The sequence below is a fragment of the Anser anser genome (genome assembly GCF_964211835.1).
Source record: "Anser anser genome assembly, chromosome: 2".
Lineage (NCBI taxonomy): Eukaryota > Metazoa > Chordata > Aves > Anseriformes > Anatidae > Anser > Anser anser.
Window position 1 is genome coordinate 18065806 of NC_139721.1, and position 72089 is coordinate 18137894.

Here is a 72089-nt window from a genome sequence, read left to right on the forward strand (position 1 = left end):
ATTGAGGCCCTGCTTCCCAAGAGGTGGCTGAACATCACTTGCTGATGAGAATAATTGTTTTTTGTTTTTTTCTTTTTTTTCCTTTAATTAAATGCACCTTCTCACAGCTCAGCAGCCTTCCTCTTTTCATCATATTTTCTCACCCTGTCGTTCTGAGGAGAGGGAGTGAGAGAGTGGTGTGGTGGAGCTTAGCTGCCCACGGTGGTTAAACCACCACAAGTACTCAGTCACATATACAGTATAGAAGTGTTTCCTGATGTTCAGACAGAACCTCCTGTGTTTTAGTTTGTGTCTGCTACCTCTTGTCCTATTTAAAAAGTTTAAAGAAAGAAAAACAAACAAAAAAAAGGTTCAATACCTTTTCTTTTTTTTTCTGTCCTGAAAACAAATTTAAGTTTGCACTTGCAAAAAAATCCACAGGATAGATTTGACTGCAAGACAGCACGGAAGTAGTTCAACTAGCTTAAATTACTAGTTTGGGTACTAGAAGCAGCATTTCTGTACAATACAGTCATAGTTGGGCTTGCAATAGGTAGATGATAAATGAGCTCAGTAAATCAAACAAGGTAATCTACCCTGTACTTTGAGCGTCTCAGGAGCCTCATGTTCCTGGTCCAGACAAATTCAGCTCAGGGGTGGCCAGCCTCCAGACAAAGCACAGGAGATACAATAGATGTGGTTTTCTTAGTTACTATTCACAGATCCACCTTCAAGTGGACTATATCCCAGGACTCTGGGATATAGAGTGAGAAGCTGGTAACTATGGTAAGTCTGTGACAAAAAGCCCATTTCATAGTAAATTGAAGGTTCCTCTATCCCTTCATGTTGTAGCTCCTTTCCGAAACTACCAGTGTTTACACAGCATTAAGGATAATAGACAATGAGGTGCAGAAAATAGAGTTTTTCTGCATTTGTTTATTAGAGGTGTTGATTTGGCTCCCTGATATTTGTATAGATTAAAAATTAGAGACTGCAGAGAGTTGAGAAGAAAAGCTTTTGCATAACATATTGTTGATATTCAGTAACTAAACTATCTTCATGTTCTGGTTTGAATATAATGTAACTGCAGATTTAGTCATGCTGAATATGAGCAGAGGCTTCATTCATGGTATGAACATCTGAATCATTCCCTTATGCTCATCCACATTGTTAAAAGTAAGCTGTCATTAGCAAACACAACACTGATACAACTGCAATAATTCAGATTCTGATTATATTTATGAAAGATTCATTGTATCAATTAGCAAAGCTATATTAGGCAAACAAAATTCAATATCCTAGAACTTATTGTGGAAATATTATAATAGCACATTTCTGCCCTCACATAATAAAAGAACTTTTTTTTTTCCTTTTTAAATAAACTGTTAAAATGGAAATGCTTTCACTTCCCCCTGCTGCCCTCATTATCTATGCAATACAGAAGAACAATAATATACAAATTCCCTTTAAAGTATACACTTCAGAAAACTTTTATTTCATTTCCCTTGGGGATATTATTAAAATACAATGCTGATGCAGTTTGGATTTAGCTAGATGTTTGATTTATTTTCAAGATAACTAGTACCAAGTGTATGTTCACACATATGAAATGAAAAGGGATTTATTGAAAGATACAAATGACATCTTGTAGGCTGGTTAAAGCCAAGAAACTCAGAAATAAGGTGAAAACTCTATCCTTATCAAGTCTCATTATGTCTAGTTATTGCATTTCTTACAGTATGTGAGAAAACTCACTGCTCTGAGAGCCCCAGTGGAGCTCAGTAACAAGCCGAGATACAGTGCTTTGAACTGAAACTTAGCTTGAATGTTGTATACCTTCATAAGTATATGCTTGAACCATGAACTCAAATTTACTTTTTTTTTTTCTTTGAAGTGAGAGTGCTATTCTCAACCAACACACGCCTGTGGGACCAGGTTGGATGGATACCCAAGTGCTGAGAGAGACATAAGATGTCATTGTGACACTGCTTCCTATCACCATTAAGAGGTTGTGAAGATCAGGAGAGGTCCCCAATAACAGAAGAAACGAAAATTTTGCACTTATCTTCAAAAGGACAAGATGAATGAGTAAGGATACAATAGATTGTATCCAAATTGATCTGTGTGGATGGGTGGAATAGCAGGAGGGTAAAAATCTGACTGGATTGTTAGGCTCTGCCCTAGTACCTGTTCTGTTTACAATCTTTAGGGTGACCTGGAAGATGAGACTCTTGTCAAGTCTGAACAACAAACCAAACTTCAGGGATGACATCAGTTGACATGCTTAGGGGCTGGGCTGCCTAACAACTTGCAGCATGACAACTAGACTTGTCTCACTTGTGGTCTCCACTGCAATTACACCAAACTAGCTGGTTTGATGGAGCTTGAACAAGAGGGAATTAACTGAACTCATTTTGTAACCATGTTATGCATCCTTTCAATGTACTCATGAAATGCAGAGATAAAATATTATCATATATATATGTATATATCAATGATCTACAAACATTTACTTCATAGGGAAACAATTTTATTGAGGGAATGGAAGTATTACTGAGTAAAGTTAGTAACATGAGGATTATGCTAAATATTATTTATCCGTACATAAATATATCATTGTATAGGCAACAAAAGAATAGTTAGTTTGGAATTATTTGTTTTAAAGAGGTGAAGTATAAATTTTATCAAAGTAGAAAATCTTGATACAGTAATATTCAAGATTTCTCAAAGCTGATTTATTACAACTCAATATTAACAGTTAGTAGTACATTTAATGAGTAACTTAGTTAGGAACCCTTACAGATTGTGGTTTAAGATATCACTTTGAAAAAGTGTGGAAGGAGTGTATTCTAATGTTTATTCAGCACTCGCTTCCTCTATTTCTGTGCAAGCAACATCAAAAAGGAAGGTATGAAGATGGATTTCTTAAGGGTTCTTTTATTTCACAGATTCTTTCATGCACCTGATTTTTGAAGACATGGTTTGAAAAGACTTCTCATTTAAACATTCACAGAATTTCTTCAGGTTTCTCCATTTCAGTCTTCCAGCAAGTTTTCTTCTGTTTTCAATATTTCTTCTTCTTAATCACTTTTCAGTCTGTTTTCAGAAGAGCGTATCAGTCCCTCTTTCCTCTAGTATCTAACAATCCAACTAAAAAAGTAAGGCAATTCATCTCCCTATTACATACTGTATGTTTTCTCTTTTCACAATCTCATATTTTTTTTCCCCACTCAAGGGAAAAAAAAAAAAGTAAAATCTGATATTATTATTATTTATAATGTACTCAACAACTAAGGTGAAAACATTATTACACCATGTCCAAAGAAATTCCAGTTTTAATTCATCAGTTAGTAAAATAAACTAGAAGAGCATATATATATATATATATTTAAAAAAAAAAAAAAGTGACCCCACTCTCTAGCTCTCAGACCTGGAGCTGCTGAGTCATTTGTCTTAGTTAAAGGCCTTATATTCCATTTGCTTCTTCCTAACTCTTACCTTGAGTTTCTTTCCCACATGCTACAAGTGGTAATTATATTTTGCTCTAAGGCTGGCTGAACAAGTATGCATGGGAGAAGTTCTGCAGATGTGGTTAGCACACTGCTTGGCTTGAGCCATTCAGTCTTCCAGAGAGGCAGTGCCCATTAGCTGAAGCCTAGCCCTCTGCTTACTCTTTTGGGCTGGAAACTTATTCATGTCTGTCTGGATTGAAGTGTGAACCGAATGACTGCATGGTGAACCATGAAATAGAGAGTACACAAACCCAACAGCGCCTTGTGGCATGACACTGCAAACCCCAAACTTCTCATTCCCACAGGAGGCAACAGAACTCTGAAGTAAATCCCTGCAGAGGTTGCAAAAGGGTTTCTGAAGATAAATAGGGATTAAGTATCTCAAAGTAAGTTGTTTTCTCTCCTGCATACCAAGACAAACGTCATTCCAGAAGCAACTGATGCCTCAAATTTTACCTCTAAAGCTTACTCAGACTACTTAGAAGATACACCAATATTGTTAATACAACAATACTTGAGAAAGACTCTCTGATCTATGACATGAAAAAACATATTAATTGTTCTATATATATATATATGTATTTGGAGATATAAGGCCTGTCAAAAACGTTTTACATTAAATTTATGTATGATTGATGAGTTACACAGTTGAAGTTTCTTGCAATGGCTAATTTCTTATTAAATTGAGAAATGTTAATACATGAACTGCTAAAGGAATGAGAAAAAAAGCATGTATTCATTAACAACTAACAATTACTTTAGAGCTGGAGAATCAAGATTCATATTGAACACAAAATTGTTGACTCATTCTAATAAAGGCCCAATTCGTGTTTTATTAATGTAATGTATGATTATGCATGCAAACTATCTTGATTTCACAACTGAACAACAATTTGATTTATGTAGTCTAGTTTTGTGAAGCACTGAATATACACAAATTCCATAAACTAAGCTCCCATGGTTGATTTACCTTAATATTTGGACCATAACTTCTTATAATCTATAGCTTATAATTTAAGAAAAAAAAAAAAGTATCAGCTTGTCACAGGAGAAAAAAAAAAAGATGAAAAATAAGAAAGAAAACTGTGTCCATTTAAAAAAAAAAATGTTTATATGTGATTTGGCTTCATTTGAGCTAGGTAGGATGGTTGCCAAAGGAAAAGATGCAGTTCAGGAAGATTAATCCTTTGTGATTGCCTTACTCCTGTAGGAGTTAACTTGAAGATTTAAACTGTGCTTTATGTAGATGGTTGTAACTAATGTTTGTTTTTGAAAAAAACAAAACAAAAACTCTTGCCACCAGATTTTTACACATGCTAATTTTGATTACAATTCCAAACTGAATATCTTCAGAATAACTACAAGCTTGTTAAAAATAAACAAAACACCGTGAATATGTTTGAACAACTATGAACACATGATTATTATTTTTTGTACCATGTCAGCAAAATACATCATGTTATCCAGTTATTATTTATTGCAGTATATGATATACAATGTGAAGTGTTTATCTGGTTTCTAGGTGATTAAGGTGTAAAATAATAAAAGACAGAAATTGTAAATGAAACCTATCATCTAGTATTCCTGCACATAAAATTAATTTTGACTGCTGCATACTCAACGTTATCCTTCCAAATGTCACTTCACCTTGTCTTCACAAGAAGGTGTGTTTGTGGTTCCAATTAGAAGTGCACTTTCAAAGCATCTCTTCCAGCAATCCTCACTTAATGCACTTCAGTTCACACTATGGACTGTTTCAAGCACAGAGACTGGGTACATTTTTGATGAACTTGGAAAAATTCATTAAACCTGCTCAGAGAGCTGGGCAGGTACTCAAGCATTTACCTGTGCTCAGTTCTTTGCTGCACAGTAACATGATTGCCTTAAGAGTTAGACTGGGCAAAGATAAAGCTTCACTAAGACATAGTTGAGATAACCATTAATTTTAAAGCCGTTTGATAATTATTAACAACCAGCCAATAATCTAGCAGTTCCTTCAGCTACGTCAAAAATAGGCATAAGAGTAAAAGGGAATGTATTTTATACCTGACCCCAAGAATTTATTGTTAGCCTAACTAAAATCTTAATTTGGTCAAAATCTAGCAAACAGCTATCATTAGCTCAGTTACAATACCAGTAGTCCAAGTACAGCAGTCCAAAACCAGCCTACCTGTTTTTTCCAGCTTTGCCCATCTGTTGATGTCACAGAGGTTTGACTCAAGCCAGGAATGGTTCTGTGGCAACTGGATTGCTGTTAGAGCAGGCTGGCACCAGCTGACGCATAGGCAAGCCCTCCAAAGTACTCTTCACTGCCTAATGAGATTTCTGTGACCATTTAAGTAAAAGACAGCAGAAATCATATTAGTTAGGCTACATTTGAGTTTGAAAACCTGCATGGAAATAGTAAGCACTTTCTGGATAAAGTGTTGATATGTAAGTGTACGTAAAAAGTGCATAAATATATGTACTTTGCCAACTTTGTTAATGACAAAACTTTGAGTAATGAATTTAGGTCAGTAAATGAAGAGTTCAGGACACCTTTAAGAAATATGAAATCAATAAATTCAAGCAATCTCATTGGTGCCTAGCTTATCTGCCAGTCATCAGAAGAGCACTATCCCTTCCAAGGATCTCAGAAAATCTATAACTGTGGTCTTATTTTTCCTTAGCTGTGACATTCTTTTTAGTCTTTGAATTGTACTCTTCAGCACTAGCCTAAGGTAAACTTATGTGCACTTTTCAAGATGTGCACTTTTTTTTTTTGTTTGTTTTAGAGGCATGACAACAGGAGATACCATATACATCCAAAGAGTTTTGCTCTAGGAGGTTTACTTTAAATATTTGCAGAGCAGTAAGAATTTGATGGCAGATTAAAATACAATAAATGTTATACAGAGAAAAGAAGGCCTATTCTAGACAATGTACAAGATTTTACATAACTCAGTAGAGCTGGAATTCTCCCTAAAGAATTTATCTTGCTGTATATTACTAGCATAAATGACATGACTTTTCGGAAGCTATTTAGAAATTAAGATATGATGATTGTTTCTTCAGCTGTAAAATCACTAGGCATGTGAAGGTTTCTTGAACTATATTGCAAATTTATATATAAACCACATACACATATATGGTTTAGAGAACTAGTTCTATTTATAAAACCTTTAATTATATCCCATATTAGCCTAGTATATTTTGAGTGATTTGTCCTCTTTATTTCTGAATAAATTAAACACATATTGGTGAAGTAAACAGAAAGGCTTGTTCTATTCTTAGCCAACAGAGATGTAATACAAAATGTGTACTGCACTGCCATGTCATTAATATTTTCCCTTTCCCCTCCTCTCCACCCACTTCTCATAACTTTCCCTACAAAATTATGTTTTAGAATGTGAATTCAGTCACAATTTTTTTTTTTTTTTTATAACACAACGTTTTGGAAAAAAAAGGAACATTGTTCAAAAGTACTTAGGGAGATACATAAATCTTAATCCTTGATTATGTCACTATAGGAAATAACAGAAAACTGTTGCATATCATGTTCTTTCCATGGTTAGATCATGGTGGGGACAAAGTTCTTAGTGAATTGTTACTCAGATTTCAGTTACTGCTCTCAACTATTTCCAAGTATTTTTTCCTGGACTATGTACTTACTGTGCCAGAAGCAGCAATGCACAAAGACTGGCTCCACAAAGAGGCATTTTGGATCCAGTATAACGTTTTAATAGATAGAAGTAAATAACTAGTATACAAGAATAAATTTGACCTGGAAACCAAACAGCCTCCTTTCACACAGTTTAGAAATTAGTTCCATGTCAAGAGAAACCAAGATGAGTTTGCTACACCTGCTCCAGCATCCACGTTACTTTCCTCAACTGCAAAACTTTCCTGGTTTCTGCATCCTTGATTTGTTCCATACAGATTCAGTGGTCTTTATTATTTCCAGCTAAAATTGGCTTTCATGTAGCAAGGCTGCATCCTGCAGAGCTACTTGCCTATCTTTGCACTGAGTACCCAGAGCTCCATGTTGTAGTAGGCATTATTAATTTAAGAATATTGTTATGAAAATATTTGGGACCAGCTCAGACTCAGCAGTGATCCTAAACTAACAATGTCTTCCCATGACCCTTTGGGAAGAGGGTGTAAAAACACTCTCCTGTACAGCTGTCCAGATTTCAGCAAAAGAACTAAGTTAACAAACCAAATCTGAAATCATGCTGAGCTACAAGGAAGGGGGAGGAGGGATTAATTTATCATATACACAGAAGCTGTGTCACTGATTTCTTCTCCACAGAAAAGCTAAGGCATAGGCCTGTGGTATTCTGTTATGACTCAACAAACAAACCTGGACATATTTCTGAAGTAAACTTTTATTGAAAATGGAAAAATGTTTTTTTAATAGTTATATCTGAAATAAGCATATTAAATATACTAGTTAATTGAAATTTAATAGAAAAAAAAGAACTGAACAGAAAATGCATTAATATGGTATATGTTACAAACTATTCTGTTGTCATAGTTAATAAAGGAAGTAAATCATTATAGCTTATATTTTCTAGAGTGTATCCTGCAAAATATCTCCCATAACGGGAAAAACAGTTCTGTTGTTCAATGGCATTTTGTCTTGCAGGAGGCTAGTACTACTACAATTTTTTCAATTTACATATAAAAGCAAATTTCCTCAAATTTCATAGTCCCTAAAATTCATATGGAGTAATCAGTGCAAACCATTTCAACCTTGTTGGCACAGAAAAAAAAAAATGTTTACCCAAAATGTCCATGCAAAATGGTAAGAGATAAGTAATAGATGAAAATTTCATCTTAAAGACGTATCATATTAGTCTAATGTCTATAAGCATATGAATGCCAATTGTTGATACGCATACCAGATTTCAAAATAATGATGCCTAACAACTAAGACCTTAGTTTTATATATGGAAAACCTGTAAAGCCCATCCAGAATACCCATCGGAAAAAATATTAACAGTACAAGGGGAATCATATTTTACAAGTACTTAGGATACTAAATGTATAGAAAAAGTGTTGCTAGATTTTCAAAAGATTTTAGGGTCATTCTTTATAGAATAAATTTCTGAAAACCTGAGTTCCCATTTAGACACTTAGCCTACACAAAATAGAAGAAAATAAAATACAAGCAAACAAACAAAAAGAATGATAACTGTAGTCATAGCTTAAGTTGTTTTTCTTAGGACACATTTAAAGAATGGTTAGATTTTGGTACTGAAACAATTTATGTCTCTAGAAGATCAGTTAAAAGTCAAATTTTATGTGATAAATTGAGTTTGGATTAAATGTCCATAGACATCAAGACTGGCACACATACCATGGCCTAACAGATGAGAAATAGTGTACAGAGTTACCAAGGCCCTAATTTTGACAGTTTAAAGGCCAATCAAAGTATCTATAGACATATGCTTAAATACTAACCTGAATTGCTATGTTCAGCAAGCATTTTGTATTAATTCTGTAATTTTTAGGTGTTTGTCTTTTTCAAAATTTAGTCCCTGGCTCTTCTTATTTCTCTTTGCTGTTATGTACTGGCAACATTTATTAAAATCAGCATATAAAATTTCCTCGTCCTTTTTAACATACACAAAGAAAATCACTGTAATGTTATGAACAAAGATTCATGAAATCTGACTGATTTTCCGTTTATCTGATTCATCAATTTTATACTTTTTTTTTCTTTTCAAAGCACTGAAAATTATAAAATATTAAAAACGGTGGAAAATATAAAGCCTTTGACATTTTTATAAAAAAGAAAGGTCTGCATAATTTTATGTGCTTTTGATACTTATGAACATATATTGTAAATTATGTAGAGCAGATTATGATTAATAATGTCCACATATGGTGCTAACGTCTGTTCTAATAATGTGCACCTTCACTATACCCATGCCAAATCACAAGATTAGTGATGCTGAAAGGTTTTAGGCAGGATATTAAGATTTGCCAGTGTGAAGGAACAGAAATATGACATGATATAAAGGTGACCCTGTATATATCATTTATATGTGATATTCTGAAAGATTTTTATAAAGTTCTTCATAAGTTATTAAAGGAAACAAATTACTGGGGGTAAGAAGACAAAAAGCTTTTTCTGTATTAAACATGAAAAACCACTAATGAAAGAACTCTAATAGAAAGTAGTATATAACAGTAAGGTAAAATAAATCAAGGAAAACTTGATTCAATGGGACAGTCTACACTTTCTGTAAAACACATAAGACGTCTCAGACATTCCCTAACAACAGCATATTAAAGGAAAGTAGGAAAGACCATGGCATTGTCTCAGGTAAACTACTAGGGATTTGTAAGAAAAGTGAAAGACAAAGAGGAAATGTTAATGTTGAAACAAAAGTATAAATGCTGGAAACTGGCTGGTGAATAAGGTTTTTTTTCCCTTTTTTTTTCTCCACTCTGCTAAAAAAGCAGAGGAATGAAATGGACTCAGTTATCAAAGTTATCATGCATGAAATAATTATATAAAACATTACTTCTCATAAAATTACAAAAACTAAACCATTATCACTATTGCAAAAATTAGTTCTGGACCCCACCCACTAGCAATGGATTAAAATTGAGTCTCTTGTCATTTGTAAAGGAAATTCTAGCCCAGATATTATTAAATTCACCTAATGTCTTGAATTATAAAGTAAAGTTAAAATTATCTTGAGCGAGAGTCACTGTTATTTGATGCAGTGCTTGATAAGTACTAAATAACAGCTGCAATTAAAATTCAGCAAGTAGTATCAAGCACTACTAAAAGTTATTAATACCAACGACTTTAGCATGTGCCTCTGAAATGCTCAGAGGCTCTGAATGCTCTGAAATGTTCACAATGTTTCCTTATACTACATTTTAGTGTATTGGATCATTAAAATGTACATAGGCCAAAACAAGAGAGGTAACAAGGAAATCTACACTTAACATGACTTTACTCAAAAAAGAGTCTATATTTTGTAAGAGTGAATTGGTTGACTGATTTCTCTGTATAAATCCCTGTAAACATTCATTTTCTACATGAAGGAAAAATGTCACATAATACAATGGTTTGCAGTGATCCCTATAGCTGTGCCAAAGACCACTGATTTTCAAAGGGAGAACAGGGAAACTAGAATAAATCTCTTGTGTAACAGACAGTGGAAAGGGGAAAACTAGAAACACTCCCTGGCAGCCACTGCGTTCAGATCTTGGAGGAAATAATCCAGCCTTGAACTATCTTTCAGATGTTGGCAACGTCTGCCTTGCAGTCAAAAACATTTTCCCCCAAGAGTAGAAATCTTTCTTTAGAAGCTAAATACCTACACTGCTACAAGCAAACTAAGCAAGCAGTAAATTATTTTAGAAATAAAGCACACTGAATAACATAGATATTTATGTATGATGCCACTACAAACCTTGTTTCTCACCACAGGATTGCTGCAGACCTATGTGGTGCTAAAGACATCCTGTTTGACATAGAAAGACAAAATATCAGAGACTTGTTTCTTTGCACTTCATCAACACAGCCATACAACTGTACAATGTCACAGCACGCACAGCTGTAGTACTCATTGATAGCTTTGTGCCCAATGCGTGGTTAAAAGAGATCTATTTCACCCAGTGTGCAGTTCTAACAGACTGTATTAACACAGCAAATGTTTCACAACTGCACTTACAATTCTGGGGAAAAGCAGTCCCTAGAATGAGAGACTACGTGTAGCACAGCTGGTTTCAACCTCAGAAGCTTTGGCCATTCAGATCTGTAGTGGAGACGTACAGTCTAAATAAAAACCTACTGTAAACTCCTAGTTATTACAGAGGGATCTAGATTACCTTCATAGGCCTTTGGCAAACGTAAAATGTTTTTCTTTCAATTTTCCTATAAGTTATTTAAAAAAAAATGTTTATGAGGGACGGAAGATGAACATTTACTTTGGACAGTACAGACAGTTACAGTCCTGATTACTGACAGCAAAAATTTATGGATAATATTTGCTCAGTGGTAAACCTATTATGAGTCATCATATTTCTACATAAGTTGGAGACATTTTAAAAATATAAATTTCATGCAATCAGTGGCTAGTGATTGATGACAATTTAAGATTTTTTTAAAATCTGCTGATATCTTAGTTTTTGTATAATCAACCATAAATTTGCAAGAGCTTTTTTTTTTTTATATATATATAAAATCCTATTGGGAAAAAGTTATTATCTGATATAGCATTTATTTATTTAATTGATGTACTAAATACCTCAAAGGCAGCCTACTGAAAAAATGTTACTACTATTTCTATGCAATATTCACCATTTCAAACATATTTATATATATTTATATATAAATTTAATAATCAGTAAAAGTGCCTGACCCAGAGTTCTGTAGACTGAAGTTTTTTGTGTGTGTGTGAACAATTTGGAAGAAAATGCCTTTATATATATATATATATATGTATATATATATAAAATCTTTGATTTTTTTTTTCTGTTTAGAAGAAAGATCTCCACCGACAGAGTAGGTCAACTTTTTCCCATAAAATTGTTCAACACTTCTGAGCAGAAGTAAAAGTAGACAAAATTAACAGGATTATTTCGTTTTCTTAAGAACATCACTTGGCTTTCTTTTTGTTGAAAGAGAATAAAGCAACAACAGAATAATCCAGTTAAAAAAAGTCTTTAACCAAAAATAAATTTAATCACCCCTGCTGATTACGACTGCATTATTTTTCTCTCACATTCTTTCAGGGACATACCTACTAAAAGCCACAAATTGCTGGCGAAGGATCATCCCATTAGACTGAATCACTAGTGATACCACTAGTGCCAGAACAGGCAGATGACATAGAAATATATTGCTATACGATGGGCTGCCTTCACTGAAACTTCTTGAGTCCTCCCATTAACTCATTTGGAACAGTGCGCTCCCTACAATGACACCCAGGTGCCATGGGTTTTAGGTGATGTTAATGTAAAATGAACAAGTCACGTAGGGACAGTATCTCCGTTCTTTAGTAAATCAAGAGCCTTCTACTTATTATTGTACCTTTACTTTGAAGATAAAGTATTCCATGTTTACAGAATAGATATCTGAACTTTGACACAGTGACAGTCATTGATTTATTTTTTTAAATTCTCCTGCATGCCACAGGCTGTACTCCATATAGTAAATTACCTTCAGATAGTCTGATTACAAGCTCAAGCCAGACTTGAAGCCTGCTGCAGCAAGTATGGTAGAAAGACATAGTAGAAGATATTTCTGCCTGACATGCTTACCCACAGTATTTTCAGAAGTGCATCTTACAGTGCTCCAGTAGGAGCACTGTACTCAGTGGGCTTTTCCCACTACTTCTAATGAGTTCCTATGAATTGGGTTTGATTGACACAAAACTTACTTTCTTTTTTAAGGTCTATCCTACAAATATATAGCAAGACACAAAAAGTTTTGTCAGGTACAGAGAAAGGCAAAGGGGAAGAACAAGTGTGTTTACTGTCATCCTGGATGGAGTTAATTAAACTCTTGCTACATTACTGTTTTCTTCTGCTGATTATTCATACTGAGATTAAAAAGGTTGCAGGTTATTCAACAGAATAACCTGCGAGTTCCTTTAGTACTAAAAATCAATTCATATAAACCCCATCCAAAAGAGGAAAAAAATCAGCTGGGCAATGATGTACTGTATTTAATTCATAGCCTGATTTACAAGGGTAAACAAGGGCAAACTGTGACAGGGAGATGTACAAAAAAAAGTCATGCCAGGGAAACAGCTCCAAGAGATCCATCTCTGTAAATATACTTTGTGTGTTTCGTCTGCTAAATATATTTTCCTAACCATTGTGAAATATTTTGATTTATTTTTTATGATTGTTAATTCTTACAGAGTGCACAAACATATCAAATTTTATTAAAGCATATTATCTTATTATAATATTTATATCAGTATTTTACATTAATTTTGTTCTTTCTTTCTAACCAAAGCTTCTCTGTCAAGTGTCCCAAACAACAAACAGAAAGTATGGATTTTTAAAGTAACATTAGGGTACCACAAAATTTTCTGAATTATTGTTTTTCTCATCTAAAAAACTAGCTTTCTCAGATCCTTGCTTTTTTGGCTTGTCTCCCCACAGAACTAAAAGTCTGTTTATGATAAACAATATTATGTGCATGAGCACAACCAGACTGTGTGGTTTCTTGTTTGTCTACCTATATACAATAACTAAGAAGTATTAACACTAACAGCAGTCTCTAATGGCTGAATAGCTCTAGCTCAATATAATACATCATTTTCTCAGTGTATATGAAGTAAAATCAGTTTAGCCTAATACTTTATATATATGCATAGTTGTACTGCAATGGCCAATGTACAAAACACAAGAACTGTAGCTCTAAAGAGTTTATGTGCACTCCCACTTAGATACTCTGCAGCGTGTCTAGATTCTCTGCTAGTCTAAACAATGTGCTGCCCTTCTGTTATAAACCAGAAATGAAAATGTTTGTGACGTCAGAAACTGATACTTAATTTAAAAGATTTGTAATTTTTTTTGAACTTATATCTATCATTCTGGGATACACTTGAAAACTGATTACAGAAAACAGAAATATTAATAGAACAATCTGAATCTTAAGTTACTTTACCCTTAGGGATTTCATCAACATATTTTTATAATGAGTCACATAAGTACATCGTCAGATAAACAGGTAAGGAAAATGCAATTACAATTCAAAGAACCTGAAAGCTTCTGAAAGTCAACCTTTTCTGTTAATTACTTGTTGATTTCTGGATATTGGAAACTGGCAATTTATACTCAAATGTTCAATCACATGCTAAAAAAGGGGGGGAGGGAGGGGGATAGTATGAAATTTTTAAAGTGATCAATACAGAATATGTACTGTAATTACAGGAAGTATTTGCTTAAGTAAATAACACTGATAAATAATTAAATATCACCAGGAAGTGGTGAACTTTTATATGTAAAAAAGTAAGAAAGTTGTGATATGCTAATGAAAGGCTCCAGCCTCATAGTAAAAGCTAAATACAAGAAGATCCATACACAGACAGTTCTTACACTCCTGAATTCTTTCGAAGATATTTTCTAGAGAGATTTGATATCTATAATAAGAAATAAACTACATAGGTTATTTTGTCATAATTTAAAACCACAGACATTTCTGCAGATAAAAGAACAAAAACTAAAATAGCATTAATCTCAGTGTTTTTCATGGAACTTCAAATAAAGGGAAAAATGCCAAAATGAAATATACACTGTAAATACAAAGTGTCATAATTCTGCAAGAAAATGCACAGGAAATCTGCCCTTTAATCAACAAAAAAAATGTCATGATATTTTCAGGTTGGGCAAAATAACCTTCTTGACAAGAACTATTTGACACATTGCTAAAACATGCAGTTTTAATGTTGCTTGCAGTGCCATTTTGGTCTCAAGCCATTATTAAACTACGGACTGTGCAAGCTAAAGTGCTGACTTTCTGGGAACAGTGATTCAGTGATGACAATGATGGCACAAACAGCACAATCACACTTACCTTCAGACTGGAAGGCACCTGGTACAAGCCTTTAAAGGATTCATCTGTCTTCCAAAATCTTCAGTGCAAATCTTTTATTCGTATGTGACAAGAAATACATCTTTAGGAAAAAATCCTTTGTCCTAAAATAATAAGTTTGCATGAGAAAATTTCCAGTGCTTGGAGAAGAGTTATATGCCTAGTGTGATAAAAACAATATAGTGTATAACTCCTCTTACAGTTAAACCACAGACAGAACATGGGTAGCTCTTCAATACCTATGTCCTATTGTTCTCCTTTATTTCAATCCAAAGTTATTTATGTGTGGGTGGAAACCATTCTCTCACACTTGCAAAGGCTACTCATATATGATGTAATGATCATTAGATTTGACTTAAGTTGAAGAGGAGTTGTTTTCAAGAATTACAAAATACTTGGGCTATTGGGAATTACAAACTACCATGAGTAGTATTAGAATTTAAGAAAGACCAATAACAACAACAACAACAAAAGATAATATCCTGGTTTTGGGACAGAATTGTACTTCTGTCAATTCTGAATTACATTTAGCCAACTTGTTTTCAAAGAACCTACACTCAGAGACGCCATGATCTCTCTTTGCCTTCTACTATTTTGCTGTGTTCACTGTCAAAAAAATACAATAAATAAAAAATCTCCCATCTCTATGATATTTATCTATTACTTTTATTGAATCTACCAAGAATATGAAGAATATTCCCTTTCTTTGAGGAAAAAGGGAAAATTTTAAATACTTGAAGACCATATTATCTCATTCATCTCACACAAACATACATATATGTGCATATATATATAGATATATATAAACAATTCATTCTATCTTTCTTCATAGACCTCATTTTTACTATTTTTGATCATTCTTGAATATTAGACTTTTTCTAACTGGTTCATGTCTTTCTTGAACTGGAGTGCTCACAATTACACAAATTCCTCTAGCTGGACTCTTAAAGCTCCCAAGCATCACTGAAGCATTACTTACATAAATTTTTGGCATTACTTCTTCTTATACATTTTCCACAGTCGTGATATACCACATTGACACCTGTTTCATTTTGTGATACATTCCAGCACTTTTCTGTAGACCTGTTCATATAGTCTATTATTTCCCTTTATTTGTGTAACTAATTATTCTAAATATGCTACTTTGCAATTATGTTTATTGACTTGCATCCTTCTCATCTCCAGAGCATTTATTTTCAAGATTTTATTTTTTTTCCTATAACAGTAGGTCTTCTCAGTTTTCCGTTTTAAGTAAAATTAATTGGCATACTTATGCTGTGAGCTGTGTTATAGCTGAATACTGAAGAGTACTAGATCCAAGACAGACACAGAACTCTATTCAACATATCCTCTTCTTCTGTCCCATATCTGAGAACAGGAAGATTTAAAAAAGAGAATACATACTTACCAGCTGAACGATCTCCCTCACAGCCTCCAGAATCTGACACTGAGAGAGTGAGGGCAATTTCAACTAGGACACACTTTGTCCCCAAAGAGACAGTGCAAATTACATGATTTAGCAAACCTACATCATATCTATTTACAGGCTTCAGTGAAATGCCAGATATGGTTAATACCGTGTGTCATAAACATACTGAATGCTTTCTCCTTCAGACAAATAAATCATAAATCATTCCTCTGTCATTGTACATTCTTACTGCCTTCAAGCTCCAAAAGCAAAACTCTGTACATGTCAAACCTGTTATTTGGTTGGCAGTCAACGAGCAAGAACTTCAGTGCATGAGTCTATCTGAAGTCAGATTAGATCATGGTGTCCTACCTACAGGAGTAGTAAACACACAGTCTGACCACTTGAAAAAGAAAGAGTGTGGCTCAGATTTAGTGGACTGGAATAAGGTGCCAGAGAGATATCATTTCCAGGCAATGCATTACTTAAGTGTGCAGCAGGCGTAAAATGATTTCAAATCAAAATGACAATGTTCTGCTTTTACTGATTCCCATCTATGGCAACTCTGCACTGCTAAAATGCTAAGAATAATAAAATAATGTAAAGAGAAAAAGGAATGCCTGGGAGGTTAAAAAAAAAAAAAAGAACAAACACATTCATTGGGCAGACAGAAAAGGCAAAGATCAAGACGGATGGAGAAGAAATGGTTGATTATAAACAAAAATATGTGGAGTGCAAGAAATGCATCCAAGGGTCAGAAATGGCAATACAACATAGAAAAGTGAAAGCAACACGGATGAGTATCATAAATACCTTACTCTTATCAGACCAAAATGGTCTAGAAATTCTGGATATTGCATAGAATTATTCATATTACTGGAATTTCTCTATAAAATCCACAACTATATCAAAATTAGAGTAATTTTATTTCTGACATAGAATATCATCATAGAACCATCACAGAATGGCTTGGGTTGGAAGCGACCTTAAAGATCATCTAGTTCCAACCCCCATGCAACGGGCAGGGACATCCCATACTAGATCAAGTTGCCCAAGGCCCCATCCAGCCTGGCCTTAAACACCTCCAGGGATGGGGGATCCACAGTACCTCTGGGCAACCTGTTCCAGTGCCTCACCACCCTCTGAGTAAAGAATTTCCTCCTACTGTCTAATTTAAATCTCCCCTCTTTTAGTTTAAAATCATTCCCCCTTGTCCTATCACTATCTGTCTGTGTAAAAAGACACTTTCCATTTATCTTTATAAGCTCCTTTTAGGTACTGGAAGGTGACAATGAAGTCTCCTCAGAGCCTTCTCCTCTGAGAAGCCCCTGATATGAACAGCCCCAGATCTCTCATTCTGTCTTTATAGGAGAGGGGCTCCAGTCCTCTGAGCATCTCCATGGCCCTCCTCTGGACCTGCTTTAACAAGCCAATGTCTCTCTAGAGCTTGGGGCCCAGACCCAGGTGCAATACTCCAGGTATGGTCTTCTTCTGTGAGCTGAGTAGAGGAGGAGAATCACCTCCCTCGACCTGCTGACCTGTTGATGCAACCCAGGATATGGTTGGCTTTCCAGACTGCAAGAATATATTGCCAGTACATGCTGAGATTTTTACTCACTTTTTATCCCCTAAGTTCTTCTCCACAGGGCTGCTCTCAAGTTCTCCACCCAGTTAATACTCATGTCTGGGATTGCCCTGACCCAGATGCAGCACTTTGCACTTAGATTTGTTGAACTTCATTAGGTTCACATGGGCCCACTTTTCAGGCTTGACCAGGTCCCTTTGGATGACCTCCCTGCCTTCTGTTGTACTGACTTTACCACTCAGCTTGGTGTCACCTGCAAACTCGATACCACTATCAATGTTATTGATAAAGCTATTAAACAGCACAAGTCCCAAGATGGACCCCTGAGGGATACCACTCATCTCCAGCCTCCACCTGGACACAGAGCCATTGACCACAACTATCTAGGTGGGGCCATCTAGCCAATTCCTTGTCCATCGAATAGTCCACCCTTCAAATCCACGTCTCCAATTTAGAAATAAGTCGTTGTGTGGCAACATGTCAAAGGCCTTACAGAATTCCAGGATGATGACATTGAGTGTTTGTCCCTTGTTAACTGATGCAGTTACTCCATCATAGAAGCCCACCAAATTGGTCAGGGATGATCTGCCCTTGGTAAAGTTGTGCTGGCTGTCTTAGATCATCTCCTTGTCTTGCATGTGCCTTAACTTTGCCTCCATGGGGATCTATTCCATGATCTTGAATTGTGATCCTCACTGTGGCAATTCATCACTAATTCAAACACGAAGCCCCACTTCTGGAACATTGTAACAGTTCAAAGTACAGCAAAAACAGCTGAATAGAAAGAATCACAAACTGTTTTACTATCTGAATATTACTTTGTCCTTATTAACAGGTGTACATGCAGCTCTTTGGGAGTGGAAGAAGCAATCACACATTTCATCTTCTAGAGATTATCAGTAGATTAAATAAATTAAATGTATTGCTACTAACTAGAAATTCTAGGACTGAAGTTAATTGCAGCGCCTAACTGAGAATTTGGCAGTCACTAGTGTTACTCTAATGAAAAAACAGCATGATACCTTTGATGATCACAAGGGTTCAAAAACTCAGTCTTCATTTGAAATCCCAGCATGAGCGTGAGACAGATCTTATATAGTCTTGCAGAAAGCAGTAATACAATTCCGCTTAAACAATACCAAGATTTTATGAAGCTTGCTTTGTATCTCTGGAGGTGATATAGTTTTATATATTGTTAAGAATATTCAACCTTAAGAGTGTAGTGGATGTATATACTCAGTTCATTTAAAAAAAACAAACAACAGGTTGGATATGACTTCTTGAGGTCTTCTGCTGTCCTCCTCCAACTCCCCACTCTAGAAGGGCAAACTCATAGTTCACATCTCATATTTTATGACTGCTATTCTAACTTGATTAACAATGAGTAGCAGACTACTGTACTTGAGAATCTATAGTATTTCTAAGACTAAGATCTATATTAGGATTATTTGTAATATGAAGTTTCCCCAACTGAGATACACAGAGTAATCTTAAATTGTCTTTTCCTCTCAAAATGTTAATATTTCCATGAATAATTAATAAATTTGTTTTAATGAAATTCACAACGATTTTCTCTCTCTCTCTCTTTTTTTTTTTTTTTAATAAAAAAGTGTATTCCTAAGGTGTGAACACAGATAGCTTGTGACCTATTTACCCACCATTTTTGTCATTGCTTCTCTCACATCTCAAGGTTAATTTTTGGTCTGCACTACTTTTTTCCATGAAGATAAAAATGAGAGGAAGGAAGAAATAAGCACTTACATGCATAAGCAACACAGAACTCATTTAAATGAAAAAGAAAAAATACACTTCATATGAGAAAAAAGGGAAAGTAGGCATTTCATTGAAAAGAGAAATTTATCTGCCTAAAAAGGCTGAGAAAGTCAGATTCTGATACGCAGCTGTGTGCAATTTTCTTAAAGAAAAATTCTTATTTTATGACTTTTTCATTAAGTGACCTTTTTAAAAGAGAAAAGCTGTTATTCTCTGATTTGTTGGTAGATAAGAAAGGGAGAAAAAAAAAAACAAATAACATTGATTCACAGGTTTTCATATGTAAACCCTGTGTTTTTTTCTCCTTAGTTTCCATGAATTCAAAGGAATTCACTTCAAAGACTTAATAATGAATTTACCATGCTTTGTGTTAACATAAGGTACTGAAATCTATAGGAAAGTAATTAGGGTTAAAAATAACACCACAGAAACTTCTCAGAAAAAAGGTTATTATATTCCAAATCTCTAAAAACACTAAAATCAGTCTAATTTTCCCTTACCAGCTAAGTGCCAAAAGTACTCACCCATTTGTATTTGGACTATCTGTGTCACTAAACTGATCATCTTTTAAAAAGGTATTCAGTGTGCCAAGAAAATTTGAAGCAAGATGTGAGATTCAGAAAGGATATTTTTTAAGAATATTTAATCTGCACCAAAATAAGGAATAGAAGCTTCATCCTCCTGAAACATTCTTCAATATGTAGAATTATTGATCTGAAAAGTCATTGTAATTGAGTATCTAACCACATTTGTTTGCAACCTTGATGACAGAAAACAAAAATAGTTTATCCCAGTAGGATTCCACATGTATTCTAACTCTTTGGGAAATCATACCAATCTCTAAATGTGTAATAGGGCTTACCCTACTTTCTATGCCTTAAATTGTCTTGCTCTGTAGCAAGGACAGGACAAACCCAATCTTCAGTCATGTTGAGTAGCTGCTTCCTAAAATGTTGTGAACTTTCAGCCAAACGTTCTTGGTTACTACTCATTTTAATTTTCTCTTCCTTCTATCTCCCTCTCCCTAGGTATTTAGAAACATTCTAGGGAAATGACCAGCAGGCACCTTTGCTTCCTTTTTCATGTCTCTTTCAAAATAAAAATAAAATCTGGTATTCAAAACAAAAATCACAGAATCATCCAGGCTGGAAGAGACCTCCAAGATCACCCAGTCCAACCTCTGACCTAACACTACCAAAATCAACTCTGTCCTCTGTCAAGCTTCCCATACCTGAAAGCTACTTAGCCTCTCAAAAAGCCCTCAGACTCTTACTCCTTCCTTGCTCTTATCTCTGTCCTGCCTGCAGGTTCTTTAAAAACAAAGAAAGCAGTGGTGCCAGAAATGGTGCAACCTGCTGCCCTCCTGAACAAGCACCAACTTGTTGAGCAGCAACAAAAACACAATCAACCTGTTCCAATGAGAAATGTATCTCTTTAGAGTTATCTGTATTTTATATTTGTATAATCAATAGAAATTGTGTGGGAAATGGTCAAGCCCTGTAACTTTTTTTTTTTTTTTTACAACATTCTACAAGTTTTTATACTTTTAGAGCTAAATGTATTTCTATACAACACTGTATTTCTGCTGCACGGTGTACTCCAGCTGCTTTTAAACTAGTTTTTCAGCATGGTAAATGTCCATAAACTGCTGATAACAGATAGCAGCCTGAGAGCAGTACATAGTACTGACGCTTCCTTTTAAAAAATTCTTTCTGCTTTTCTATGAGTAGAATCATAGAATGGCTTGGGTTGGTGTGGCGCAATGACCACACAGACACCAGGGTTCTTTTAGGATCAGTAACTGCTGCTACTTTATTGATGACATAACTTCATTATATATCTCTTATCGAGGACAGGCTCCCTCCTTATACCATTCCCCCACAGCAGTACTTTCCCACTAACTATTCATTGGCTAACAACTTTGCCCGGCAACCGCAAACACCCAGCAACCCCCATGCCCCAACAGCTGGAGAACAAGCTACCCGAGAAGGCAAGACATCTCCTGAATCACCCTTCTTTTTTCCCTCTAAACTCTTTACATTCCTGATGGCCTCATCGTTAAGAGTCTGATGTTATCACCAACCATGGGGCTTGTCGACCCCCATGGCCGCACTCCCACAGGCTGGAACAGACCTTAAAGATCTAGTTCCAACTCCCCTGCCATGGGCAGGGACATCTCTCACTAGGTCTGGCCCCATTCAACCTGATCTTGAACACCTCCAGGGAGAGGGCATCCACAACTTCTCTGGGCAACCTGTTCCAGTGCCTCACCACTTCACAGTGAAGAACTTCTTCCTGATTTCTAATCTAATCTAATCTTTTATAAAATGCATATTGGCATTTGGATTGCTTTGAAACCTACCGAGTGCAGGGAAAACTGGTTACTCTACGTGATCCTAATTTAGAGGAATTTTAAACAAAGATTACACTCTGTAGAAAGATAAAGATGGTGATAAAAAGCAAATCCCAGTATTTCAATAGTCCCTACCCATTTTTTGTCTAAAAGTACAATTTATATTGCTCACCAACTAATCTTTGCTTTTGGAAGCTAGTGTTGGCTATATTGGCTACTGCCACTTCGGAAAACAGTCCATAAAATAATGTTAATGGAAGATTAAATGTCTAGAATATGAAGTGACAGTCATATATCGAAGACAGTCAACAGATCCGTAATTTAGTGCATGAGTACAATAGGTGTTGTGAGCCTACACAGGAGATCCATCCTTTTTGAGATGTGCCTGACTGTTTTGTTCCATGGACACATACCAAATACTTCAGATTTACTGTACCTGCCCAGGCAAATGGTATACTATGCCTTGCCATCCATTCACAAAATAATGTTTCCATTCAGGAAATCAAAGAATTGACCTGAATAAAGGATTTAGTGCCTGAAAGATGGTTTATTTTACTCTACTAATTTCTAAATTTAAATAAATATCTACACACATATTTTTTTCTCTACCTGTGTTTAGGCTTTTGTGGCAAGGACCTTTACCAGTATGTTGCAGACATTTATCAGTATGTTGCAGACCTTTATCAGTATGTTGCAGAGTCAGCATTAACCTGTAGGAAAATGTCATTCAAGAATCAAAGCTAAATTGACCTCTTCTTGAGCACTAGGAATTTATTCAGTTATATATAATTATTTATAACTTACATTTGTCAGTTATAACATTTATATGAAATACCCTGCAAATTAAGCAATTTTGGATAATGGAAGAGACGGAGGAGGAATAATGGAGCATTGCTTCTTAACAATTGACTGTGGCAGACCTTTTAGGGAGATAAAGTTTGGAATCCCTACTCATCATTCTGCATAACAGAGATCCGAGGCACTGGAACAGGTTGCCAAGAGAAGTTGTGGATGCCCCACCTCTGGAGGTATTCAAGGCCAGGCTGGATGGGGCCTTGGCCACCCTGATCTAGTGAGTGGCATCCCCCCTGTGGCAGGGGGGTTGGGGATGAGATGATCTTTAAGGCTCCTTCCAACCCGAGCTATTCTATGATTCTATTGAATTTGAACCCAAGTGTGTATTTTCTTAATGTCTGCCCTGACACCCAACCATTCTCCATTCTCTTCCATAAAACACTGGGACAATCCTGATTAGTTCAAATTTGATTAAAAACAATTTTTTGAAGTTCTTTTTTAGTTTCTTGTAAACAGAATACATTTTGATCATCCCTACTGTTACTCACTTCATTTTTAATTTACAAAGGAAACAGATCTTTAAGGGATTTAAGTTATTTACTGTGGTGCAAATATGGGTAGGGAATGTGGGGGCAACCTAGCAAAGTTTGAGTGGGTAATGTCATAGCTCTGAAGGAACAGCTTCATTTTTACATATTTATTTATTTATTTTACATATTATATATTATAATATTTTACAACTACATTGGGAAATCTTGGATATGTTAAAAACAAACAAACATCAATTCCTCCTCCATATCAAACAGGCCAACTAGAAACTTACAGCTCATGTCTGATTCTAAAATTATGGTCCCATCACAGTGGTTTAAGGTGACAGAACTAATTATAACTCATGAAAAGTATACCACAAGAACAAAACATGTAATTGTAAATTAAACATCAAAAATGTTTCCTCTTTTAATTGCAAAAGTCAGTGCATCAGACCAACAGGTGGGACTCACAACACAGAAGAGAGTACTTCTAAAGTAGGTGGTTTTTTTACAATGATACAGTAAATACACATTACCTAAGTGACTGTAAAATGCTAGGAATGTTGAAGCTTAGGAAATTTATGAAAACACAAAGGAATAGAATAGAATAGAATAGAATAGAATAGAATAGAATAGAATAGAATAGAATAGAATAGAATAGAATAGAATAGAATAGAATAGAATAGAATAGAATAGAATAGAATAGAAAAAAGAAAGTTGGAAGGGACCTACAAAGATTATTGAGTCCAACTGCCTGACCATTTCAGGACTAAACAAAAGTTTAAGCATATTATTAAGGGTATTACCAAATGCCTCGTGAACACAGGCATAGGGCATCAATCACCTCTCTAGGAAGCCAGTTCCATTACTGGTTCTCATGGCTTTAAAACAAACAAAGAAAAAAAAAAGTAAAGTAAAGCAGAGGGCATGGTAGGAATTCTAAGATGTCCAACAGCAGCTAAATATATTCAGAAAATCCATCTCAGCCATTATGGCTTCAATGTATGAAAGAAAGATTTGTGTAGTGACCAACTCATGTCTACAGTCTAGGCAGATCTGGGAACAAGCCCCTTAGTTTCCTAGCTAAGGCTGTACTGTACGTAAAGTGCAGTGCAACCAGATGTTAAAAACTGCCTCTAACAAAATTCTGCCACAACTCTCCTTGTCCCAGGATCTGTTCCATCTGCATGCTCTTCAGTCATTATTTCTCTTCCCACCTCTTTCTGTAAGGAAAGCAGGATGAATAATTGTAATTTTCCTCTCACTTTGTTGCCAAATGATTTTAAATCAGAAAAAAAAATCTAAATACTATACATACTCTCTTTTATTTTTCTTCTGACATGCTACCTCCAAATGAAGAGTAAAGATTTAAAATTAGATATATATATATATATATATGTATTATACTTTCCACTATAGTAGGGCAGGAAACATAATTACACAGATATATTTCCATATTTAATTTTAGATGAAAGCAAATATGAGAATATAATGAAGTTTTCAGGAAAAAAAAAATCATGCCTCAACACCCCCTTTCTTGGTTTGACACATTGCTTTGCCACTCAGGAAAGGGTAGACTTCTGGTTCTACCTCTCCTCTTGTGTCTCCGACCAGGCCAACAAAACCCACTGCTGCTTATATACTTGTCTCGGTTATTTTTTTTCCTGGTGTCTCTGAATGGCCAGCTGATCACAATATTTCTGTGCACTGCCCAGGACCCTGGGTGATTTCTTCAGTGGAGCTAATCCATATTTACACTACTGCAAGGGTAGGACTTCCTTCTCAGCTTAACTCTTTCCTCCGTTTTTCTCCCAATTCTCCCCAATGCTCTTTCCATCTATACACGTCCTCCCACATTAAGAAGTGCTTTCTACTTCATCCCCTGTCCCAGGCATTTGGCACCCTCCTGGGGATAGAGACAGGTTGAGGCTGGGCTGGGATATGGGCACACGTATGGGCCTGGTTTGGTTTGTGCCCACGGCTGCGGGCAGGGCAAGGCTGCGAGGAGGTTCAGACTGATCCTGCTGGGGCCAGGCTGGAGGAGGGGCTGACAGCCCTGGGGGCTGAAACAGGGTCCTGGGCCCTGGCAAATATGGGGGAGCCTGAGAGGACAAGGCAGGGACAGTCAGGGCTGACAGTGCCCTCAGGCAAAATGTACTGGAAGATCCTGATAAAGAACCAACTAATTTATGGATTTGAAAAAAGAAAAAAAAAAAAATAATAAGAAAGGGATAAACCACAAAGAATGCAACATCTAAGCACAATGGATGTACTCCTCAGCAACTAAAGCAGCTGATTCTCAGAAACACGCTGCCTGGCCCTTTCTGCTAAACTTAAGATACGCAGTCACAACTATCATGCCTTGTCTTTTCCTTTCTGCCAATACAAGACAACATATTTTATGAATTCAGCATAATTTAGAAAATGCACTCCAACAACTGATACACAACCTTCAGTAGACTACAAAATGATTTGATATTTTGAATTACTCCCATTCTTTCCCTACTAAAGAAGTTTCAATCAGAAGTTCACTGAAACAAACCCAATTTAATACAAAAGGTTTGTGGAGACAGTGTTCTTTGTTTTCTTAATACCACAATACATCAGTGCAGTGAAAGAAAGGACACAGAAAGTCATGTATGAAACCACAGCACCATGAAACAAGTGAATATTTCACGAGGCAAAGTGATACGGGGAGGAGGAATGAAAAATGAGTTACTAATAAGTGTTACTCAGACGCACCACGACCTGCAACTGGCCTGATAAGAAGGTAGAATTTGGTTTCAGTATTCGTTAGAGAAGAGAAACAAGGTGAAAAACATGTTTTTCTAATGCATTCCTCTGTCCTACATGTTCATATGTGAAGCAGCTGTCTTCCATCATACTCTCCTGGCAATGCAAAAGAGCAATCATGCTGCTGTATTCTGCACTTGATAACATATTTGACTCCTAGCAAGAATAGAGTAGACAAGATGCTAAACTTTTTCCCCAAAACAGTACTAGCCACTAGCATCTTTGTCACAAAATCTTTTAATTCAGTACACTATAGTTCCAAATATCCTTAGGAAATCACTTCCAAACATCTAAAAGTGCATTACAGAATCACTGTAGTAAAAAAAACTTTATAGTCCCAGAAAGATTAGTAATCTTGTTCTATTTCATATTTTATCAACTTCGCCTGGGACTTTTTGGATGTTGAGAAGAAAAAAATAATAATAGTAATAATAATAGTGAGAGAGCAGTTATAACCTTAAGCTACGGAAAAGAAATGAGATAAACAAACAAAACAATATAAATAAAAGTAGAATTCTTTCTAAGAACATTATTTCCTCAGTGAAGAGAAATTTAATAAACTATAATATTACCCTACTTTTGATCAAGGGATATTGTCCCTCTCTGAAGTAAAGAGGTATATTAGATAAGATCCTCTCTCCAGTTCCCTTACCACTTGTAGTCTAACCTGAGCAGGCAGCTCAGCACCACACAGCCACTTGTTCACTCTCTCCAGGTGGGATGGGGGAGAGAACTGGAAAGGTAAAAGTGAGAGAACTCATGGGTTGAGATAAAGACAATTAACTAAGTAAAGCAAAAGCCACATGCATAAACAAAGCAAAACATGGAATTCATACATACTTCCCATCAGCAGGTAGGTGTTCAGCCACTCCCAGGAAAGCAGGGTGCATCATACATAATGTTTTTTTGGGAAGACAAACACCATCACTCTGAACATCCCCCACTTCTTCCTTCTTCACCCCAGCTTTTATTGCTGAGCATGATGCCACATGGTATCGGACATGCCTTTGGTTAGTCTTGGTCAGCTGTCCTGGCTGTGCCCCCTCCCAGCTCCTGGTGCACCCCAGCCTCCTCACTGGCTGGGCAGCACAAGAAGTAGAAAAACCCCTGGCTCTGTGTGAGCACTGCTTTGCAACAGCTAAATCATCAGTGTGTTATCACCACTATTTTCATCAAAAATCCAAAACACAGAATCATACAAGCCTCTATAAAGAAAATCAACTCTATCCTAGCCAAAACTATGACACCACTTCAGGACGAAAAGAGGAAAATAATCTCACTTAACTAACACTTTAATTTACAATTTAAACACAAATCATTTGCTTTATTTGTTGAAAAGGAAGGATAACATGAACAGATAGGAACATCACCAGAAACTTATCCTTAACACACACCATAACTCATTACTTTGAATGCATTTACTTTTAGAATTTAAAGTGCAAGTTAAAGAAAATCAAATATGGTTGCTTACAACTTGCAAAGACACCACTTCCATCTTTCTGGTAAGGTGTACCAAGGAAGTGCAAGCCTTAAAACACTACGCATGGCAGACTGGCTCAGTTTCTTCTTGATTAATTACTGAAACAGAGCTCAGATTTTATTGAATACCTAATTATATGTAAAAGTCTAGAGAATGTTAAAATATGTGGAGTTGTTTGTTGTTGGTGGTTTTGTTTGTTTGTTTTTAATTAATCAGTGAAACAACAAAATACAAAGCATTTATTCTTCCCAGAATTGCAAGTTTTGTAACAAAACATTTACTATGAAGAAAGTTCTGGAGATAAAGCACTTTTTTTTTTTCTTTTAAACATAGCACTATTGTTTTTCCCAGGTGATGTCCTTTCTTCAAAATCAGTGAAAATCATGGGCTTCTGTATGTTTTAGCCTCTTTGGGGGAAAGAAATGAATTGAACTTTAACTGTGACCACATTACATGTCATGTTTACTAGACTGGGAACTTTTGTGAGATCTTCAAATATCTTGATAATGCAAATATTCTGGTTTTGATCAGGCAAGAAAAGCTTCAGAGCAACCTTTACTGTAGTAAAGAATGTGCTAACCAACGTTCATTGGGTGAGTTAATATCTTCTTCTCAGCCAATAAATAGAACTAGAAAAATATGGTAGTTTGAACAAATGCAGCATTTCAGACCGAAAAAGAAACAGCAACTTTCAGACCTTAAAAACACTATTATGGTTGGATAGAATTTCAATAACACCAGATACGACAAACCATCTCAGAAGTCCCCTATCCCTTGAAATAACAGATCTTAAAAGAAAATCTTAAGAATCATTAATCTTTTTCAATTTTTGCACTTTAGAATAAGACCAGAGAGTCATTAGAATTAGACCATTTTACAGATATATTCTGTGAGGTTAAGAATTCTCAGGGAGAGAGTGTCAACATATAATTTCAATACTAAAAATTATATATGAGGCAAATATGGTCTTGCAGACTGAAAGCTCCCTTGGCTTTGTGCTAAAGAAAAATTGCTACATGAGGATGCAATGATTTTTTTTCCAAGTCACATTCTACCTTGTAGCTGGATCCATATTCTGATGCGGTAGTCCTGAAAGCATTTATTTCTGCAGAGGGAGAGAGATGTGTATAAGAAATCTTTCTATGGGCAACATTATAGTTTATTTATTTTATTTTTTTACACAAAGAACAAAGACTAGAATTCAATTCTGGAAGCTAAATGATAAGAAGATGATGAGGAATATTCTATCATGAATGCAGTTCTAGCCTCAGTATCTGGAATTCTACCACAATGCACAGTAGCTATAAGAAAAGCGCAGTTCTCTTACAAAACAGTAACTATTCATATACATTTTAAATCTGGGCACATCTGGAATTTTCATATTGAAATTAATGGAGAAATATTTTTAAGGATGTTGTGATATATCAGTTATTTTCAAACATACTTTTATACTGAGAAAACTACGTAGGTGAAAAAATGAATGTTTCCCTAGATATGAAGGGTAAATATCCTGAAGATTTCTGTACCTACAATGAGAATTAGGTTAAGGAAGTACTTTTTTTTTTTTTTTTGGGGGGGGGGGAGGGGGAGAATTACATAATAATTACATAATAATGTTAGGTTAAGAATTCTACTCAAGAGACATTTATATTAGCAATATGATGAGAGTCTTCACTGAAAGAAGCTCTGTTTGGAAAACTGTATCACATCCCTGCATTTCTACACAGACTGCCCTGGAGTGCATCCTTTATCATTATAATGGTGAAACCTCAGCCCTAGAGGTATATACACATCCCTGTGATCGCGTCAGTTTTGCTTAGGAGGTAGTTCTGCCAAGTCTTGTTGCCCTTTACCTGATGTACAGTTCACAGTTTCTCTTATGTACCTCCAATGATAGCAAAGTTTAAATTCCCTTGGGGAGTTTCTCCTTTATGCATATGGGCATGTAATTATAACACTGATTAATCACTGATATTGTAAACAATTTTTAGCAGAAGCGTGCATTAAAAAATTATATGAAATATTTTCAAGTTCACAGCTGAACATTAATTATTATAATAGATTTTGAGACCTCTGTAGGTCATTTGGAGAAAAGTTATTAAATTTTTCCTAGCTTATCTTGAAGTTATCAAAAGAATGACATTAATTATTAACAAGATTTATTAAATAAATTTTAAAAAATGTGAAGAAGTACAGGTAATGATTAGTATTGCTGCTCAGATGGCAGCACTAAAGTACTGGACTGAAATTTGATACAAAAAAAAATAAAATTACAGTGCCAGGTCCACATGGCTTCACTCTCATACATGCCAGGACACAACATACTTGTAGAGCAGTGGAATAGTGTATCAATACCAGCAGACAGAGACTACTTTTCTTCCTGAATCAAGTGTCCTCTGTCTTACAAATTAAGCAAATGATGCATCTGCATCTGGCTTAACTGCTGAGCTTGACTGAAGAACTTAAAAGAAGTCCAAAGGCAAATTTCCAAAGGCAAATTTCTGAAGGCAAAATATACCTCAGAGTACTTTCAAGACCGAGCAAAGCAAATTTGTTAGATCTCTACTGAAATTGCTATCTGAAGACAAAGTGTAGTCAGACCTTATAGGCATAAAATCACAATAGGCAGCTAATGTGTAAGAAATATTTTAGAAGCCAATACAAAGGGCACAGCTTCCTGTAATCAATCAAAAATATTTGTACCAAAGCTTCAAGCATGAGTCCCAAACTTAGCAGACTGGTGAGGTTCCAGAACAGTGACAATTGTGAGGGCTGCAATACATTTTATAATGATACTGGGGTTGTTGTACTAATGAAGCAGGTGATCATGCATCACACCAAATATTAGGAAAAATGTCTTTACCATAAGCGTGGTCAAACACTGAAACAGGCTTCCCGGAAAGGTGTTCAAGAGGCATTTGGATGCCTTTAATAATATGCTTTAACTTTTGATTAACCCTGAAATGGTCAGGCAGTTGGACTAGATGATCTCTGAAGGTCCCTTCCAACTTAACTATTCTAGCTCTAACACACAGTAAGTTATTTATAGTTATATAGGCCTTTTCTCACACCGGTGGCATCCACACAATGTAAAACATCCACATTCCACTAATAAGTATTCCTGAAAATTCTTCTGTACAGGTTTAAGTAATGACTGAGCATATTCTTCATTTTTACTACTTATATCTATTCTAAATAATAAGTGGATCATAATAGGGCAATTAAAAATGTTGCTTGCATATTATCAGCATTCAGGTGTAGTGCACTACATGTCATTTGCTTTACTCATCTAAGGTTGTTAAAAAAAACACAACAGATTGGAAACCTGGAGAATTCTGAAAAATACTGTTATTTAGAGAAGCCAACCTTCTCATCTACAGAGGAATATATCAGATTCAAGAGTATTTATCCTGTCTCACTGGAGATTTCAGTCTTAATCAGAACATTTGAACTCTGTCCTTTCCATTTCTAGTGAAAGCTTTCTACTAAATAAATAAATAAAGAGAGTACTTTACTACTTTACCAGGGGAATATGGTTTCAACACAAGGGTCTAACAGAAAGACTTTAATACAAGGAAAAAAAAAAAAAAGGAAAAAAAAAAAGGCCAACTAACATATGTTTCATAATTAGAAATCAATTCTAACAAAGGATCAGCAAAACAGCTTCACACAGACGGAAAAGAGGTGTCAAATGAGTGGCAATAATACTGGAGACACTGTTTGGAGACTGATTTTCTAAATTTCAGAATTAAGAATATGTGGCTAAATTTCGTATTTTGCTTTCAAAAACTGGTGACCGGATATATAAATGAAATCTGAGTTTGATATTCTTTAATAAATAAAAAATGATTTATTCTGTATATCTGACCAATGGAGATAAGGAAAAAATATACAACACAGTGAACAAAGGAATAGTAGGAGGAGAGGGCACACTTTAGTTCTTAATTCACAAAATTAAATATCCAAAAGTCAGGAAATGTACATTTTAAAACCAAATGTGCTGGCCTCTTTCTGCTTCACTGTGAAATCTTTTTAGTCTGGGCTTCAGCCCCTATGAACTAAAACACAAAAATGTAGCTATTTGTATATTATATATTGAGGCTTAGACTGAATATATGCATTTTTTTTTTTCAATATGAAGGCAGACAAGCACTGCAAGAGAAGTTGTGCAGTCTCCATCTTTGGAGGTTTTCAAGACATGACTGAATAAAACCCTGAGTAATCTGAACTGATCTCACAGTATACCTTGCTTTGAGTAGGACACTGGACACAAAACAACCTGGGGTAACTTTCAGCCAGAACTATTCTATGATCCTGTGATACTAAAATTTCCTGAAACAAGTATCTAGAATCTTTTGGGGCGCATTAAACACAGCATAGCCAACTGGTCAAAAGAGGTGATTCTTCCAATGTATTTAACACTGGTGCAGCCTTTTTTTTTTTAATAAGATGTCAGAAAAGACATTTGTCAAATATTTGTATAAAAGCCTAGTAAAAAATCAGGACCATAAGTAAAAATAAATAAGCAAACACAGAAGGAGGAAAGGAGACTGAGCACTTAATCACTCTTTCTAAAGTCATGGTATATCTTGAGATTTATGTTAGGAAATCAGTTACTTTGATATATATTCGTAAAAATAAGTTTAGAACCTGCTACAACAAATTGGTCCCCATTGGAAAGTGAAGAAAAAGCACTTTGTTAAAAAGCACATGCATAAATGCATGAAAAGAAGTGTTTGATAAAGAAGATTATGTGTTAAGTTTACTTAACATAATGCATAGTGCATGTTCAAGTGAGTATTCCATCACTTTCTCTAAACTTCAAACTCCCATGGATTTAGAAAGTAATTCAGTATTCACTTTGCTTAGCACAGACTAATCTCAAACAAACACTGCAGATTTCTAAAGGACATTGTGAATGTGCACTTGACAATGGAGAAGGGAAAAAAATTAAGAAGAAGGGAAGGGAAGGGAAGGGAAGGGAAGGGAAGGGAAGGGAAGGGAAGGGAAGGGAAGGGAAGGGAAGGGAAGGGAAGGGAAGGGAAGGGAAGGGAAGGGAAGGGAAGGGAAGGGAAGGGAAGGGAAGGGAAGGGAAGGGAAGGGAAGGGAAGGGAAGGGAAGGGAAGGGAAGGGAAGGGAAGGGAAGGGAAGGGAAGGGAAGGGAAGGGAAGGGAAGGGAAGGGAAGGGAAGGGAAGGGAAGGGAAGGGAAGGGAAGGGAAGGGAAGGGAAGGGAAGGGAAGGGAAGGGAAGGGAAGGGTGTGAGTAACTCAGTTGGAAGGAGAAAAAATCTTTCATTCTCACTTTCAGAGAATCATAAAGGTTGGAAAAGGCCTCCAAGATCATCTGGTCCAACCATCCCCCTACTACCAATGTCACCCACCAAACCATGTCCCTAAGCACCACGTCCAACCTTTCCTTGAACACCCCCAAGGACGGTGACTCCACCACCTCCCTGGGCAACCCGTCCCAATGCCTGACTGCTCTTTCTGAGAAGAAATGTCTCCTAATTTCCAACCTGAGCCTCCCTTGCTGCAACTTGAAACCATTCCCTCTAATCCTATCACTAGTTATCTGTGAAAAGAGGCCGACCCCCAGCTCCCTACAACTTCCTTTCAGGTAGCTGTAGAGAGCAATAAGGTCTCCCCTGAGCCTCCTCTTCTCCAAACTAAACAACCCCAGCTCCCTCAGCCGCTCCTCACAGGACTTGTGCTCCAGGCCCTTCACTGGCTTCGTAGCCCTTGTCTGGACACATTCCAGGGCCTCAGTGTCCTTCTTGTACTGAGGGGCCCAAAGCTGAACACAGTACTCGAGGTTCAGCCTCACCAGAGCTGAGTACAGGGGGACGATCACCTTCCTGGTCCTGCTGGCTACACTATTTCTGATACAAGCCAGGATGCCGTTGGCCTTCTTGGCCACCTAGGCAAACTGCTGGCTCATGTTCAGGCAAGCATCAGTCAGCACCCCCTGATCTTTTTCTCTGCACAGCTTTCCACCCACTCTCCCCCAGGCCTGTAGCATTGCATGGGGTTGTTGTGGCCAAAGTACAGGACCCAGCACATAGCCATGTTGAACCTCATCCCATTGGCCTCTGCCCATCCACCCAGCCTATCCAGGTCCCTCTGCAGGGCCTTCCTACCCTCCGGCAGATCAACGCTTCCCCCCATCTTGGTGTCATCTGCAGATTTACTGGGAGTGCACTCAATCCCCTCATCCAAATCATCAATAATGATATTAAAGAAGATGGGCCCCAACACTGACCCCTGGGGAACACCACTCGTTTCCCCAACCTAACCACATATTTTTTAAGATATCTAAGAATCCATTAGAGAGTTTGGTTATTTTTAACTTCCACATACTGATAAATAACTATTTTCTATTTTATTTTAAGACTGTTGTTGTTTTCAATTAAATTAAATCTCAGTAGGTTTCCTCTAACCTAGCAATAGCTGTTTTAGGTGAAAGAATGTTAGATTTGGAATTAGGAGTGTCTATAGGACACTTAATAGATTAAGTATTATATGAGCCACAAATATTTATAACAGAATGGAAGCTATTTGCATTTTAAAATTATTTCATAAATTTTGACCAAAAGAAAGGTTTCCTATTGATCTTATACTAAGACAATGCAAGACTACCTGATATTCTGATATACTCATTAATTGCTTAATTTCTGCAGTACAAGAAGATACGTACAAGAAGATGTTAATATCACAGAACAGCACTAGCAGAAAAAGACTCAAAGTCTCTCAACCAACTTAAAGGACTTGTGAATAAGTGAGAAGATAAAGGAGAAAATAGGTTGTGACTTTTAGTTTCTCAATTTTAGGTTTAGCTCCGCATCTTCAAATGTCCAATGTGAAGTAGAACAACATCATAGATGCTGCAGTTGTGCTTTTTCAATGCAGACCCTTAATGCATAACTGATTTCACACCGATTATGACACGTGTGTAGACATCTAGTAATACATATTTGAAAACTTATTTTAAAATTAGTACTTGCTGAATGGAGCTTTTTCAGTGAGTGAGTCATTATTCACTGAAAAAATGCAATTTTAAACCAAATTTGATTTGAGCTGATGAGCAATTTTCACTGAAATGAAAATGGGAGAATTTAAAAAAATACTCAACATTGTTTTTTCTGATATGTACAGAACTTTTTGCTGTTGGTCATAAGGAAGAATTAAATGTATAGAATCTAGGAAGAGATGATCATCATAACAGGGAACAGAATGCATTTTTACTTTGGTTTCGTCCCCAGATATAAATATCCCTTTCTGAAGGGATGATTATTTATCTAACCTGTGCAATGTAGAAACATTGGGAGCTAGTCTCTGCCATTGCTCATAACCAGCAGGTACAAGAGTTCCCTCAGTGTACAGGTACCATAATTTCTTACCCTTTCAGCAAACAAGAAGTCTTAAAATAGGTTTCACTTACCTGACAACATTAACTCTTTCTCATACATGTTGAATCGGTGACCTTCCATCCAGTCTCTTTTGCAAATTAGAGGTGATCCTCTAGACCTCATTTTTCTTTTAGTCTGTATTTCAATGAAAAAAAATGAATAATTACCATGAAAAGTAATACAAAATAATTGGGAGTAATTTTGAGTTTCCCTGGTCTTTTATGTTTATGAGTCAAAAAAAGAATTAAAATTGTTATTATTTTTTATCTTTACCAATCTCTGCTTATAATGCATTGTCTTATGTGTTGTCTGTTTCTACACAACTGCAGGCTATTGCACCAAGAGATGAGTCTGTAACAATTTTTTGTTCAGATGTCAAATACAATTTACATTTTCAGTGACAACATTTTGATATCTCTGAACTGAAACATTTCATTTCTTGTAGTAGAAGTGATATACTTAGCTTTGACATGACATGAAAAACTGCCACCCTGAGCCAGCATCTCAGCAGACCACTATATAGTATATCTGAAACTTTAAGCTCTTCTTAGGCCGGGAATAAGTTCCTAATTGCTGCCGATTGTCCCCTGTGAAGGACTGAAGTAATGGGTTCACAGGGGTATAATGTGACCAAAAAACAAGCCTTAGACAGGAACGATAAGGTGAAATTCCTCAGCTTTAATTCTTATTCTTAATTATTAATTGAATGAAAATTTACAGATAGGAAGTTGGGAGTTTGGTTAACAGTTTTGTTATTTAATGCATTCACTTGCAACTACAATGCACTATAATGCAACTACAACAATAAAATCATGTTTTCCTTCTGAGGTTCAGAAAATTCCTCTTAAAGAAGTCTGGAATCAAAATATGCAAATATCCCATAAAACTGAAAAAAAAAAAAAAAGGAAAAAAAATCTAGCAAAATAGGTGTGCTTTTTGTTTGTTTTTGTTTGTTTATTTTTTTTTATTATATATAATGAAAATCTGATTCTATCACTTAGGCTTTACTTTACCTATGCCAGAACAGCTCTGTTCCCAAGGGAAAAGGCACTAGCCACGACATCTTGTAACAAGAAATACTCAACTCACAATCATATAATGTGGTTAAGACTTTTTCTCAAACCAAAATGCCATTTGGCCATAAAATAACTTTTTAGCTACCCTAGAGAAAAATTTCTCCTGAGATAAGCAAGATAGCTGAAGATTACTTAGTAAACCAGAGTGCAAACAGTGTAGTAGGAAATTTTTAAGACTTGTACCTTGCTACATTATAGGTTATAGTGATTATAAGTTGCCATCATTCAAGCAGTTCCCAAACACAACAGAGCAGTTTGAGTTAGGAGAGTAAGGATTTTGAAAGCTTTTAAGCTTAATACCTTTACAGGCTCAATAGCATCTAACATAGTTATAGTCCACAACTCTACAAAAAAGTTTCTATCACAAACCAGTTATCCCACAGAGGTAATAAAATGGTCTCCACTAGAAGCTGCCCTTTAGGCAAAGGGATGAAGAAATGCATCATCCTTTCAGCACACTCTGTTCTCTCTCTTCTATTACTTGATGATCAATAGTGTACCTCAACACTAACTATGGAAAGTAAGATTTCTTGTGCACTGCAGGAACTGCATACTGATGATCTTCACTAAAGTCAGTAAACAAAAAAGAGCTGCACACAAATTAATAAATATTTTGGCTCTACTACAGAGATGTGTGAAGACGTACTATAGAAAAGCACAGCATTAAGGTTTTCCAGTGAACACTCTTAGATTGGCTACTCTTCTCAGGGCTTCAGCTAGTGAAAGAGTTCCCATTAGATGTTTACTGATGTTCACTGATCCTTGTAAGCCTTGATATATAATACTGTACTGCATTCATTTTTTAACACCTAACACTAATCCAGAATATTAATAACTGTTCTTGGCACACAGTTCCAGGTGTTCTTGATTAATTCAGTCTAAGGTCTCTGCCCTCTTTTTCTCCATTACTAATTAGTGGGCAAGGCAAAACTTTGCACTCTCCAAGTATGCTCTCCCAGCTATAAAATACACTGACAACTAGCTTTATGTTGCTAATGCACTTTGGAGAATCAATCATTGAATATCAGATAAAACATTTTAACTGTCCTAATTACAAGTTATTTTTACTTTTGAGTGTCTGATGTAATATTGGTCAGTCATTAACAGCAGCATTTATACATTTTCACATCTTATATTATAATTTTTGCTTTTGCTGTGTGCTGTAGTAGTCTTGACAGAATCTCAGAAATTTTGATAGCAAAACAGACATTTTAATAGACATACTGGGCAAGCTTGAATAAATAAGTTAAGTTTCCAAGCAAGAATCAGGTGAATTGAGGTCGTTAAGCTAATTGCTTCAATATCAAAAGTTCCTGTTTAGCTGCTTTGTATAATACAGGATGTATCTAAGTAGATGCGGCTTAAAGTTATTGCTCCCTGGAGTTTTAACTCTACTGACTAAGAAATACTCCAGCCTGAGCAGCGTGGTGATTATTTCCTTTCTAAGCTTCACTGGATCCAGAGGAACCCAGGCATTCCTCCGAACATGCTCAAAATGCCCATACACTCACAAATAAATGTAGAAAATTTAAACCTCTCGTAAATAAACTTATGACCATTGTTCTGAAATAACTAGATGGTGAGCAACTGCTGTTCACCTTTCTGAAGTGGTAACCTAGTGATTAGAAGACTTTCCTACAAAACACGATGTTTTCCAAACCCCCCAATACCTGTATTTCCTAAACACACATATTCCAAATAACTGGTAGTGAGGCAAAAATGTAAAGGAAAACCACCCTTCAAGTCTTGATTCCCTTGTGAAGCCAATATGGAAGGAAGGAGAGAGAGGGAAAAAAAGAGAAACCACTTTCCTGCGCTATTTCTGCATTTCATTCAGCTATATATCTAATATAAACAGAAAATCAATCCTATAAGCTGTGGCCAATGAGTGTCTGAAACATGCAAATAATGTCTGTTGGTTCTACAAACTTCTTTACGTGCTTTCTCCTTTTACCCTGTAAAGCTTGCATTCTTTTCTGCACAAGTCAGCCATAACAGCAGACTGCAGTCCCAGCATAGTTTAAAGCCTTTGAGACTGGGGCTTGAATCTTCTTGGCAATATATGTGGATTTTAATTCCCTTATGCTGAATAAAGCTCTTCTCCCTGCAGAGGCATCACGCTACTAGGCTGCTGTGTAAAAAGTATCACCTTTATTGCCTGTGTTAGAAGAAAAAATTCCTGCCTTGAAATACACATCTCAGATGAGTCTTCTTGGGTCCAAATGTCAAATATATAGAGCCCTGCAGCACACAGCCATGCTCTTGAGAGAGTTGGTGTTTCTGCACAGTATGGCATACGACAATTGTTTCTGAGATTTTTAAAACACAAAAGAAATGTACTGTCTCCTCCCAAAAATATGTTATCTTACTGACAAAAGCAAACGTTATTGTGTTAACAACAGATAAGAAATCCAATAGAGGAGAGGAAAGCATGACATTTTTTATATCCTTTTATTTTTATATAAAGTAATACTACAGTAATATTTCATGTAGTCAGTGTAGAGGATTACAGGCGTGCAGTGCTGGGCTGCAGGCAGACTAGTGACCAGCCCCTGGCTGATATTAAGCTGACTCAGCAGGACATAGAAAATAGCTGGACATAACAGGTGGGTCACAGACAGTATCGTAAAGGGTGCCTGGATTTCACGGATATGTCGGGAGTTACAGGACAGGACTAAGCCTCACAGAGCCCTGCAGGGAGCTCTGGGCCCCCCTGGGGACAGCAATCACCCAGGAAAAGCAGTGCTGGGGTAAGCATGCCAGCAATACCATGCAGTACTGACAAGGCCACCCAGGTAACAGTACCAGGAATGTCAAATTTGGGTATAGGTGTACCAAAGCTAGAAACAAAGGGGAAAAGGTATAACAGTAGTATCATAGTATGGTTTGGGTTGGAAGGGACCTTAAAGATCATCTAGTTCCAACCTCCCTGCCGTGGGCAGGGACACCACCCACTACATCAGGTTGGCCAGGGCCTCATCCAACCTGGTCTTAAATACCTCCAGGGATGGGGCATCCACAGCTTCTCTGGACAACTTGTGCCTGTGCCTAATCACCCTCTGAGTGAAGAATTTCCTCCTAACCTCTAATCTAAATCTCCCCTCTTTTAGTTTAAAACCATTCCACCTTGTCCTTTCACTATCTGCCTGTGCAAAACAAAAAAAAAAAAATGCTTTCCATCTTTTATAAGCCCCCTTTAGGTACTGAAAAGCTGCAATGAGGTCTCCCTGGAACCTTCTCTTCTCCATGCTGAACATCCCCAGCTCTCTCAGCCTTTCTTCGTAGGAGAGGTGCTCCAGCCCTCTGATCACCTTTGTGGCCCTCCTCTGGACCCACTGTAACAGGTCCACATCCTCTTTGTGCTGGGGGCACCAGACCTGGATGCAGTATTCCAAGTGGCGACAGGGGGGGAAAGATACAAATGTGGCAAAAAAAAAAAAAAAGTCAGGAAAAAGGTCATGAGGTAGGCAAATTATGTAATCAGGGCTGTTGGGGCTATCTACTGGGCTTGATCACCACAGCCTGAGCAGAAGAAATCAAACCACTTGCCCTATTCACACAAGTGAAACCTACTCTGCATTTAGTGGGACAGAGTTGGGGAGATGAGTGAGATGAGCATCCAAGGGATGGACCAATCATCCAGGTATCACCATGCCTACAGCTGTGTCAAGACTGATGGCACTGACATCCTCCTGACACCTTCCTAACACATGTTTAGGAATTGCACAAAAGTAACTTGCAAGCTGTATCCTGTTTCTCTCAATAAGCTCATCAGCAGGACGATGCTCAAACCTTACCCAGTTCACATGACACCAGACTGCACACAGTATCCTGTAGATGGATTGATTGATCAGTATCAATTGAATTAATCTTGTGTGGACACATAAGTAATAAGGCATGGATTAAATCTATGATAGGATTTAATTTAAGTATCATGAGCAACTAGTTGGTCTCTGACTTATTATTTCATAACAATAAATGTGACTAATATCAACTTCATAAGCACCACTTATGAACAATATCAAAACTTCAGCAGAATAGAATGGTAAAATATTTCAACTAGAAGTGAAGCCAGAAAATGTAAATATTATGATCAAATAGAAACCCAACAGTCATTGAATTATCAGCTGCCTTTTCATGCTCTTGAAACTTTTTGAAAGATAATTAATGAAAAATTACAATTACCACAGTGATCAAATGTACTCAAATTGCTCCTTAATTTGCTTTTGAAAGGTACCTTCAATATTTTGCACATTTTCTCCAATAGAAGCTCTATGCCTATTTTTGCAGGAAACTTTATAATTCACTGCCATCAGAACTTACTGAGAGTTAACTTTCTTAATGGTCAGATATTAAGAGGTTTGCACCACTGTGTAAGTTTTCTAGCAATTGTGTTTATCACCTTTTTATATCCATGAATCAGATTGAAGTTATGGTTGCACTTATAATTTAATTATTATTATTTTTAATTTCTATGCTACAGTTTGTTGGCTTAATAAATAAACCACATGTGGAAGTTACTGCGATCAGAGATTCAGACCCCTCAAAGACGGGTTATGTTGACTCGTAACTCACGAGTTATGGTGATGCCTTTTTGCTAGTAAATATTCAGAACCAAAGTGATACTGACTAGATTTTATGGACACAGATAACACATAGCATTTTTTTTATTTAAATGCATTAGCTCAAATTTGGTTTTCCCAGGTAACACTGCATTAATTTTATTATCCATAAGAGAATGTAGAAAGACTAAATTAAGGTCTTTGCTATAATATTTGCAGAATGCCTACGTGCTTGAAGTGAACACAGTTAAAGCAAATTTAACTATATAAATACTCTGCAATATATTTGGGTGGCTACTTGCTCCACTGTTATTATAATCATTTTTGTTTGTTTGTTTTTATATGCTTACACTAGATATTGCATTTCCTTGCTAAATACAGTACAAAGCAGAAAAAATGGAAGCCAGGAACTGTACTTCAGCATTACGAAATTTCAATTTTCTCTTTTAATAGAACATTTTATCGTAAAGAGAAACACTTAACTGCATGTATAATAATACATTTGTAAAGACCATCGTCATTGCTGCCACAAGGAAACAGAACAAAATGTGTGAAGTCTTAAGACAGGTATTTGAGAGCTTGTTTACGTCGTTGGAGAATTTTGTCTCAAATACACAAAGGATTAAAACAACATACACATAGTTTGAAAAGGATCACAAGTATCTGTCCATCCATTCCTTCCAAATAGTTGCTAATTAATGAAGAGATCCCAATTGTGGATCTGGTTATGGTATATTATGGGTTTTAATCATATTACAAACACAGCATGCAGTGTATATGCAATAGAAAGAAAGCCAATCTCCAGAACTGATAACCTAAAAAGCAGTCTCAACATGTGAAATTTATTTATTTAATATAAGGGATGTCTGAAAAATCCAGTAAAATGAAATACAACAAAGCCCAAGATCATAGAACAGGACTGAATTTAGCACTTACCTTCAACAGAAAGCCATAACTACTTGCTGTCTGAGTATCTCTTTTTTCCTTCACTGAGTTTAAATCTGATATATGGATGATGGAGAAGGTTGCTAGTGAAAAATTGCTATTACATCATAAAAGTGAAAAGAGCTTGTTAAACAGTCTTTGGGATATGTGCTAAAGGGTCACCTCCCGACACATACAGGAGTGCAGAGGCAGAGGGCAGCTGGGGAGCCCCAGTGTCTCAAAGACATAAGCCCCTGCCTGGCCCCCCAGGACTGTCCCAGGAGAACATCAGCCCCATGGTCTGGGTGAGACGCAGAACCACAGGTCCATGACAGGGCTCTCTGGGGCACTGCACAGACTGGGGCCTTTCGGCATGGGACTTGTTATGGGATGTTCAGAGGAGGAACCAAAAGTGGAGAAAGCAAGGTATCAAGGTGGACTGTAAAGGAACAAGCATGACAAAATACAGGAAAAGGGAGATAAAAGCGGCTGGTTGCAGACTAGGCAGAAAGTGGAATAAAAGGCCTGGGAGACAGGTATTTGAGGGGCGATCAGCCTCTAGAGAGACAGAAGATCTAAGAATTAGCTATTAGAAAGACCATGGGTGCAAGCAGACTACCAGAGGGACCAGGGGTCTGACAGTCAGCTGCTGATGGACTCATAGATCTGGATCAGGTACTCTGAGTAGAAGGCAACTGGGGAGACCTGGCTGATCCAGAAGCCAACTGCTGGACAGACTGCTTAAGGCCAGCTACTAGAGGAAAACGTATTTTCTATGCATACATCTTATCCATTATTGATTTTCATCTTGCTCAGCCAGAGAGGAACAGCATCAGGCCATTTTTGCTGCTTTCATTTGTGCCAATGCTATGTGTTTTTTATCTGTGTGGCCATCTGTGTGCAAGCACGTGGGTGCATTCTGTTTCTGTGTGCCTGCTGGGAAAACATGCTCATCCTCACTGCTGTCTGGACTTGGAGACATGGAGCCGCAGCAGCAAGCATCACCTCTGATGGACTACCAGATGTGGCAGCTCCTAAAAGCCCCTACTCACAAGACTATCTGACTTCTTTTCATCAAGTGTTCAAAGTTAAGACATAAGATTTTACATTTATTTGGGTAGAAAAGAGAAGAATTCTGAAGAACTAGTAGACGCTACTGATTTTAAGAGGCAAACAACTGTTACTTGCACAGCTCAGTACAAAATCTGTTATAGATACAGAAAGGAGTGAAATTTAAAATGACCTCCTCACCCCAAAAATCATTGAAATAAAAAATAATGCAGTGAGAGTTCTGCAGAAATTGAATTGCAATAAAAAAAGAAAGAGATTGATTTCTACTGAATTTGTACTTAAAATACTGATGTATTAATTACAAAGAGAAGCTGGCAAGCTAAAGGTACAAAGTGAACAGAGAAGAGCTGGAAGACGGGTGTGATATGGCAGTGAGACAAGAAAGGAGCAAGGCATGACAATAAAGAGAAATTTTGTCAGAAATGTGATATTTTTATACTGCAGTGGAATCCATCTAACTAGCTAGAGAAGAATAAAATTGGGAGAGCATCTGAATTTCTAATTAATGAAGTAAAGGTATCACCTAAAGTAATGGAGTTTCATAGAGATTACGAGATGAGAGGAAGAAAATAATTTTTAAAATCTCTATTAAATCTTAACTTGTTTCAATGTCAAAAGAGTTCACATATTTAGACCAGTAAACTAATGTTTCAGAATGGCTGAAGAATATTAATTTCTCGAACAAGACCAAGATAATTTACAAATATGCTTAAAAGTATTGGCTACTCTGTTAGTAATAAAAATAAGATCTTGGGTTCTGAAGAACTTAATTATAAAATTTTCAAATGAATTCACCAAAACCACGGTTTAAAATCTGCCAGTTAGAACAAATAAACAATTGATTAACAGACCGGACTACAAAACAATTAGAGAAGAACATGGAAAATCACCAGCCGTTTCTAAGGAAATGTTGAAAAGTTTTCTTTATTTCAATAAAATAGTGTGGCCTAAGAAAACCTTATATTTAATGGCCAAAATATAAGATATTGTTTAGGTGTACAGATATGATTTACAAAGCATAGATGATAATTCCCCACTCTGGAAATATGAACAGATTTATGGGATTCTGGGATTGTCAAAGATCTGTAATAAGTTTTTGTAAAAAATGAAGAAAGTCTTTGTTGAGGTTGCAACTAGCAGAGTTATGCTGGCAGATACTTTGGCTCAAAATTCACTCAACTGCATCTTGAATAGTCTGCTCCATTTCTACAGTATTATTAAGGTTGGAAATTAGGAGACATTTCTTCTCAGAATGAGCAGTCAGGCATTGGAACGGGTTGCCTAGGGAGGCGGTGGAGTCACCGTCCCCGGGGGTGTTCAAGGAAAGGTTGGACGTGGTGCTTAGGGACATGGTTTGGTGGGTGACATTGGTAGTAGGGTGATACTTGGACCAGATGATCTTGAAGGCCTTTTCCAACCTTAATGATTCTATGATTCTATGTCTGTTAACCACACAACTAAACAAACACAGCAATTGCCAGGGATAGATGATGACTGAAAAAATCTCAGATATCCCAATGGAAAGAAACAGCAGCAAGTAACAACACGAATTATATTATTACACTGTAAATCTTTGTGCTAATTAATGCTCCTTAGATAGATGCTGCATACAGCCTTTTTATACTGGGGATCTTGGTATAAGTCGGGACATTGAAGAGCTTTGTGGAGGCAATGATAACAATTACACACTAATAGGCTTCATTGCACCTCATGCATAACTCAGTGCTGTATTTCTCTTCAAGAAAAAAAAACAGATGCATATAAGTTAAATGTATAACTCCTGGATATATTTCACAATAAAACTGTAGCAGTAATATATATAGGATACCAAGATACATCTATGACCCTATTTTAAAAGGTTAGGAAGGCTTTTAGGTTGTATAAAAAATATGTAAGGCATTATGTAAGGTATTTGATGCTTTCAAATTATATAGAATTGATTGCTAAAAGAGGCATATTTGTGGTGCATTTGTACATTTATAAACATTTGGGCTTTGCTAAACTGTAAAACTGATCTGTTCACCAAGTAAACAGAAACAATTTAAAAAATAAAAATAAAAAAAAAAAGCAATAGTCATACTTTCCCATACCCTCAAAAAACTCCATCCAGAGTGCTATGTGTTATCTATGTCTATCCTATTTTTGATAATTGAAAATGGGGACGAATGAGGGAAATTATATACATTCTAGAAACATTAAGTAACTTTGACGTCATACAGCTTTTTAGATTTTAAACCTGTTCTAATTTTTTCTATTTGCAGCACTCAGTGGAATTCCAAAACTTTTTCTTCCTTTTCTATCAGCCTTTTAGCATAGCATCTTCAGTACAGTAACAATAAATCCCCCCCAAAAAAACTGAAAATTTTGTACATATATTGACAAATTCAAACAGTACTTGACAGAAGTCTAAATTTAATAAAAAAACTGTAACTCTTAATACCAAAAATTACTGCAAAAGTTATCAAAGTTAAAAGAAATTACGGTACAAGTGGAAGTGAGACAATGTGTCTCACTGTGATTAGAGACTAAAATGACTATAAAGAAAAGCAACTTAAGGAAACAATAGCACGTTTCACTATAACTGTCAACTCATGTTATTCTGAAAAATGTCATAGTGATAATTAGATGAAAAGGGTTCCAAGTAGTAAGTACAGTGTGGTCACTTTCAGTTTATCAATCAAGGGAAATAATTTTTATCACCAGTTGCTGCAAGAGTCTCTAAATATCTTCAGAGTAGCATCCTTTTAAAGGAAACTTATATAGCTATAAAATAGCCAAATATTAAAATTTGATTTGTAGAACCTGGCATAAAATGCAATTTCTTTTGTATTAACTTTAAAATTAAAAATATGTTTGTACTTGGGAACTCAAGGACTGCTGGGTCACTGACTTAAGCTTCCTGTTATTGAAGGCAGACATACTGGATAAGCCTTTTTGTACATTTATTAATCTATCTTAGAAGGTGGTTAGATTTTTGTCCTTCACTGCTCCTAATAAAAAAAGTGGTTCCAATACTTTACTGTTTGGATAGTTAGAAATTGCTAATTAGCAACATAAATTTATTCATGCTCACATTACACTTTTTTTTCTTATTTTGACACCTTTATTCTCTAGCTTTGACAGGTCTCCTCTTCCTTTTCAGGGCCTAAACAAACAGTATTGATATTCTCTCTCCCCTTCCTCTTATCTAAGTAAGCCAAGGACTATTATTTTTTTCTTTATATGAGAGGTTTTATGTTTTCACTTCATTTTAGCAGTACTCTGGTATATCTGCAGGTAGATTTTATCTGTGCAGTATCCCAGCAAGATTTCAGCTCAGTCTTGTGCAATAGCATTCTCATGTCTCGTGGAAATACCAGATGTGTTAAAATCTTAAATCTCATTTACCTTCCCCTGGCTGCAGTCACACACTGGAGAAACTCACAGACATCCCGTAGTAAGTAAAACACACAGTTTTTAATGGACAGTCTTCAGCTCATCAGCTGAAAGTGTGTCAGCACACAGGACAACTCTGCTTTTCTCAATTTGCAAGATTAACCAAGATCTTCTGTATTACAGTCTGACTCCTGTATTGCCTGTGCTCTCCCTCAAATCCAGCAGTCTTTTGGGTTAACACATAACAAATTTGTATCTATGGCATTGATATTACGGAGATAATAGGAAAGCAAGCAAACATACCTTGAACAGGACTTCTTAAAGTCAGACACAATTTCCTAAAAAATGCGCATACATGCAGAGGATCTTCTATATTTACCTGGCCTGTCAACTCTGTACAACAAAAGAATTTTTGCATCTCAAAAACAATAAAATCCCTCAAAAACGTGTTTTTTAAGTAAACAAGTTCCTATAAAGGGATTGTATTGGGTTTACATGGTAAGAGCCTGATAGCAGGGAGGCTGCAGGGGTGGCCTCTGTGAGCCAAGACCAGCAGCTGCCCCATGTCAGAGCAGAGCCAGCTCCAGCTGGCTCCAAAAGTGACCCCTTGCAGGCCAGAGCCGAGCCAGTAAGTGATACTGGTTGGGCCTCTGGGAGAGCAGAGTTAAGAATGGGGGGAAAAAACTGCTGTGCAACAGCAGCTGGGAGAGTGAGAACCAGCCCTGAAGACACCAAGGTCCATGCAGAAGGAGGGCAGGAGGTGCTCCAGGCACGCAGCAGCAGTTCCCCTGAGGCCTGTGGAGAGGCCCCTGGTGGAGCAGGCTGTCCCCCTGCAGCCCACGGGTCCCACACGGAGCAGATCTCCACGCTGCAGCCCGTGGAGGAGCCCCCGGTGAAGCAGGTGGATGTGGCCTGGAGGAGGCTGCGGCCCACGGAGAGCCCCCGCAGGAGCAGGCCCCGGGCCGGAGCTGCAGCCCGTGGAGAGGAGCCCACGCAGGAGCAGGGGGTCTGGGGGGAGCTGCCGCCCGTGGGGGACCCGTGCTGGAGCAGTTTGCTCCTGGGGGATGGACCCCGTGGGACGGAGCCGTGTGGGAGCAGTTCTTGAAGAGCTGCTGCCTGTGGGCAGCCCCCGCAGGCTCAGTTTGGGAAGGACGGCATCCCGTGGGAGGGACCCCACGGGGAGCAGGGGAAGAGAGGGACCGTGAAGGAGCTGCTGAGACCAAGCGTCAGGGACTGACCGCAGCCCCCCTTCCCTGTTCTCCTGCACTGCTCAGGGGAGGACATAGAAGAGGGTGAATGAGGGGGAAGGTGTTTTTAGTTTGCTTTTAATTTCTTACCATGCTAGACTGCTAGTGATAGGCAATAAATTATATTAATCTCCCTATGTTGTCTTTTTAGCCCATGATGATAACTGTTGAGTGACCTCCCTGTCTTTATTTCAATCCTTGAGCCCTTTCCATCATATTTTCCCCCTCTTTTTCTTTGAGGAGGGGGATTGAGAGAGTGGTTGTGGTATTCAGCTGCCCAGCAGGGTAAAGCCACCACAGGGATTAGTACATGTAAAAGGTTTTTAAAACCCTGTCTGACCTATCACAGATTATCGTAAAAAGAAGCATTTTTTTTTTAAAAGGGGATCGAGGGATGGATCTTTACATTTTATATGTAAAGACCAATAAAATAAGCATGTATAAACATTTTTAATATGATATGGGCTGATGAAGCTCCATGAAATTAAAAAATAAAAGTTTAAAAGCAGATTTACCTATCCATAGTAAAGACCATGAATACTGGGACATGATGTCGGAAATGCATACAGCAAATCTGAGACTAGAATTTGAGCCTTGCAGCAGTAATTCTGTATTTCACTGTGAGATGAATGTACAGGTAATTTGAACTTCCTAAATAGAAATGATCCCAAGAATAGCTTTATCAGCAGTGCTTGCAGCAGAAAGAAATGTAATAGTGCAGGATTTAAATCTGTGTCTGGGGGCAGACTGAGCATTGTAGGAGGTAGTCACAGCATCAGCTTACCTGTAGTGCAGTTAGTAACACAACTTTATGCACCAAAACCCCTCTGCAGTGCAGGGTGAGAAGTACTATCTTGCAGTAAGATCTACAAGAAAACAACGCAGTTAAAGGCAGTTTATAAAAGACAGCGAGGATAGTAACTGCTCTTTGAGGTGAAAAGAGCTTTTCAAGGCTAAATACAATACTTCTATCCACAGTCTAAAACTATCTTGAAAAAAAGCTTTTAAAACTCTCCCTTTTTTCTAAGCACCATAGAAGAACTCATTATTTCCTTTGAAATACAACAAGAGAGATAATAGATCTATGGATTTTGCTTTTAGTTTCCTGGACAAATATTGGATTGTCTGTTAAAAAGGTTGAGGTTGGCTGTATTAAAGGAGGTTTTTTGCAGTAACTGAGGATGCTCAGTGCAGGAGGTTTGTTGTCTACAGCATCTGTGAAGACTAGGAGATAATTCATAACGAAGTCTTAGATACAAGAAGGAAGAAAAAAAAGCCAAAACCAAAACTTTTTCAGCAATCTAAAAGACATTGCTCGAGGATTCAAGAAGGAAAATAGACAGCTATGAGCTCCTAAAGAGATAAAGCAAGGAGAATTCTCAGGATAATTCTGTTATATATATAGTGGAATCATAGAATCAACATAGAATAGCTTGGGTTGCGGGGGACCACGATCATCTAGCTGCAACCTCTCTACCATGGGTAGGAATGCCACTAGATCAGGTTGCCTAGGGCCCCATCCAACCTGGTCTTGAACAGCTCCAGAGATGGGGCACCCACAACTTCTCTGGGCAACCTGTTCCAGTGCCCCACCACCCTCCTAACATCTACTTTAAATCTCCTTACTTTTAGTTTAAAATGATTCTCCCTTGTGCTATCACTATATGCCTGTGTAAAAAGTTGCTCTCCCTCTTGTTACAATACACCTTTAAGTACTGAAAGGCTGCAAGGATGTCTCCCTGGAGCCTTCTCTTCTGCAGGATGAACAGCTCTAGCTCTCTCAGCCTTTCTTCATAGGAGAGGTGCTCCAGCCCTTTAATCATCTTCATGGCCTTCCTTGTTGATCTTCCCTTGTTAACCGATGCAATCACTTCATCACAGAAGGCCACCCGATTGGTCAGGCGTGATCTGCCCTTGGCGAAGTTGTGCTGGCAGTCTTGGATCACCTCCTTGTTTTGCATGTGTCCTGACATTGCTTCCAGGTGGATCTGATCTTCTCAGGCACAGAGGTGAGGCTCGTTGGTCTGTAACTCCCCGGGTCTTCCTTTCTACCTTTTTTAAAAATGGGAAAGATGTTTCCCTTTTTCCAGTCTCAGGGGACTTGGCCTGACTGCAATGACTTTTCATATATGATGGAGAGTGGCTTGGAAACTACATCAGCCAGTTCCCTCAGGACCTTGGAATGCATGGCACTGGGCCACTTAGACTTGTACTTGTTCCGTTTCATCAGGTGGTCTTGAATAAGGCTAAGCTTAACTCCGCTTTTCCTAAGGACACATGACACTACATGTTGTGAACAACTGAACTTTGTGTTAAATATGTCTGAGATGCCCATCATATCAAGCTCCACCAGGAGTAATTCAGAATCCCAGGGAAGCTGAGTGTTAATGAAACACTGGAGCTTTTTCAACTGGGATGTTTCTAGTGAGGTCACAATTCTAGGTACCTAAGAATATTTTAAGTTTAAAATAAAGAGAAAAATTAGAGCTGACACATCTGTAGACACAAATGACCAATTAATAGGGAATATTTTGGAATGTACATGTTTTAGGACATAGGTCACATTCATAAATATAATATTAATTACTAAGAAAGATGGACGGGTAGAATTGTTAAACAGATACCTTTTTACCAGCTGATACTGCTCAAGTGCTGATGAAATACTCAAAGTAGATCATTTAATGAACTAAGATGTTTTATTAAACAATAAAAAGGAATTTGGCAATACTGATACTATAATGTTTATTTTAAGCTTGCAGTATTGACGATTTAAAGGATGGTGTCATGACAGAATAAACCAGTGCAAATCTGGGGTATGCAATTTCATCAGGAAGATGATCTGGCTAAAAAAATTATTACTTTTTGTATAGAGGGTGATGTGCAGGAAGAAGGGGACAGACCAGTAGAACTATGTCCGTAATATTCGTTGAACAAGAAACCATGTAATAATACTCTTTTCATAAATTACTGATAATTATTCTGTTTAATCAATACATTGTTTTTGATAAAGGAATTTATTTTGCTTATTAAAAACTGTGAAATGCCTGGAGTCAATGAGACCATACAAAAAGGTTATCTATTTTTTTAATCACATAACAATAACAAAATAATCAAAATATAAATGATTAATAGAAATCAACAAATAGTAAGCTTTAAGACTTTCATCTTATTTGATTTGTTCATACCAGCAGGAATTGAGATCAGAAAACATAGGAAGTAAACCTAAAAAAAAATCAATGTGTACACCACAATTGTACTGAGAAAATATGCCTGTCCTGAATTCTACCAGTGATGAGCAATGTTTACTATCAGTGGATGAAATGTGCAGCTTTATGCTTCCCTACTGCAACAACAAAGTTTCCCTATTGTAATTTCTTTTTTAATCTTTTCTACACTTCCCTATAAAGTTCGGGAATTTGGGTACCCTATTTCTAGATTTCTACCTTTCTCTAGACTAAGACTACTTTTTTTATTCGTTATGGACAGCAAGTTATGTGAATGTGTGATTTGTTCTTTTTATTTGGTTTTTGTCATTTTGTGTAAAAGCTTGCTTACTTCTTGTTCAACTGTTTCCCTCCCTGGTGATACATTTTGTTATTTCCATATCTATTTTGTTATCAGATAAATAGACATGTTTTCCTGGGCACTTGCAGCAGTAGGGGGAAAAAAAAAAAAAAAAGGCATTAGTCATCTTACTTATGATATTTTTTCATTATCTTTTTTTAAATTTGTATTTTCTTTTTCTTAGAAATTGTTACTCTATTTCTCCCTTTTGTTCTCTTCAGTGTAAATATTAATGCAGACCTACTCCTGATGAAAGACTTATGTGTCAGAGATCTCTATTAAAGGTATTTACCACAATGCATTAGCATCAGAAAAGACTCCTTGTTTGGATATTTTATATAATACTGCTGTGCCTCCAGATTTTTTTGGTGTTGCTGTTATATATTGAAATGCACATAAATGCAGAGACACTTGCGAGTAACTCTATTGGGCTTATATGACTTGCAGCAGGGGGGTGGCAAGGGTAGCCTCTGTGAGCAGAGACCAGAAGCTGCCCAATGTCAGAAGCTGCCCAATGTCAGAAGCTGCCCAATGTCAGCCAGCTCCAAAAGAGATGTGCTCCTGGCCGGAGCAATGACGTTGGCTGCACTCACTGGTTGGCAATAAATAAATAAATAAATAAAATAAAATAGAAGAAGAATGATGAGTCAGTGAAAGTTATTCCATCATTAGATATATAAGCTATTCGGTAGGCTGAACCATTCAATAGATTAATTTAATTTATATGATCATTTAAGTCCTGATCCAGTTATTTCTGTGCTGCGTCATTCATTCCCTTGACATCACATATTGAAACAAAGGTTTAGTATGACTTTTTTTTTTTTACATGAAACAGTTTATTCCCTGTTTGAATTTTTATCATGTGGAGACAAAAATAAAATAAACCTGTGTATTATTGCATTTCTAAATAGTTCCATATAGTCCTATTTCAGCATTATTTGGCAACATAAGTCCCATATCAGCTCCCAGGTGTTTGGTGTTTGTTTTTTGTACAGAATATGGGTCCATAACAATATTCCAGTGACAATCTCATGCACCACAAAATTGGGCAAAATTGTCTTTAGTCAGTTTCTTTCTGTCCCCATTTCTTTTCTACAGCTGTAGAAAAGCTGGCTCCTCTAGCCACTCAGGCTTTTTTATTTGTTTTCATTCCAGTTCTTAGTTATTCTCTCTTGCCTTTGTTTCTTCAGGTCTTTGCCAACTAAACATAAGTTTATATTCTCCAAGGGTTGCAGTGAAAGGATGTAGTTCTTGTAAACTGAACAGGAAATACACAGATTTAAAAAAAAAAGTGTTGATTTACTCATTAAAAACAATTCATTTCATCAAACAATTCAATTCATCACAGATAGTACATTTCTAGCCATTTGAACATTTCAACTATACATTGATGTAATATGACACTTTTGATCAACACACCATAAATCTCTTGAAAAAGGAGAGTAACATAATTACCACAATTTTTAGTGGCTCCAACTGGCAAATTTGGTAGCAGGGTCTTTTTTGTATCTAATTTGTGATTATTTAAAGACACATTCTTGCAATATACAGCCTTTAGTCCAGGGATATACTCTTTATTTTGAGTTGTCTTGTAAATAATAACTAATAACGGAAGAAATACCCCCTCCCCCACCCCCCCAAGTGCTTGCCAAAATCATAGATATATGATTATATAAATCATATGATAAAATCATGGAATGGTTTGGGTTGGAAGGAACCTTAAAGCCCCCACACAGCTCCAATCCCTCTGCCATGGGCAGGGACACCTCCCACTAGACCAGGTTGCCCAAAGCCCTATCCAACCTGGCCTTGAGCATCTCCAGGGATGGGGCATCCACAACTTCTCAGGGCAACCTGTGCCACTGCCTCACCACCCTCTGAGTAAAGAATTTCTTCCCTATATCTAATCTAAACGTACTGTTTTTTAGTTTAAAGCCATTACTCCTCATTACTACACTCTCTGACAGAGTCCCTCCCCAGATTTCCTGTAGCCCCCCTTTAGGTACCGGAAGGCCTCTATAAGGACTCCCCAGAGCCTTCTCTTCTCCTGCTTGGTGCCCATGTGAAACTGCAGCAGCAGATAAAAATGCCAGCAGCTTTCTTACTATTTTGCAGTCTAACAAAATTATAACATTTCCTTTTGGTTATTTGACCTTTACAGGTTATTTTTTCCTTTCGAGGCCAGTGGGTGTGCTTCACTAGATTGCTCTTGGCAGAGTCAGACTTAGTTACTTCTTTGCACACCACTCATGGTCTTGTGTTAGAATCATAGAATCACAGAAAAATTAAGGTTGGAAAAGACCTTCAAGATCATCTGGTCCAACCATTCCCCTACCACCAATGTCACCCACTAAACCATGTCCCTAAGCACCACGTCCAACCTTTCCTTGAACACCACCAAGGACGGTGACTTCACTTCCCTGGGCAACCTGTCCCAATGCCTGACTGCTCTTTCTAAGAAGGAATGTGTCCTAATTGTTTTAACTGTTGAAGAGTAGTGCTCTTTGTCCAATTCTTTGTTTTAATTGTTGAAAAGTAGGGGCACGACGTTTCCATTTTTCCACTCACCATGGACATCGCCTGACTGCCAGAACTTTTCAGCTATGATGGAGAGAGGCTTGGCAACTCCATCAGCCAGTTCCCTCAGGACCCTGGGATTCATGTCATCAGGTACCACAGACTTGTACCTGTTTAGATTCATCAGGTGGTCTCAAATGTGCTCTTCACTTACAGTGGGTGGGACTTTGATCCCCCAGCCTCCATCTATGGGTTCAGGGAAATGAAAGACTTGGGAAGCCCGTCTAACAGTGCAGACAGAGGCAAAGAAGTTGCTGAGTACCTCAGCCTCCTCCATGTCTGTCGTTACCAATTACTCAGATATAGAAACTCACTCTTAATATAAGAAATTAGCCACCTATAATTGCTTACATGCTACTATTTTCACCCCTTGGTCTATTTTAACAAATGTTAAAGGCGGATGGTGGCCCTTGGGGACTCCTCCTGTCACCCCAACACAGCAGCCCGAAGGAAGCTGGGTCCTCTCTTGTGCTCTTCCTCCAGGCTCTGTGCAGAAGGGCTGCCACCTCTCGCACAAGGGCTGGCAGATGGGAAAGAAGCACTCACACAACACCCGAGAATCGGCAAGAATTCTTTATTCACAGATTCACAGATTCACAGATTTCTCTAGGTTGGAAGAGACCTCAAGATCATCGAGTCCAACCTCCGACCTAACACTAAGTACTCCACTAAACCATATCCCTAAGCTCTACATCTAAACGTCTTTTAAAGACCTCCAGGGATGGTGACTCCACCACCTCCCTGGGCAGCCCGTTCCAATGCTTAATAACCCTTTCGGTAAAGAAGTACTTCCTAACATCCAACCTAAAACTCCCCTGTCGCAACTTTAGCCCATTCCCCCTCGTCCTGTCACTAGGCACGTGGGAGAATAGACCAACCCCCACCTCTCTACAGCCTCCTTTCAGGTAACTGTAGAGAGCGATAAGGTCGCCCCTGAGCCTCCTCTTCTCCAGGCTGAACAAGCCCAGCTCCCTCAGCCGCTCCTCGTAAGACTTGTTCTCCAGACCCCTCACCAGCTTGGTCGCCCTTCTCTGGACTCGCTCGAGCACCTCCATGTCCATGGTGTCTTTTGTGCCAGAGGTGCTTTCCCTCTGCCCATGACACATCTTCCTCTCATTAGCTGCCATCCTTCTCAGTGCTTCCTCAGACCGCTTCACTGTCCTCACACCGAGGAGGGCTGCCGCTCACCTTGCTCCTTCTCTAGCCTTCTTCCTGCCGCATACGCTGGCTCTCAGAGGACCGAGTAGCTGAGCAAGTGGCGGGCCAGCTGCAGGAGGGTCTGTTTTATAGGGCCCGGGGCAAAGGCGGGCCAGCAGTGGCCATGACCTCAGCAAGCCTCTGTGATGCCCAACATGAGTGGCTCAAAGGCAGCTGTGCTGGGAGCAGCCTGGAAGATGTCCTCACGTGGAGGAAGGAGGAGGGTTGGGGGGGCTGAGGGCCCCTTTTCTGGGGCTGGCTCCCCCAGGCCATTTGGCTTGCCAGAGAGAAAGGCTGCCCCATGCAATGCTGCCTTGACCCATTTTTCTTCAGATCTCCAAGGGTTAGAATCTGTTGTTAACAAAAGAAATTACATGTACTGGATTATTAGGACACACTTTAATTCGCTTTGTTCTGTACTCTCAGAATATATTTTTCTGTCATTTACTATCAACAAAACCTCTATACTGTCAGAATACTGTAGCATCTACGGTAGCTGACTATACTTAGTGGTCCATCTTGTTCTGTGAAGGTAATCCTCACAAACAACTTTATGTGAAGCTGAAACTACATTATCTTTCTATGTTTCATAAAATTATATTGAATTCAGAGATTGATTCATCAGAGGTAAAATTATATCCTCTGTTTTTTGAGGTATGTTTCGCTTTAGTTCTGTGTATTCCAGTAGTGGAGATAAAACACAGTTACAAATATTTTTGCAGCTGAAGCAAAATATGATGCAGTTTACATGAGATTTTTCAGATGGTGTTGTTCTGCATAACTTGCGATGTGACTATACTATAGTCTTTTTTCTGTTTGCATACCTCTCATGAGAGACAGCATAGCAAGTTCTTCTCAGTCTGGACATAATTCATTTGGAAATTGTCTTGCATATGAGGTGACTTCTGTATTACAGATGAGGTCTAAAATCTTCTTGAATATTTGAACGGTGATTGCCATGTTGGTGTCAGAGAGCCTAAGCACTGATGCCTTACAAAGCAGTGCTTCAGTGTTATGCCATGCATATTGCCAAGCAATGCACTTATGTAGCAGTTGTCTCAGTCAAAGATGTTTCACAAAACATATGCTGTGAACAAAATTTTATCTTCTCCTGAACCTTCTGAAATACTTTTTGTCTTGTGGAGGTTACATTGACGACAGAGACCAGTTTCTTTTCATCTGTCTTAAATCCCTGAAATGAGTATATATCTCCCATATTTTTCTTTTACCATGAATCAGATTGTATCTGGTCTGATTTTGTTACTGTTGGCCTGAGTAATGACATCACTTTCTTTAGCAGTTGATCATACTGTTTTTGAACTGATGTTATAGTTTCAGATATTCAGTTGCTATAAGATTACACATTACATTCCCTACATTCTGCTGTTGTGCTATAACTTTCTTCTGTGACTTTTTTTGAAAAATGGATGCAGATTATTATGTTTTAATTTTCTCTACAGTGTCTTGAAAATTCATGTTCAAATAGCCTCTCATCAAATCTAATTTCTTAATTGTTCTTAATTGCTCTATTGTTCTTTCTCATATAGAATAGTATAGCAATGAATCGGTGCTGTCTTAATAACATATTAAACTCTATGAATCAGAGAAATCTAAATTTCACTTTTATTTCTGTTAATCCACTGAGAGGGGAAATTCATTTTAGGTAAAATCCTTTCTTTTATGTCTGGGGTAAAACTTTGAATCTATCACTGGAGGCTATTTATCCATTCATTATGCTGTCATCCTTGTGTAGAGCTTCCCTTTCAAACTCCCCTGAATGGCTTCTAGGTATTGTCTAATCATCTTTTTATAGAGAGCTGGGAGCCTTGATGATCATAGAATCATAATTTATCCCGAGTTGGAAGGAACCCACAAGGACCATTGAGTCCACTTCTGGTTCCACACAGGACTACCTAAAAAGCACCAGAATAGATCACCATGCTAGTTCTGCACTCTGCTCATCTGCTTATTGCAGACTCCACTGCTTGTCTGCATATCAGTTACCAATTGTATTAATGACAAAGAACTGGATAGTAATTCTTGTCCATTACAAATATTATGTGAGTTTGACCTTTGAAACTGACATCTGCTAGACATGCAATACACCACTCATTTATTTACGTGGTATCAGGTGTCAAGTTCAAAACTTGTTTGTTACTCAGTACTAAGTCTAATGGTGTATATACTCATATCTAACACTAAGGTTCTACCAGACTGCAGATTAGTTTATTTTACTTCCTGATATTGCCTCTGTGTTTATTGAGTTGATTGTATTCGGTGTTGATTGTATGACTAATTGCATTGACAGTTCAACGTACTTCACTGGTAGTTGCTCATCACACAAAACAGTGCAATTAGAGAGCTGTGGAGCTGGTTGAACACTTGCCACCCATTTCTGCCCGAATCCCAAGTCAAGAAAACAGTGATCAACATTGGTAGCACATTCCTCTTAATCCACAACTTTTTTTTGGGGGGGTAAATTATTCATATTCCTCTGAAACACAGAATATTGTCAGATTGGGAGTTTCTAACAGAAAGGTGTTCTGGTAGAAGTCTTTCAGCAACTTCTACTTCACACCTTTTTGATGGTTAATGAAAGGGTGCTCAAGCCATCATCTTCCTTGCACAGATGGCAGCCCTACGGGCTGCTCTGGGACTTGTGAAGGAATTGGACAGCTGATTAGTTATTTTCCTTGCTCCTAACAGCTGCAAAAGTTTCCAACAGTGAGGGCAGAGATCTGGCAGCTTTTTTGACCTCATCCAGTCCTCTGTTCTTTTCTCATGCTCCCTACTGTTTCACATGCTCCTCCTCTAACCTTGTAAACTAATCAGAAATAGAGAGTTAAAACTCTTTTTTTGCTGCTGCAACAGCTGTTCCAAGAGGGCTTAGGTGTCTGCACACCTTCCATCATTTCTTGAGGAGGATGGTTAAGTCTGGATGTACAACTGTAAAGAAAAAATAAAAAAAGAAAAAAACCTTACTAAAGTTGTCAGATCATTAGTTTGTATCACCTGATGTTGTCATGCTGTCATATAAAGCACTTTTTCAGTCCAGTATTTATTCAGGTCAAGGCCAAAATATACCAAAGGGCTTCCAATCCCTTGTAGTTTTGATAGCTAAAGGCATGTCAGACTGTCTTGCTAGAATTCTGTTGGATCTTTTCTTCACACCTTGCATGTATTTTGGAGGGGCTGTAGGTCAGTGGCTGGAACACAGCATTTTTTTTCTTTTACTGGCCTATATACTTTGATGATGATTTCTTAGTTCCTCTGCAGAGCTGAAGAAAGGTGATGGGTTACAAACCACCCTGTAACTTTAACCTCAGGTTCTGAAAGGCACAGAACACATTAAAGATACCAGTGCTCAGTGAAGAGTTATATTTTAGATGCCGCCAAGATACATTTCAATTTCCTTTTGAGTGTGAGTCCAGGAAGATGTAACGTCATTCCTACATTGCAGATGTAAGAGGTGGGAGATTTAAGTGGGAAATACTTTGGCTACTTACATGGAAACACTGAAGAAGACTTTTTTGAATGAGGACATTTTCATTTCAGAAAGAGGGTATGATTTTTCACTAAAAAGTAGGATTAGGCAGGCCAAATATATCAAAGAGGTGGAATGGCCATGCTACAGATATCAGAGCATGATTATAAATCTGGATTTGTGATCAAGGTCCACCTTTGTAATGGTAATTATGACTGATAGGCCTGTGGAGCTTTAGGAAAAAGGAGAAGACATCTCTAGTCAGGCCAATATTTCTTTTGTTTCTACTCGCCAAAGCCAGAACAGGACCAGAGATTTTGACACACACAGGAGGATGCTGAGCAGTACCCTGCACCTGTGCAGTGAGGGTAGGAATTATAAAACTGTCTTTCAGTGGATACCATTTAGAGAGAGGATGCACATATGCTGCGAGTTTTCCTGGAAGGTAACAGTCTTCTTTCAACTACCATTTCATGGCAGAAAAATTACCAGAAAGTTAGTAAAATGTATTCTGTATCCAGGACATAGTGTTAAAATATAAAAGAAAGAGGTAAAGAAAACGAGCATGAAAAGCTGCCAAATCCTATCAGCCCTCTTGCTTCTATCTAAGGTGTGAATGTAGGTTTTAGAGTGTGTTATTCAGTCACCTGAAAAGTTTTGATGGCCCTATTTCTCTACATAAAGTGAGGTATGTTTGCAATTTATCTCTTGTTGTTTTGATTTGCTTCTTTGTGATGCCATTTCAGTACTATATTCTGTATATTACAAGTATGCTTCTTTTTCCCTCAGAACTTGATGATCCTGGAGATCTTCTTGTAAACTGTAAGTTCACCATGGTGAAGCATATTTGATAGTAAAATGCTACTGATATTAACTGCAGGAGTGGCAGGCGTTATTCTTAGTAAAGTTAAGGCCATTCAGGCCTTTTATGATCTTTTTTGATTGGCAAGGAGGTTCACAATGAGTGACATCATGACAGGAAAAAAGCTGCATCAGTTAACATGCAAAGGCAAATTAGCATCCCTGATGGAAGTCTAGAAAACCAAAAGCATGAATGGGAAGGGACATGACATATTTTTCCTTGTGCAAACTGAATCTCCAAGCTTCATTTCACTTTAGACTGTTGAGATTTCAAGTCTTAGAAATTTACACAAAGGTCAGCTGCTGTACAGACATTACATTAGATTTAGCAACTGATAAAATTCACAAAAAAATAGCTCTAATTTTCCAGACTCACTGATCTATATCTCACCTATACAAATTCCTACATGGTCCCTTGCTTTTATGCATTTTTCCAAGTACTGGGATCACACAGCAGGGGAGAAAGGGAGAAAATTAATTATACTGTATTTATATTATTTTTTCTGGCTAATGATTTTGTCCAGAGGAGCATCCCTGTGGATTTTCTGCTGTCTTTCTCTGTATAAGTCTCTATTTTCTTTTGTAACTCCCAATGTAAACACTCACAGATAATAATTTCCTCTGTTTCTTATAAAAAGTCAGGCTACTTTCTCTTACAAAAACATTTTATGGGTTAATCTGTCAGGGATAAGTTTACTCACTTGCCCTAAATGCAGCTCTTTTAGTACTGATACCACTACTTATTGCTTAAAGATCTATTTTGTACTAAACTTCACTTCTCCTCAGGGTTACTAGTCTTCTCCTGATACTAGATGTCATAAGAAAGAGATACAGCTAAAACTCTGTCACATGAAGTGAGGAAAGAGGTGTTCCTCTATTTTTTCCAAGAAGTGGCTTAGGGAAAGAAAAAAAGCTATTTAGAATTTGGAGCCTGAAAGGAGGAGAAGAAAATCCGTGGTATTGATGGAATACTTCAACATTTGGTGTCCTTGGCTGCTTTATTTATAATATTTGTGGATGACAAATACAGTCTAGAATAATCTGAGTGCTAGATGTACGGCTCAAAATCAAGGCACACTAAGAGACTTCTTGTACTTAGTTCCCTCTATGGTTACCTCAGAGGGAAATCATGGATGAGAACTTGGAAGCAGTAGACCAATAATGCAGCAAAGGCTATCATTTGACAAATAAGCTATGATATCATTAAAAAAACTTGGAAAAAAAAAAAAAAAAGATCAGTTTGTGAACATTAGGATACTAAACCTGTTTTATTTATTTCGCTCTTGCATTTTCTAGAGTGTGCTAACAAACCATACACACCAAAGACATTGTCTTTGAGCTATCAGCTGAAAATACAGGGTGCTATCTGATATCCTAAAGGACAGAAAAACAGTGTGTGCTTCTCAAATGGCTGAGAAAAAGGCTCTCAATAAGGGATGAACTCCCCATCATCAGGAAGAGCTTCCGAATTGTGACAACTCCTAACCAATGTGCTGGTAGATTAACCCTGTTTCTCAGTTCCTCACGAGAAACAGTTAGTCCCTCTACTTTTGTTTCGCAAAACAGTGGAAGAAAATTCCATCTGAGTCATTTACTGGTCACATTTATTACCATTTTTTTTGGTGGTGGTGGTGGTGTTTTTTTATTGTTGTTGTTTGTTGCTGTTGTTATTGTTCCTGTTTGTTTCGAGGAAGGAAAGCACAAGGCAGAGAATTTTGCAAGTGCCAAGAGAACTATAGCTGTACAAAGGAGAATGCTGAAAAAAGTTGTTTTGAGGGATTTAGGAAAGTTGCCTGAGGGACTACTATCTTAGGATGTGGAATATGTTGTCACATGGCACTAATTCTGATGTTTTAATATTTTGTTACTTTTTAAAATTGCATAGCACTAATAGAAACTATTTCTAATTGTTGAAAATTTAAAATATCCTTCAGTAAAAGGTACCAGGTGTTACCATTAAAGTTAAATAATTTCATTTGGGAGTAGAAAACTCTTCTTTATCTCTTTATTTTTTTCCATGTCTCTATGTACTTTTTGAATTTTCTTTCAATTAAAATTGTTAGAAGAGTGAAATATTCCTCACAAATATTTTGATGAACTAAGTCACCTTTAATGTCATCAGTTACTCTTTCTCATCAATAATTTATGAGACCTAAGTCTTGTTTCAAACGATGCCCATGAGAAAAGGAGTTTTCAGCTAATAGTACTTTGTTGTTGTTGTTGTTGTTTAAAGAAAGAAAGAAGGTTAGTTGATTAAATTGTATTTCAGCAGTTAAATTATATGTAAGCAATGTCACCCAGTCAACCAATAGATAACATGACTAAGATAACCAGTGACTACATAAATATTATCTTTTGGCAGCAAGCAACAGAATGCACTTTTCCTGCAATGAGTTTGCAGACATAATTATTAGAATGAATATGCTTTTCAAAAAGCTGTAAGGAATAGTTTGAGTAGAAAAACTTGGCGAATCGCATAATCTGTTCAAAAATAATTAATGAATTATAGCTGAGAATATTAACTTAGAATAGTTCAACCATCTTCTTGGCTGAATCTCAGTCTCTCACTTTATTATACTGTTCTTCTTGCAAAAATGTTATTACATAGTCATTCAAATAGAAAAACTGACAATGGAAAATGTTGTAAAAGTAGAAATAATTTTTAATGCTCTGTAGGATTATTTGTGTCAGCCAGAATACTTAGATGCTTTTGACAACATACAGTGTTGAAACAAATGTGTAAATAAAGACAATAAAGTCTTTAACCATGGAGACTGCAAGTCAATAATTCTTCATAGTGGATCTCCCAGCAATGATTTTTCTAGAAAATCAAAGCTCCGCATTTTGTTCTATTTTCTAAAAGTAGTCAACCCTTTTAAAGTCAAGCCAAATTTTATCTATGAACCTATGTGCTTTAATAAAATCTAATGTTAATCTTACATGCAGGGGAAAAAAAATCATATTGTTACAATGAATATCAGTTTGTAGCGTTGATCTTGCAGGGACTAGGGTCACTGCCTAAAATGATTAATTTGTCAAAGTGACATAATCAAACTTATCCTCCTTTTTCTGATTGAGTTCTGATGGATTATCCATATTCTTTGAAAATGTTAAACAATAAGCATTGAAAAGGTACAGTAATATTAAAGTAAGTATTAGAGAATCAGAAAACATTAAGAAACTAAATTGAAAAAATATTATCTAGAAAACACAGTATAATTATCCCAGAAAGAAAGCATAAACTCTCTGTAAATATATATCATATATACATATAGATAAATATATATATTCACAAAAATATATTGAATATTTTGATGTATTATCCTTGTATATAGTAATGATATCAAAAGAACATTTAAGGGACAGAAATGATAAAAGAATCTGAAGTTTCATGTAACAAACAAAATAGCAATAGTCTGTGTCAAGGTAGTGCACTTTTTCTTTGCAAATATAGTTTGAAGAGTTCTTTTCTAGGGAAATCCCACTGCAAATGACTATTCCGTCACATGAAAATTAATACTAGTTATTTGTGCTGAAATGTAGTTTCATGATTGGGACAATTAAGTCATTTGTTAACTCAAATGGTAGAAGGAATCCAGGATGGAGGAGCTGAGAGCCTGTAGGCTGAACTGCCTAACTAAGACAGTATTGCCTGAAGAATCATTGTCTTTGTTATAAAGGAAGCTAACAGCAACCCCTGCATTTCTGCTGCTTAATACTTTTCATTATGATTAATGCTTTTGCCCTTCTGCTTGAAGTGTACCTCTGCTGTTTGGAAAGGGAATGTCTTATAGATAGTGATTTTTTTTTCTTGTAATATAAAATGCAATCTGTTATCTGGTAATATATAATCTTATGAGAATTACCATTTTAATTTCACTGTTTGCATTCCTTGTGAAGTGTCACAGACCTTGCACAAATGCTAAGGCCCAGATCACATCACTGCCACAATAAATTGATTATACCAGAAGTTACCCATGCAGTTGTAGTATAGTGAGAAGAAGAATAATTATGGAATTAACCTCAATTACATGATTATATAGTGCTTTTCTCTACAGATTTTAGCCTCCTTCTGTACAGTGAGGAAACATAAGAGGACAAAACCTTATAACGTGAAGAGGTATGTCCTTATACCATGAACTAAAAGGATAGAAGAGTGGTGTTTTATTATGAATGCATTCATAGCACATAATTAACATTCCCCTAAAATAATTATAACCCGAAATGGAAAAGATATTTTAAAGAAAAAAAAATCCAGTTGATTCTTGATGGTCAGGGAGAAGTTCCTTAGTGCCTGCCATAGTGCAAAATCTCCTTTGTTTATGATTCATATTTAACATTACTCTCTGGTGCACATTGTGCTTTGTTGAAAGCAACCTGAGTCACTAGATGTGACTAGAGTCACCAGGTCTTCTAGACCTAGACAATTGTGCACCAGCATTAACAACTATAATTGTGTTGGTGCTTCAGAAGGGAAGTCTGGGGCAGTTTCAAAGGCACCTTCTCTCTTGATCCTGTGTTCACTTTTTTTTTTTTCTCTTGCAAAAGATGGAAGAATCCCCTTGAACTTCTTCATATGGGTGGCTGGTTATTAAGTTAATCCATCACATAGTAAAAATGAATTGCCAACATCATTGCTACATGACTTTGTATAAAGGAGAGTCAAAATACAAATTTGGTCCTATATATTTGCGTAAATTTATAAAAGAACATGATACAATTATATTTTCTAGAAAAGGTATCTCTCTTGGAGACAGACAATACAAGTTCAATTCCCAGATGTTCTCCTTGATTGCTCAGGAAACTTATTTGGTCAGGTGGATATTAGTTTCTTCATAAAAGGGAAAGGATGCTTATTGCCTTCATGTTTTTCTTAATATTCTTACTGAAGACTGTTGTCATTCTTTAATTGTACAAAGAAACATAATTAGACAGAAACTAAACAAGCGGACTTCTGAACCAGTAGACTTCTTATTTGTGAATAGCACTTGTATAAGTGACTGCCTCCAACAAAAGGAAAAAAGTTTCTCCTCAAGCATCTTTTTTCTCAGGAATAGAAAAGATGTCAAAATGCATGCTTACAGTGAAACTAAACATACTTGTTTCAGCTGTTTGGATTTTTTGGATTGTTTTTCCTCTGAAATTAGAAGTCTGTCTGTTAGGATATGTTGAATTTATATATACTTTTAGCTTCTCTTCAGTCAGCAATATTGTATTCATCCACGAGAAATATGTGTTAACATTAGTTTTGTAAGATATTAACAAAAGGGTACTAAGGTATCCTGCTACTAAAGAGTGCAAATGGGTGAAAATGTTGGGTTGCTGGGACATAGCACATACTCCCAGAGGACTGATATTGAATCCTGAAACATGCTTCTTTCTTTGAACACTGGATTTAGCCAACAGCCTAGTTAGAGAGTATGACAAACAAAAATACATCTGGCTAATTCTTTAGGAAAGCAAATAAAATAACTATTAGTAGAATCTTATTAAACTTTTACCATAATATTGTAAATTTGTGTGTCATTGTTGTGGTTTAACCTGGCTGGCAGCTAAGTACCACACAGCTGTTCGCCCACCCTCCCCCCTCCCTCTCTGGGATGGGGGAGGGAAATGGGAAAGTGAAGCCTGTGAGTTGAGATAAAGACAGTTTATTAAGACAGGAAAATAATAATAACAATAATAATAATAATAATGATAATAAAATAATAATGATAATAGTATTAATAATAATAATGTGTACGAAACAAGTGATGCACAATGCAATTGCTCACCACCCGCTGACCGACACCCAGACTATCCCCGAGCAGCCAGCACCCCCCACCCCGGCCAGCCACCCCTATATATTGTTTAGCATGACGTCAGATGGTATGGAATACCCCTTTGGCCAGTTTGGGTCAGCTGTCCTGGGTCTGTCCCCTCCCAGCTCCTGCTGCACCCCCAGCCTGCTCGCTGGCAGGACAGAGCGAGAAGCCGAAAAGTCCTTGGCCTGGTGTAAACACTGCTCTGCAACAATTAAAACATCAGCATGTTATCAGCGCTCTTCTCATCCTAATCCAAAACATAGCACCCTACCAGCTACTTGGAGGAAAATTAACTATCCTAATTGAAACCAGGACAGTCATATTCCACTTAAATATGAAATCTGCTAAAATTATGTATTTTAAACAGCTAAAATATCTAAAAGGTTCTAAATTTAAGACCTATTTTGTTTCTTTTCCCCTTCATTCTCCCTCTTCAACATGATTTTCTCTGTTACTAACTAAAGACATACCTGAAACTGTGCTTGAGAAGTCCTCAAAGCATCTTTAAAGTACTGATGAGTCAGAAAATAATGGGAAGCAAGAAATGAAGTAAACAATATGGATTTTTTTTTCAAGTGAATTGTCCTTAAACATGCCTCATGCTAGAAAAGCACAGATAAAAGAACTTTTTCTCATTGAGGGTGAACAAATTAGGGTGAACACTTTTCTATGGGCTAGCAATCCACCTTTCAAGACTACTATTTTTCTTGAAGGACTCATTATATGTTGGGATGAAAATGTTTCAGATCTTAGCATAGGCATATCTGAGGGATTCCCAAAAACCAGGGTTGCTGAAATGTTCTCAAAATTAGTTGGAGAAGGATTGAATCTCAATTTTATTTTCCTTTTGTTCCAAGCATATAAATATTTGTATTGTTTTCCTGTTCTTTCTCATCTTTTCCTAAATGTCATAAAGGCCATTTTTACTTGTTGGTATAAGGGGATGCCTGTTCCTCTCTCAGTTTTCCTAAGTGTTGTGAATAAAAGCCAACTGAATAGAGAGTGCTCCTGGCACTTCTAATTATAGGATAATTTGAATGTTATTGAAGGGAAAGGGAATGTCCAAATAGTGAATGACAGAACAGAACAAGAAAGGTAGACAACTGACCTTGATTACAACCTAGAATTGTCACTAAACATTACACAAATCCTTACGAACTGCTGTTTCATAAATTATTTATGACACTTACAATAAATATTTAACTAGATCTCCTGTGGTGTATTTAAAGCAAAGTGAAAATCTCTTTAAATTAATAAGATGAAATGGTACTTATTATGGTCCTAATAAACTCTCATGTAGCATTAATATGATACCTTACATCTATACTGAATTCCCATAGGCTCATGTACTTCTGCAGATTTCTATTCATTTCTTCAGGATTTTGTCTGCTCTTTCGGACTGCACTAATATGCCAGTTCATACATTTTGAGCCTTTATGTCTTTCTTTTGAGTCTTATTATTCTCAGTTGTTTATAGCATCACTCATGCTATTAATTTAATTATTTTCTTTAATATTGGCTAGAAAAGCAGTCAAAATCAGTAATGCGGTGGGGTTTTTCGTTCTTTTATGTAACTTCAGAAATAATTTTATAATTAGCATATTGCTATAACTAGCATGCTGGCCTGAATTACTAGACAACATGTGTTGTTTCTGATGTTGTTCCATCTGGGAGAAGAAATTAACAATGAAAACTTGGTATCGTTAGTTCAGTTCTGTTTCTTTCTAAGAATAAAAAAAATATGCTCAGATTGTGAGAATATACTTGTTTACTTGTGAAGAAGTTTTTGTTTTTAGCTTTTTGACTTTTTTTCTTTTCCTCAACATAGCTCTAAACTTCTGCCTTCTACAATTCTGATGTTTTTAGATTTTCCAAGAACCCCTGCTATGTTGTAGACTGCCCACACAGTTAAGCATTGCTCCCTAATAAACTAAAATTAAAATTTAAGAAAAAGGTTTAACTGTTAGTTTATCAGTAGAATCCTTCTAACAGTATAGTCAAAGTACAATACAAAACAAACAAAAAAGTCTTGGTCACTCTTAAGGTGGAGGTTATTGAGGAAGTGATTATATTATAGGATTTCAGCATTACAAAAATCTGAACTATTGCTTCTAAAGTTAGAAAATTCTAAACAGACTGTTCAACAGAGAGGTTGCTTCATCTAGGTTTTAAAAGTAGCATTACAGTGCAGTCTGGCACTCCTACAATAATTGCTTTTCTTCCTAAATTATGCTTTATTTCCCATAGCAAGAAGTAGATGTCTTGATGTTAGAGAATTGTCCAAAGTGGATGCACATGTATCTTCTTTCATTCCCAGAATGTCTCACCAGAGCATGCGAAATATCATACCTCGTTTAAAGAAGCCCAACTTTAATTTACAATTGAATGTTATCTTCTTTCACAGTTCTTTTAAAATCTCATGGCTGTTCCTTTTTGTATGTCCAGAATGCCCTATAGACTCAGTAAGGGATTACTTGAGTGCATTGAAATGTGTTAACGCTAAGGTGTGCCGAGAACGCATGCTTTTTATTTCCTAGGCAAATGCTCTAATCACAACTGTTATGCAAAAAAAAAAAAAAAAGAAAAAAAAAGAAAATTAAATGCTGCAGGCGGTAGTTAGAGTGGCTGTCTACAGGACAACTCCGGCTATAAGGTAATTTGCCTGGATACCTTGTAGCCTGGGAAACAATCAAGTCTCTTTCATACTGCTTTGTAAGTCTAGCCACTTAGGCTATGTTGGAAGTACTAGCTCTAGACACCAATTTGGGACTCATGTAATTTTAGGTATTATCTAGACAGGCTAAATCTCATGTAAAATGTATAACTTTGCACAAAATGACAACCTGAGCCAAATGACTTTTTCAAACCCCATGCAATACTTTTTGCATGGCTGACAGTTTTGGATACAGCCAGTTTTTCCACAGGATCAGCACACAATAGTAATTTTTCACATTACATTATACATTATTGGCAGCTTCTGTCATCCTACACAACCAATGTATCACCTATTCAGTGTTACTCAGCAACTCAACACTTCTTAATTAGACACAGAAAGGTAATTACTATAGATGTCACTGTGATGAGCTTCCTCTCTCCTCTCATGAATAACTTCATCTTTTAAGGCAATCCTTCAAGGAAAGTCCCCATTGCCATAGCAAGTGTGGAGTTTGGACACCCTAGGAATGTCTGCCCCTACAGATCCAATGTCAGTTTGGCCAGGAAAAACTAGACAAGTTTTGTTCTCCCAGCTCTTTGCTGTGTTCTGTTCATCTGACTAATAAAGCTTCTAAATGAATGCACAAGAACTGTACTAGTCTTGTTAAATAGCTCTTTTTGGGGGGAAATAAATTTCTTAGAATTGTCAGAGATGAACAATTCTGGTAAATTATTAAAATTCCAATTTCTAATCTGTTCTATATCTCAATTATTCAATTCTACTGAGGTTTCTGACCTTATATTCTTTTAAAGTATCTGTTCCTTTAATCCTTGAAGTTCATCTCAGTTAGAAAGCTCCAGATTTTGCGAAGCTTTCCTGGTATCTTACCTATTCTGTGGAATAGTATTTTGTTTTAGACAGCCTTTCATCTGTTTGACATCTTAGGTGTTAAAAATAGATCTGCAAGATGAACATTTTGTAATTGCTGGTCAAAAATAAATAAATAAATAAAATATATAATTGATTATATCTATCTTTTGGTCCTTCCTGGGAAACTTCTAGCTATTGTCATAGGCTTTGTTTTAGTAACACCTGTAAAATCACCAGATATTTTCTTACGTTTTATTTTTCAATTCTTTTCTCAGACAGAAACTTCTGGTGCCTTTCCAAACCTTATCCCATCATCTTTTGGTGATAACACAAACTCAGAATGTCTTCACTGAAGCGTAAAACACAGGATTGATCTTACTACCAAAATTTTGAGTGTAAAAGCCTATTTTGGTGAAAATAGTGATAGTCTGTTTTTTCTTTATTCTCATCAATGAAGAAAAGAAAGTCAGAGTTCTGTTCTCTTCATCACAAAATTCAGACAGCAGATATGTGTTCTTTCCAGTAATTTTATATCTCTTTCAGTCAGCATCCAAACCTTAGACCATTATTCAGTCTTCTTCCATGTACTGCAGTTTTTTGCTTTCTTATGTTTCCCTGAGGTTGTGTCACATTTGTGTTTTCCTTCACTAAATGCCTTCTTTTTAAAACAAAGAGTGACCAAGCCTTCTTGCTCACTCTTACCTCCAAAGACTGGGAGGGATCACTGTCACCATGAGACTGTTATTTCATTCTTTCTCAATTCAGCAGAAGTCATTTTTTAAGACTGCAGCAGTAGACTTAATTGTAAAGTTGATTTTAACCATGAGTGCCCCTGTCCTGCAGACTCTGCACAGTGGACAGATGTAATGTGAGGATGTAAATGTAAAGAGAAAGCAAAATATAGAGGTTCATACGGTTGTCAGAAGCATGGCATGAACTGAGTTGTTTGTTTTACATACTGCTCTTCATTGGAAAGTGATTCAGCAGAAGACTTAACAGGTGTGGTGCTGGCCAGTGGAAAATTTTGGAATCCAGCTGCATCATTAAAGCAAATCAGAAATCAGAAATACTGAACAGATATTTTCTGTGTAATCAGACAGGCAGAAATATTCCGGTATTGCATTACTCACTGCTGACTTGAACTGTTTGGGCATGATCAAAATGATTTATTTTTCTACTGCTGTTCTGCAGCTGCCTGCAAAGATATGCTTTAAACTGTTTGACAGGAAGGATTGTTTGACAGGATTGACTGTATTATTTTGAATTTTAATTCTGAAGAACTGGAAATGCTAGAAAGGGGCTAGAAATAGGTTATCAACAAATGAGTAGCAGTATAAATCTTCCCTGCATCTTCACACAACATGTACCCATTGTGTTAGCTGCAAAAATTATGTGACCAAGAAAATAAATAAATAAATAAGTGAGGATGTCAGATCACTTGCCACTTATGTAGATTTTCATATTTATAAATATGAAATATTTATATATGTCAAAACAGTGCAAGACTCAACTGGGTGGAAAAAAATATATATTAAAATATGATCTCAATGTAGTCAGGTCCCTCAAAAAATGTAATGGTTTTATCTGTCATGTTCAAATCTAATATATATGTATATATATAATAAGAATGCATGTTCATGTTATTAAAATACCAAAGCAGAAGACTACGAAAGATACAAGTATCACCAGTTTTCATAAACTTGAGATTTTTAGTATATATATTATCCACTTTCACCAACTTGGAGAAGAAACATAACTTCAGCTGAGCCACAGCTAGATTACACAGAGCTGGAACAATATGTTGACACCACCAAAGCAAAGGAAATTTGGCAGAGTATGCCCTCTTTTTTTCCTCTTGCACTGTGACTCAGTTAGGAACTTCCCATCTAGGTTTCTTTTAACTGAAAGAAGTCAGCTTGGTATTTGGTCCAATTGTTCTGCTTTTCAACAAAAATAATGATATAAGAACTGGGACATGGCTCAAATGTAGTTAATGATTCATGAGGCCAAATAAAATACTCTATGTTCTTCTCCAGTTATAACAACAGATAGAAGGAATTAAAAAAAAAAAAAGACCTCTACTTTTCCATTTTCTCAGTAAACTGTCTGAAGAAAGACATATGAGATGAAGATATGAAGATAGAGCAGTTTGGTTTTTTTTTTCTCAGACTTTTTTAAACTTTCATTTTGTTTTTATTTCTGTATACATTAGTAGTAATGCTTAAGAGGCAGAGCTAGATATGTCTTTTGACTTACAACACCAGTGTGAAAATTTACAATTTTTGGAAATGCAGAATGAAGATTCAGGCCCAGTTTCTTTTCTATAAAGCTGTTCTTTTCATTTTAAAAGCTTACTTTCCTGTGAATGGTTCCTTTTCCATCTTAGAATATATTTTCTGAATACAATGAACATAACATTTTTTTTAATAAAAAGTGTTCAGATTAATAGACTGTGATCTTTCTCTCACACTGTATTTCACATGTAATGGAGATATCAGCTTCCCATATAAAACTTGCCTATAATATTTACCAGTCTTACTTTGTTAATTTTGCATTTTTATTCCTGATGTTGTAGTTCAGCACAATACAGTTCCTAAGACCTGTTATATGGGTTTATTTGATTGCATTCAGGTAATGTACCATATTGTTCACATGCTTAGCAATCATTCTGTTCTTGCATATTTATAGGGACTGAGTGTTAAAAAAGGGCCCAGGCTGGATAATTAAACCACTTGGTACATAAAGAAAACAGTCTTTGTTAATATTGTCCTTTCATTTAAATCTTTCACAAATACATCCATTTATTTGACATGTCTTTTAATATATGTTTATATTCAAAGAATAGCTGTAGATTCTGAAAGGTCCCATACTGGTTGTTTGATTTTTATGCTTTTTATGGGCAGTGTTCAAAAAAAAAGTCATTAAAGAAGGTTGTGTATAGAGATGGAATATTTAAAAAAGAAATCTTTAGACTAAAATAAAAAGTCCATGGTGATATAAAATGGAGGGTTACACTCCTCTCTTCATCTAGGAATCGTTCCATTTGCTCTCAGATTAATAGCACTCAAATTGTTTTCACTGATCTGTTCAAGACCTTCAACTGTCCAATAGGGTCTCATGTCTTCCCTGGCAGAGAAATCAGGTCTCCTGCTAAGATCCTGCTAAGATTTTTATTTCCTGTCAGTGCCAAGTACATGTCAGCTAGACTCGGGATGGGAAAATGACCCTCAGACATAAACTGTTTTTCAGAACATCATCATTAAAGAATAATTAATCACAGAAGCATATCACTACTCAGAAGACTCCTAAAATACTAGAGATGAAAATGCACAAATCTATGAAAATTAGGATGGAGAGGAATTTTTGTAACCAGTAAAGCAATAAATCTCTTGGAACTTCTTTATAACACTTTAAACAAGAAGAAGACAGAAAATTCACCTGGTATCTGAGATAAGAAAGTTGATGGCTTTGATATTAATTTAAGGTGGGTAGAGATGGTTTATTTTGAGTCTTTGACATGAAAGACTTCAACAGTTTCTGGCTATTCCTACCACAAAATAGTTTTCCCATGATTCCAAAAGTCATTTTGGAACACATTTTTCTAACAGAAATGGTACTTCTCACCCAGCTTATACATACAGTATATGTAT

General features: G+C 36.8%; 1 long non-coding RNA gene across 2 annotated transcripts; it reads right to left on the reverse strand.

The window, feature by feature from the left end:
- Positions 1–2522: 2522 nt before the first annotated feature.
- On the reverse strand, positions 2523–18126 carry LOC310895582. 2 transcript variants are annotated; one of them, XR_014580780.1, is made up of 4 exons: positions 18075–18126; positions 15031–15152; positions 5662–5816; positions 2523–3075 (listed from the first exon to the last, which is right to left on the reverse strand). It is a non-coding gene; the product is annotated as an uncharacterized lncRNA (long non-coding RNA). The 2 variants fall into 2 exon arrangements; XR_014580781.1 differs by having other exon boundaries at positions 2523–3129.
- Positions 18127–72089: the final 53963 nt, after the last annotated feature.